Source organism: Anarrhichthys ocellatus, unplaced genomic scaffold (assembly GCF_004355925.1).
Source record: "Anarrhichthys ocellatus isolate YVR2014 unplaced genomic scaffold, GSC_Weel_1.0 scaffold6, whole genome shotgun sequence".
Lineage (NCBI taxonomy): Eukaryota > Metazoa > Chordata > Actinopteri > Perciformes > Anarhichadidae > Anarrhichthys > Anarrhichthys ocellatus.
In genome coordinates this window covers 14,706,792-14,777,650 of record NW_022280036.1, presented here as the reverse complement: position 1 = coordinate 14,777,650, position 70,859 = coordinate 14,706,792, and the positions used below count along the sequence as shown (strand labels likewise).

Here is a 70,859-nt window from a genome sequence, read left to right as displayed (position 1 = left end):
AGTGACATACTGACGCTGACTGAGTTCAACCTAATTAGTTCTCATTAGGAAATATAGAAACGCTAACACGCTAAACTAAGATGGTGAACATGGTAAACATTTTACCTGCTCAACATCATCATGGTAGCATTGTCGCTGTGAGCATGTTAGCATGCTGACGTTAGCATTAAGCTCGAAGCACCGCTGTGTATAATTGCAGCCTCACAGAGCCATTAGCATGGCTGTAGCCTCTACGGCTTGTTTATCTAGCACTGGAGATAATGTACAGTCTTTATATTAACACAGACCACAGTGATGTAAAACAAACAAAGAATCAAATATAAGTAAAATTCATGTGTGGAGATATTTAAATAACTTCACCCGAGAGTTCTGACAGTCTTTTACATTTTATGTTTACTGTCTTCGCTGTCTGACTTTGCCGCCGTGAATATCAGTGTGAGCAAAGGAGAAAACTGTCAAACAATAGACTAGGTGTCTCCCAGTTTGGTGACGTTCATAAGGTAATTTTCTGTGAGGTGTAACACAATGTATGTTGGGTGCGTGTCTTTTCATAAATCTTCAGTCTTAATCAAAGCGGAGGCCGTCTCCATTAATAACCCAGTGTGGTTGGCCTGATGACAGAACACAATGCACCTAATGGAACAATTTATTTCCATAATGCTGCATTGTCAGGGCAAACGCACAGCCTCAGGGAGCGGGGAACAGGAGAGTGAAGGAGCCGGTGCAAGAAAAGGACAATGAAGGACATTAAAGGCACATTCAGTTAGATTTTAAAACATCAGTGGGTACATGTATAGTCATATTTAATGGTAGGACTCGCAGACAGAATGGAGATGAACTAGGATCTTATGTTCTTCATGGTCATGTTTCTCCCATCTTAATCCAAAATCCTGGCAGCAATCTGCAGTGATATTTCAACTTCAGACAGCTGGGGCAAACACTTAACACCTCTTATACGACAGGGTAAAACCTGTTGACAGATATAGATGTGTCCATAGGTTTTCTTTAAATAAGATAATTAATATCCCATTGAACACTGCTGCTCTCAAATATTTAGACAGGAAGGCTGAAGTATCACTAAGATAGGTGCACTTTAAATAGCGGACTGTGAAAATTAGTGTTTCACTTCCTTCTCTGGTTGAAAAGTTCAAATGCATCGCGGATGGGTGTGGTCACAAGTTTGCTCTGTTGTATCTTTACATAACCACACCCAACAGTGATGTCACAGTTTATGGACACACCCTCATGTACAAATCTACATTGCATGCATGCAAGGTGGTTTTTAACTCAAAAGCTCCTCCACATTTACCAAACAAATAGGTAGTTTGTAATAACCACATTGTTGAGGTAAGAGAACGAGTGATGGTTAAAAGAAAACCTGGCTCGTGGTAGGAAACAGGAAATAAACAGTTGTCTCCAATGGTAATGTCTGACATTTTGTTGACCCGTCCATCCACTCTGACGACCTCCTCTTCCTCATGCAGACTTTGTTGCTCTATAAGAACATCACTTGATCTCCTCCTTTGCCACTGATGGAGTCATCCCTAATCTTTGTCATCTGTGCCATTGGGTCGGAATCCGTGTGAAATAAGACAAAACACCTCAGACTCCACCGCAGACAGACCCAGATCCAGCTTTGCTGCTGCTGTCAACCTGCAGTCGGAGCTCCGGCAGGAGGTGGAGAGTTCAACGTCCGGCAGCAGCGGCTCCTCTTCCGGCCAGGAGCAGAGCTTCACATCGCTGCTCTGCTGGTCCCAGCTGGGAGCGAACGCAGACACCATGCTGCTGGAAGCCCAGGCCGTATTACTGGGCCCGCTGGAGGTAACAGAGGCGCGGGAGAACCAGGACTGAGCGAAGCAGACTGTCAGACCCTGCTGCAGCAAAAGGAGAGGTATTCAAAATGGACTCTGGTGACACTACACTTGCAGAAACACTACTGCTTTTGACAACAGGGACCACCTAAATCAACACCGGTAGTACCATCACATCCATTGGCATGTGCTTTCCTTGCGGCTCTTTAAGCAGTACCACTGGAGTCAGGACACAGCTCAGTTCACTAACCCTGGCGATAGCGCTGTGAAAAGCAGGACATGGATGCTCTACTTAGTGAATGAAGTTTTGTCTTGGGCTGGCACAGTGTGAGACAGAGCAGGAGACAAATCACAGAGTGACCGCTTCATCATCTTGACTTGTCAGAACCCCTGACAGGACAGCCAATTATGGTATTTCTAATTCCTCAGTTAGCTTGCTCTGAGCCGATCCCAGCTTGGCACATCTGGAACATTTCCTGAAATTCAACACTTTAGTGCACCAAGAGCAAACAGAATATCATAAACAGTGCTAATCTCATAAGGATATGTGAACAAAACCAAATGTCAACAAACATGAGGTTAAGCTATGTAAATATGACAGGTGCAGATCTTTGTTTCCCGGAATCATTTTGGGACACGTGGAAAGAGGATGTCAACTCAAGTGCTTTACTTTACTGTTAAGTGCTTTACAGCACAAAAACACCAAAATACAATAAAAACCACAAGTGAAGACAAACACAATATCAAAGACGCAAGTTAGTCATAATGAAATGAGTGTCTGTGGTGAAAGAAGGTAAAATGAAGGATGTATAAATATATGCATATTCTTTAGTTTTTTTTGAGATTATGACTTATTAATGAGTGTATGAAGGTCAGAAAGATCTTAACCTTGGCGATAGTGTATAATGGAGAAAATATAGTTTATACTTTAAAGGAAATGTTAATAAATTATTACACCCAAATGTCAGACGAAATTTAGTCTTCAGTATACATGGAAGATGCTTTAGATTAGCGTAGCTTTAAAAGCTTGGTTATACTTGGAAAACAAATTATTTTACATCCTTGTCCGACCACGTGTTTTGGCCTGTTCTTAAACTCAAAGGTGTCCACTTTTAGATCTTTCCTGGAAGGCATTTGCTCATTTGTGGAAGTGCTGCACTCATTTGTACACACAAAACGTGACAAAAAACGTTACGAGAGAGAGAAAAGAGCTTGGGAGGAATGTAAAAATAAAATAGACCTTAGACTGATCCCTGGGGGTCAAGAGCAGACGATTAACCAAATCTGGAGCACAACCACTGATGCCAACCCTTTTTTATTTATTTTTTTAAAGAAGATGTATCAAATTGTTTGGTCTATTGTGTAAAAATCTGAGCCACAATCCAGGAAAATTTTAACTTTTCAGATTCCACAGTGAATAGTAAGTTTCCTATCCATTCAAATATAAGTTATGTGAACAAACAAGCAGTACAAACTGTGCCACTACCAAAGGGAGTAACTGGATTAAAATTGTGCAGTAGTTTCAGACTCACTATTTGCTGGTGATAACAAAGCTGAGTGCATTTCCGAACCCCACTCTGTGCTCAGAGTTTGCTCACTTTTATTGTTTTGGACGGTGTGTTTGGCTATCAGGTAACAGAACCACACATACAGCTGTCTGCAACGCCGCCCAGCCGCTGCTTAGCTACTGCTCTGCTACTGCTCTGCAGCTGTAGACACAGTTAATCCGCGTCTCTTCATTGGATCAACTTAATGTTTAGAAGCACATTTTTGTAAAAATAGACTTTGAAGCCTAAATAATCACTTCAAGTTGTAGATTACGATAAGTTTGTATCTGAGATGTATGACTGTACAACAGCTCTGATCAGGCGGCAACTTCCGTGAAGCCAATGTGTAAGTGTCTTGAACATGCAGTCTTTCTAATGGCCATCAGAGGTCGACTCCTCTGGTTGCAAAAAGAAGTCAGATTGTATAGAAGTCTATGACAAAATGACTCTACTTCTTACTTGATTTATTACCTCAGTAAACTTTGTAAACTTGAGTTTATGGTATCAATCGCTAGTGTCACGTCTTCTTCAATACAGAATGATGTTCATTTAGTACATTATGGTCCAATTTAGAGTAAAATACGCAATAAAGCAAGGTATGCTTTAGGGCGGGGCTACCTAACATTATCTGATTGAGGCCTGATTGAGGCTACCTGATTGACATGTCGCTACCAGAGCCTTATACATTGTCTCTACCACGGCTTTACTCCTTTACAGTCCAAACCTGGTAACTTCCGTTCACTGGTTGCAAGAAACCAAGATGGCGACGACAAAAATTCAAGCTGGTGATCGCCAAAATACCAAACTCAAGGCATTAAAACAGTGGTCCACAGACGTCACTACGACTATGTCCACTTATTGCATTAAGTCTATGGGTCTGATACACTAATGTATAGATAGGAGGTTAGCCAAATGTGAGTCGTATTCATTTAATCAACTATTACAGCAGTAGTTGTTGCAGACACACCTGGGGGAGATCTGCACACCTTTTCGAATATATGTCTTAAAAGTATTTATATTAATATGGTGGTTTAAAAAATGTAACAGTACAGTCTTTGAGTCAAAATAAGCACAGAATAGGCTCAAAGTATAACAGTTCGACACCTGCAAAGCACATCTTTCTAGCAAACGAGATGGAAAATTTGTCCTTCTCTACTTATTTGTGACAGGGTGACTAAAAAGGATTTAGGCTGTCGTAAAGATTGAGCACATGTAGTTTATCGGGAGGAGGGGCAGCTTATTCAAACCAATTAGCACACTGACAGAGAGGGATGAGGTGCCTGACCTTGCTGCCCTTGTAGCAATAATAGGAACAAATATAATGAACAAGTGGTGAAGAAAAGACGAGGGAATGAGGCAGAGATGATTGTATTGAAACTTACATTGGTCCTTCAAAGTCAGTGGTGCAGTATATGCTGTACTGTGAATCAGGCTAAAATATAAAACAATTGCTACAGAAGTGTCTCTTGCAGGACTGGACGCTGTTAGTTAGTTAGTTAGAAAGTCATTGAAAGTCAAAAACAGCTAACTCCAATTTACTCCGATCTAATTTTGTCACCTTTAAAATGTACTAAGATGAAGATAAACCTATCGAGATCCATCTGTAGGTACTCTGTGAGGGTATTTTGACTGTTCTGTCACTTCATCAGAGCTCTGTTGCCGAAGGAACTGGACTGACGGGACTTTGTCACACCTGACGACGTTTTGATCAATTGAGAGCCATTAAAATACACCTCAATGCTGTGATTTAATTCTGCCACAGTTTCATAGATTGACAGATTTTAGGAGCGCTCCATTAGTCTATTGACAAAGTCAAGTGACTGATCAATTCATTAAATTTTTTTTTTGGGGAATATTGACTGCATTAGAAAGAGAAATTACCTGATGGGAGGTGGCACTATACTAGCATTACCCAAAGAGAGTCATTTGCTGAAAAGATTAGCCGGATGTGTGATTGAATTTGTTTTCTAATCTGCATGGTCCTTCATACAGTCCTTAAAGTGACAGAAAAATCTTAAGATTCCTAAAATGTGTTTATTGAAAATGTTACTATTGATGCATCATAGATGTCCTTCCTGTCTGACCCAGCAATCAGCAGCTGTCAGTACTTTCTCTTCAGCAGTTTCTCATTGGTTTTTATATTCTTTACTTGACTGTGGATTAGTTAGTGCTCTGTGCACACAAAAGGACAACGAGATTCTATTCAAACAAAATAAGAAAACACTGGATTTACATAACAGAGACCAGGCAACTGCAACTGGGGACGTGCAGCCTTACTCTCACTTGTAGACGTGCCACTGATTTACAACCATTGTTTTTATAAAATATTATATTTTATGTTATTCTCTGTAGCAATGATTTCCCAGTTATATTAAGCTAGGCAGCAACCTTCCGGGTCTGAAAAGTGAAGCCAATGCGAAAGATAATTGTGTCTTCAGAGTTCGGTTGTATTTAGCTCCACCCTCTTGTGTCACTTATGTTTGAGGTGAAGGCACACGGTCACATCAGGACACCATACATATTTGTATTATTTAAATGTTATTTAAAATATGTTTTATACTCGATCCACAACAGAATAATGCATCAACAACCACCTTTTTATTTAAAAAGGTAAAATTATATTTCCACTGTTATCTCATGATAATCCATCCAATAGTTGTAGAGACGTTGACACTTAAAACCACAAATGTGAACCTCATGATGACGCGGAAAAGTCAAATCTCCAAAGTCATTAGGATTCATCCTCCGGAGACCATACATGTCTGTCCAAAATGTTATGGCTGTCCAATTTGCCGCTAGCATGCCTAAAACAGATCATTTTCTCCGCAACATCTCCTGTTTGAAAGCAGCAGTATTAATCAGTTGACTGCTGGTCAAACCAAGGCAATGCAAAATAACCAAAACACTTTGTGGACCATCTGAAAACATCGTGATATTTTGTTTATACATTTACTGCAAAAGGAAGAATTTCTTTAACTTAAAAAATAAACCTGCCTGTATCTTGCTATCAATATCTTTCTCCACTCAGTAACCTTTGGGTAGTGTCTACAGGTAAATTGGGCAATAAGAAGACATTACCTGAGTGCTAATGGCTATGGGCAATTTCCTCACAGCGGAAAACCTCATCCCCAAAGTAGCAATTACATGCAGATTTAATTGTCATTTTAGGGAGCACAGTATGGCTAAAAGACATTATATTCACTTTCTACAGCTGAAACTGAGTTGATCTGCATTAGGGAGAAACAGAGAGAGCAAACATCCAACTGGCGTAGATCTTCAAAGCACTTGATGGCTTTGAATATCCTCATAAGTGGCCAGATAATGCATGGTGGAGAGGCACAGTGAGGTAGCAGGGTGAAAGTAATGATTTCTTGTTGTGGCAGATAAGGTGTATTTATCTCCTATCTCCCATGTCTATGCACAATGGGGCCCTTGTATGGGTGATAGTAAAACACTGGGCTGTTAGATGGAAGGACCCATTAAATGGTCATAAAACTCACACTGGATTGCATATTGTTGAAAGGAAGCTTTTGTTTCCAGTGTGGAAAAAAATAAATAAACAGGTGGGAAAGAGATTGGAAAGTCGCAAGGTTGGAATTCCCCAATTTAGATGTGAAGCAGACTCTGAACCCATCGCTGTTTTATTTGTTCTGCCTCTATTGTGGTTTATCAGAAGTGTCCGCTTTATTAAACTGCCATTGATTAGCTTAGATCATATTGAAGCTATACTGTAAAAACTGTGATTCGGCTTAACTAATATTTAATAAATATAAACTAGTAACCAAAACATAATAAAAAAGACTGTGTAGTTTTGATTTCAATTGAGTTGAATACAACAAATGTCATTGATATATTAATTAGATTTGACTCAGTTTTGTTTAAATAAAATCAGCTGCAAATCTCTAAGTAGAATCTATTTGTATTTCACCAGGAACGTAAAAGATGCAGAAAATGTATTCATTTTACTCATTGAGAGGTCTTTGATTTTAATCAGCTTACACATCAACCCACGGTATTTTGCACCACATGGACATCAATCAGCAATCATCTGCCACCATCAGGGACAGGGGGCTGCTGTTCTCCCAAAGCTAAGACATGTTTAACTATTATTAGGTAAAAAACAGTTTATAACCAAGTTGCTGCTGCAGTTGAACATATAGTTTTGCCCTCTTTAAGCTGCCAAACATGCCAACTTTACTGCGCTGTAAATCAAAACTAAGTGATTCAAAGTCAGTCAGTCTGCATTGTCTTTGATTCTACTAAAAACGTACCAAGGACTGCAAAAGTGGTCGACTCAATGTCGTCATTTCATGTTACAATACTGTGTAAAGTGCCCTTTTAAGATACCAGCCAATTTAATTTGACCAATTATCCTGCCTCAGCCCGAGCTTCCGCCTTAACAAGCTATTGTTAGCTAGCAAATTACCGAGCAAATAGGCCTCATTATTTGAATGCACAAATGTATGAACAAGTACAACTGTAGTTACAAGTTACAATCAGTGCATTTCATTTTCTCAAGTACAATTTTTACTCAAGTATCTTGTTGTTGAAAAGCAGCATCATTTTCAGCTTGCGTACATTCTGTTCTCTGTAGGTTTTGTCTTGTTAACGTTCACTTTCATGTCTCTGTTCTCAGTACAAGAGGCCACAGAAGGAGATTCAGATGGAATTACCGCCCTACTTCAGTGTATGCACAGTATGCTTTGAAACGGTGGTTGCAGCTCATGCTGACTGATTACACCGAGCTGCTTTTGTGACCGGAGGTCTTATAAAATGATATAAAATTATGAACACTCATTCAATTTGAGGCTTTATGCTTTTCAGATGCAGTATGAGTTTCAGAATCACAACGGTGCACCTTGAATCAAAGTTAATGTCCAAGCTGGATGAATTCACTCCCAGGCTGCTGGACCTTCTCCCCTTCGAGAGCAGAACCATGGGTCTGAGGTCGCAGGCTATCCTGCTCTACTTTCATCTACAGGAGGTAATGTTAGCCTGAGATTCTCTCCACAAAAAGAGTGTGAAATAACTGCACGGTTTAGCACTCAGTGGCCACTTTATTAGATAAGTTTAGAATGTTCAGATGTTTACATATATAAATATATACATGTATATTTATGTAGAACAAAATGTTGAAGTATCTTAAGCTTGTGTTAACCACAGACTTTATTTCAAACCCATTAAAAAAACAATTTACTTGTAAGTGCACAAACATATTTTTGTGTTTTAGGACTCATTCCTGCACAGCTCTGTTTGGGAGGGACCTTCTTGTTAGCTGTACAGTCTGAAATGTTCTTGCTATTTCAGGGTGGTGATGAAGTGTGTTGCAGGACCTTGTTGTAGAACGGATGAAAATCTACAACATCATGACACATCAGAGGGTCCTGACAACATCGGTATCATGACAAAGGGCATGAAAGTTCTGACTGCTCTGGGTAACTTTCCAAGGACTTCATCCATGCTCGTTGGATGGGCAACGCAATGTAGCCAGAATGGGCAAAACCGGAAAACCTCCCGTTATTCCAACTGCCGGGCGTTATTCCAAGATGGTTACCCCCACTGCTAGCATTGTAGTCACACGAGATAAATAGGCTTAATTACCTACTTTTATTATGTTATGTATTTGGAGTGGTTCGTTAATACGTGAAATCAGATGCAAACAAACGGAAGCTACTTTAAAATAAGCTGAATAGATTATATTAGTTTTAATATTGTATTTTTATTAAATTTAGATAAAATGTCAACCGTTAACTCAAGTGGGAGATACGATCACATATCTCTGAATTACAACTCGGAGGCTGATGTGAGTGTTTTTTACTGTACCTGAACAATATGATATAGTCGGGTTTGCTGTTGGGCCAAGCTTTTTCAGCTCCATGGATTATTTTTTTTTTAAGCAGTTTTCCATAAACACAAATTTTGCAGTTTGTTGCATCTGGATAACTGAAAAAATACATCAGGGTTGTATTCATCGGGGGCATTGTGAAAATGTGCTTAGTCATTGTTTTTGATCTATAAAACATATCTTTATTATTTAGTAGCTCCTCCTGCACAACTGGGAAATTAACTAATCCATTTTACAAAAAGAAGATTTGAGTAGAGAAAAATGCATGATTCTAGGCTGAGCAGACAACTTAATTTTGTCTCCACCAGCACCAAGAGGCCAAAGTAGCAAAGACAGACAGAAGGAGATTCACATCCAGTGGGCTGGATGTCATATGGCAAAGCTCAATATTGGTAAATAAATGATGGGGACAGTGTACGGAAGCAGAGAAGAGTAGCATGCTAATAAATTACCTCTATCTCCTTAATGAGACAACATTAATTTTGGTCTCAAGGTCTGGCAGAAAGTGAGCTGATTTATTATATACCTTTAACTCTGTGGGAGTTAGTCTCTTTACCAGGGGGACGGAACGCTGATTTTCAATGCACAGAAAGCCCATTGTGCCCCCCAATCATTTATCATGTCCGGATGTTGTACTCCAGACCCTGTGGGAAAACTGGTGCTAGTGGACAGTGTCCCTGAAAGCTGCATGTCTCACAACAGACCTGAAGGAAGAACAGATACAGGAATGTGCACATATAGGAGCAAGTTGAATCGGGATGAATTAACATGTCAATGTCTTTCGTGGTCCGTTGCACTGTGTTGACATGTTTTTAGTTCAGCCATTTTATCGGAGTGACAATCTAGAAGCTCCCGAACTTTCTTTAGTCTCACTCATCAACAGGGTGAAGGGTCTTATCAGTAGGTTTAAATAAACCAGCGAGGATCAGTGACCCAGTGGGAGTCGATAATGTGCTGACAACGACAGAGAGCACAAAAGCACACAGGGATTACTTTAAGGGCATGCAGGGCAGGCTGTCTCAGGGCTGTGGTAATGATTGAAAAATATGCCTGTAATTGCTGATAAGCTCTTTAATGTTTCAGTAAACTCCTGTTGGCTGCTAAGTTTACTGAGACATAACTCGTCGATAAACTCTGGCTTTGTAGTGCGACGTCAAGGGGCCGGCGGTCTCTTTGAACCCGTTGTCTTCTCACGGTGTGAAGACTGCAAAGGGTTCAAGAGGCCAAGTGCATGTGAGGACATGTGTGAAAGAAGGGAGTGAGAGTTTATTCAGAAGTGACTGTTAAGATGAATACAACTTTCTTCTGGTACGTCTTTCGATTGCTGCTGATTTTGACTCCACATTGCTAAAGTGTCGGCAGCAACACAGTAAATCGTGCTGGTCTCATCGTGCTGGACTGTGGCTGACCCTGACCTCTAAAAGGTTTTTCCCTAATGGATCAATAAATACATTTATAGGTGTGAAGCAAAACCCAATGGTCGTAAAACTTATTAGGCAAATTAAGATTTTACCTGATGACACTGGCGTACCGCTGACTAAAAATGCTTGACTTAGATATCTTTGGAATGTCACACTACTGTACATATATCTTGAAAACCTGAGTTAAGTATCTCAGTTGTCATTTTAAATTTTGAAGGGCAATCAAGTTCGATGATGTCCATACACAGAGTAAGGGTTTTATTGTACCAGCAAACTCATTAGGAAACTTAATGCACCTGTACCACGCGGGAAGGTGACTGTTAGTGGATTACCAAGGAAGTCTCAGCCCTCCCAGGACCCCCCAAAATCCCTGGGTTAACTGCATGTCAGTTAAGTTGCAATTTGTTTAATTGAAAATGTATGTAGGGCTTTGCAACACTGAATTTCATTATCAACTAAAGACAGGAATTCCCATTATGTAATTGTTTGGCGCTGTCTTTAAGAGGGGCCTTGTTTAAAATTCAGCCTAATTATTTTAGTTTCTCTTTTATTTACATTATGTATTTCCTACATAAAGCTGTGTTTAGTTTGATTTCCTCGTAAGGGACCAACAAGAAGTATTTACCCTGCAGCCCCCAAACTGGTCTTAAATTGTTTGTCAATAAAACTGCTTTTATTCATTTATTATTTTTTAATCAAACTTGTTTGCTTGCTTGCTTTATCAGTCTGAATCATTTAAAGTTCGAAATCATCCTGGAAACCGAAATGTTCTGGTTTTCTGACCTAAAAAACATTTTCAAAGCATTTAAGGCCTTTGTTGGCACATTTTGACAGACCTTAAGACAAAACTAACTTATATTGTCTATCGTGGCTTATATGCACACATGCAGCAGCACCATCTGATGTCTTCAAGGAGAGCCACAGTGTGCGAACCGCTGCTCAGCTGAGCGCAGTTTCAGGGCACCGATTCAATTTAATTTGCGCGCCTCTGTCAACAGGCCCGGGTGACGGATTTACCCGTGGCCTGGCTATTTAAATTACTTTCAAATCATAAAAGCAAGGGAACGAGCCTTTGGAGGTGGACGAGGTTGAGAGAAACAGGCAGAAAGCAGCACTGATTTCCCTGGAGCAAATTACCTCTATATCAGCGCCGGAGACAGGCGGTAATCTGCCTGATAGAGAGCAGAGGGCGAGCGACACAGAGCCACACTGGTGAAGGAGAGAGAGAGAGAGAGAGAGAGAGAGAGAGAGAGAGAGAGAGAGAGATAGGTGGGCGGACCTGCCAGACCGCTCCAATTTTCTGGAGGTCAACTACGCGCGCGCGCACACGTACGCGTGCGCCAGCCAATTACATATCATGAGTTGGGGTCTTCTCCCGTCCCATGTAGGCTAGTGTTTCATTCATTTCTGCAGAATGGATTTCAGTTTCCTGAGACACGCGATTTAGAGGCGTTTTGGGTGGAGGCTGGAGTTTGGATTAAGCTGTAACATTGTGACATCTGCACTGGCTGCTTGTTATTGAAGGTGTTTCAAGTGAAGAGCCGATGAAGCCATTTAAACTGGTGAAAACTCCTGAAATGAATGTGTTCAAGACTAGACTTTTATTTCTGGAGGCAATTCAATTTACTGAATAATGTCTGCAGGGCTGCAACTAACGATCATTTTCATTATATTAATTTGAATAAGTTCTTGATTAAACATGCGATCCCTTAAAACTCAGTAAATATGGAAAATTGCCCATCACCTTGTAATGTTTTGTTTTGTCTGAGCAAGAGTCCAAAATTAGCAGATATTGTGTTTGCCATAGAAGACGAATAAAACCAAACAAACTGGTAACAGTGAATCTGCCATTTCTGCATGTAGAAAAAAACCTTAATTTACTAAATAAACATTGTGCTGTACGTAGAAGACTTGAAACTATAGTGGACCATAAAATCATGTTTACAAAGTTAACTAAAGTAATAAATCAAGTGAGAAGTAGAGTCATTTTCCTATAGACTTCTCTACAACAGGCTTCTTTTTGACATACGAGGACATTAGAGACCCCCTGATGGCCATTAAAATATAATGATAGTTTGAGGCACTTCGGCAGTGGCTTCACTTTTCAGACACTGAGGTTCGCCGCTCGGGAGGAACTGATCAGATTTAGGAGGTCAAAGGTCAAGGTCATTGTGACCTCATGACCGCCTCATTGCGTGTATCTCAGGAACACCTTCGGCAAATGTCTTCAAATTTCGTACAAACGCCCACTTCAACTCAAGGACGAACTGATTAGAATTTGGTGGTGAAAGGGCACTGTGGCCTCATGTTTTTGGGCCATAACTCAAGAATTCATTTTCTAATCATAAGAATTTCTCACAAATGTCTAATAGGATAAATTGATGAAGAGATGACATGAACTGCAACATGGTCAGCAAAATCAGACAACCGCTTGGTAAATCTAGTTACATTTGACTACTTAAAATATAGACATGGAAAGTGTAAGCTTCCACATACTGAGCACATTCAGATGTGATTACTTTTAGGTTAACAGATAGGTAAATAATACAAAGAAAAAAAGATTCTGTATTCCCCCACCAGAAGAAATCTACAATTTAGAAAATACAATATTTTACTGAGGAAACAACTAATGAAAAAACTGGACAATAAACAATCATAGCGGCTTTTATTTTGTGGGTTGTTGGGGGGACTTGACTGGCCCTCACTGTCAGCTTCACTATCTTCTTTCACATGAAGTTGAATCAATGTTGAGCATCATGTTTGCATCAACATGCAGATTCTCAATATAAAATGGTAATTTAAAGTCTCAAATAAGAAGCATTATCTTAATTCATAACTTGACACACTGATTGTGTCTGCAGCACTAAGGTTTTTATCTTGCTATAGCCTGTTATTATTTTAGGTTTTATTTTTGTCAGTGAAGTAACAGACAGAGCTTGCAGACACGCAGCCATATTGAAAAGAATCGACAGACTTCACTTCAACTGATGCACCTCTGCTTTTCAGGTCTTAAAATGGCATTAGTTCACCTAAAGCAGAAGGCCAATTAACTTATAGCCTCTTCTGCCAAGTCATTACACTTTTATATGGTTTGTGTGCAATTCCTGGTCGTAAACTTTAATGGCATTGGTATGGCCTGAGTATGAGAACGAAGCAAGCCATTAATATTAATGATTTAAATACTGAACTGGACACAAAGCTTTTTTTGTTGTTTTTTCTTTTAACTCTACCCAATCAGAAATATCAAGGCTGCTGATAAACGTTGCTAAGTTGTGGAGGATGTTTGCAGCACTAATAATTAGTTTGGACAATCAAAGCGGTGGATATAATTCTTTGTTTATTGCAAGGTAGTTGCAATCTGTGGTGAGTATGAGGAGCTGGCAGATAGATACTGGAAATACAATCGCCTAATCTTCTAATGTACCTCCGCGCTTTGATGCAGTTGAAGGTGTTTGCAGGCGGGACAAGGGTTGGACATTACCTCACTCTGAATGCTTTCTGGGGGGAGAAACGAGCGAGTAATTAGCTGATTAGAGGCCCGTCAGAGCAGCTCTGCGTCCAGCCAATCCCAGCTCACAGCGCCATGCAGGGGTAGAGAGGGACGGCTGATGGAGTGAGACACATGCCTCTTTGTGAAGTTAGTGGTAAACACCAGGACAGACGTACAGTAAGTAGCCTGTATGTCGCAGAGTGACATATGCAGGTACAGTTCAAGGAAATAGATGGAGGAATGCGCATGCAAACGTCAGTCAGTTAGTCCGACAAAAAGTGTTTTTTTTAAGTCGATAACATACAAATTGAGCATGTATTAATGTTCACTTTTGCATAGCATATCTTGTGGTGTTCCGTCCAGCCTGAACGTTCATGAAAAGAAAAGGAGAACACGTGAGTTTGTGAGTGGAAGAGGCTCCGCTGTCCGCCCGCTGACGCACGGCACAGGTGCGCACCCGCCAAAGCTTGACACGTTTGTTCGTTTTTTTGAGTGAAGCCGTCATGGAAAAATCCAAAAACTTCAGAATTGACGCCCTGCTGGCCGATGAGACCAACCGCGTGAGCCGAGACCTCTCCCCAGGTCTGAGCAGCGACAGCCCCGCAGGCAGCCCGGTCTCCTGCCGCCGCGCGGACACCCCGTCTCCACGGTCCGCACAATTTCAAGGATTAATCCACAAACCGGGTGTTCTAAATCTCCCTCATCCAGGACTTGCTTCAATTTCCGGCATGTATCACGCACCCATGTACCCGTTATCCGCGTTGGGTGCTCAGCACCCCGCGTTCGCATACACCGGCTTCACACAACTAACACATACCTACCCGGATCACCTGAAGGCGGCTGCTATGGCGGGATCTCTGCCCCTGGAGCACTGGTTCCGCGCAGGGATCATGATGCCACGACTGCCAGATTACACCAGTAAGTATATATTGACCTATACGTGAGTGATTCCGATGTTTTCTTTTGATACTTCAGGCCTATGCTGACAATATGAAATAAAGTTTTATATTTAAAAAAGCAAGAATATGTGATCAAATTATATTATTGTATATGTCCAGAATATCCGGACTCAAAAGCCAAATAAACTGAGAGATAAAAAAGTTTTTGTTATTTAACTTCTTCAAACACAAACTCACATGTGTGTCACTCTGAATCGTTTTCCGTTATCGGGTTTTACAGCTTTTAATCAGATGGTTTGACCTCTGAAGAGCCGCTCAGGTGTTGTAAACTCATTGAACACAAACACTGACTGTCAAATGAAACTGATTTTTGACTAAACTATTTATGTTATGTTTGGATTATTCATAATATTAGGCTAATATATGCAATTATTACAGATGGCAGGCTTAATTATTTTTTAGCATACGTTATAGCTCGTTTTTGCTTGTTTATTTGTTTGTTTGTTGTCTTATTTCCTTTATAAAAATAATACTCAATTCGGTATTCAAATTATATCACTTAAGTCTGCCACGGAAAATTTGTCCTTTTATGCATCAGGATTTTGGACAAAAAAATGTCGATGCAGTCTAAGATGAGACACAGAAACAGGCAGTTTAAACTTTTGTTTTTTATTATTCAAAGGGAAAACGCTCTTTGTCCTTATTCATTTCACAGGTAGAATAATTTTACTTTGCATTTTATTTTTGTTATCCAAGTCAGGCTTTGTAAGCTATTTTATTCAAGGTTGGGCTATGGTTTTCATATATTTTGTGGTAATAATAGCCAAATCGTCCTGAACAGTAGCTACTGGCCTCTGTTGACTGCGTATATGTCATATTTGAATTTTGGCCCGTTTATTTCTCTATAAACGCCAACATGATGAAAACTGTCTTTGTGTGACGAAGAAACTATAAACAAACACCTAAAACGTTCTGTAGTTCATCAATAAAATCCCAAAAGCCTTCATTGAATTTTCATTAACTTAATGGCATGCCTGTGTTTTTATGGCCTCTGCGCCCGCTTCTGCCGTGTCCCCGCGTCAACAATAAACTGGAGTAAAGCTATTATAGTTAATGATGGCGAGAGAGTGCGGGCATATGTGTGCCTGTTCCTAAGTCACAGCATTATATTGAACTTCCATGTCCTTGGTATTAAATAAATAAGACTGGCAGTTAATGGCAACATATTTAATTTAAGACTTGAATCTTCTTTAAAGGGCAGATATTTCAAAATACATTTGAGTTGAATTATCAAAACAGAAATATTCAGACATTGTGTGTTGAACCTAAAAATAGCCCATGAATCTCTGATATCAAATAAGTTGTCATAAAATCAATAACACATTGAAACTATTCATTGAATCTGTCAGGTGAAGCCAAAAACTGATAGCTTTGCTCTTCCTCCTGCAGCGGGCCCTCAGTCTGGTCTGTTGGGGAAGTGCCGGAGGCCTCGCACCGCCTTCACCAGTCAGCAGCTGCTGGAGCTGGAGAACCAGTTCAAGCTCAACAAATACCTTTCCAGACCCAAACGCTTTGAAGTGGCCACCTCACTCATGCTGACTGAAACACAGGTACAGGAAGAGATACCAGTCCACTTCACCAGCCATCAGATTCATTTCATGGTTAAAAAGAATAATTCTCAGAAACAAGAATGAGGGGAGGACTCATCCCATTGAATACTCCTCAAAGTTTACTGAACTTAAGACAAAACATTCTTGTTCAGCTCTCATCCAGTCTCAAAACAGACTTTAACAGACTTAAGAAAGAGCTGCCATGTTATTCGAATGACTCCTGTGCGTAACAGGCTTTTGATGAATTTAGTTGTTTTATTTATAAGCCTAAGTGATTGAGAGATCTCTTTTTCAGCAGTGCCCTGGTCGCGATATGAAGCAAAATCAGAAAAATAACAACAGATATTTGATTATAAAATGTCAAATAACATTTCCAATACAATCGTATGAAACGTTTGCATCCTAAAAAAAACAAACCATCAGCTGTCTGAAAGCATAAAAAAAGAGTAAAGTTAAACAAACCCATAGCTGTGTGTAATGTGTCACTGTGAACTGTTGAATTAATATACTTTCATTCTTGAAACAGTTATTAATTGTTCAACAAATTGTGACTGACATGCTAAAATGTCCCGTTATGTAATTCAACGAAGAGGAGTTTATTTGAAATTACGGGCAAATATGACATGCAGAGATGCAGATTGTACAACACATTAGGACACATTACTGGATGTTTTTCATTATTATTGTGGTGATATTGTAATGTCTGAACTGAGTTAATTTCTCCAAGAACTGAACGAAGACTTTAATGCATTAGGCTTTCGATGTAAGATTTAAATTGTGTTTTTTGTTTCTATTTTTATTTAAATATTCTTTCATAATTCTGGTAGAATTGATGAATTATATGATTAGAGTATATTTGATTAACAACATTGATCAACTACAAGTATGTAGTTTAAAGGTAAGGTGTAAGAGCAAAGATAAAGAGTTGTGTTTGTGTATATATATTCTTATTTATTTATGAAATGATTTTTGAGTTGTATTAGAAGTTCTGCAGAAGAAAATTTGTAATTTGCTCTTCAATAAAAAATTATATTTTGGACCATCTTGTGAACACATTTTCTTTGCTCTGTCATCTCTCGGCAGGTCAAGATCTGGTTCCAAAATCGGAGGATGAAGTGGAAACGCAGCCGAAAGGCGAAGGAGCAGGCCTCCGCCTCGGCCCAGTCTGAGGCAAAGCAACGCAGTGGAGGAAAAACAGCCACAGACAAATCAAATGAGAGCCGACAAGCTGCGAATCCAGACGACAGGGGGATAGATCTTGATCAGGAGGATGGAGAAGAGGAGGAAGAGGAGGAGGACGAGGAGGAGGACGAGGAGGAGGAGGAATTTGAGGAGGACGCCCAGCATGCTTTTCCTGTTGGGACGCCGCGAGCCACAGACTTCTTGCAGCGCAGCACCGATGTTGACTACAATCCCCACAGCCCTTTCTCTGATGAGGAGCTGGAGGGGGTGCAAGTAGGAGGAGGTGACAGGAAGATCGGGGCAGGACTGTGAGCAGACACTCAGGAAACACCAGTTTGGTTTCCAGAGAATTACAGACACATTACACTGGGACATGTCTGTGTTTGTGGTCACTGCAGTTTCCAGACAAAAGCCACAAATATACTTTATAAAACCATCTGTGAATAAAATCTTCTCTATACTGTATACATTTCGTAGCATGCCAAGAAAAGAAAAAAAGGTTCTCATTTCCTCCCAAAATGTTGCTGTTTTCATGCCAATCACCTTCTGGTCACCTTGTGTTTGCTCCATCCACTGACAGCTGGAGCTCCACCCAGTGAACACACACGACTGAAGGATGCGTACAGTGTATGCGTACAGGATGCACAGAAGCCTAGGTGCAGCCTCCACTGCATCATGACGACAAACAAATTAAAAAAACTTAGACAAGCTGTGTGATGTTGGGACTGAAGAAACAACACAAGCTCAAGAACATCTGCTGCTCCAGATGTTTTGGGGGAAAACACTGCAGAACATCTTCATTTACGTTTGTGCATTTAATGTGTAAATATTGGTGGGATTGTTTTGTTCACGGTGATGTTCATGAATTTCTGCGTGTCACTTACGTGTAAATTAACTTAATTTATTTAAATGATTGCAAAGATGAATCGCACATGTATTTATCTGAAACGTGTTTGTGGTGTAACTGTGAAATACAAAAAAATAGAGCAAAATTTAAAAAAAGAACTGAAAAAAGTCTGCATTGTTGATCCATGTTCCAGATTAGCGTATCATTAATGCTAACATGCTTATGTTTAGCAAGTATAATGTTCACCATCTTGGCATCTTAATTAGCACTACACACAAAGTGCAGTTGAGGCTGGAATCTCAAGTTCTGCAGGTATTTAGTGATAAACCAAATACATTTTTGTCTGATGGAGCTAAATGACAAGTCAGAGGACCACCAGAGTCATTGGGATTCATCCTCTGGGGACCATAAATGTCTAAACAACATTTCATGGCAATCCATCCAATAGATGTGGAGGTATTTCAATCTGGACCAAAGTGGACCGACAGACAGACATAAAAAGTCCTATTAAGACAAAACTTGTGACTCGATCAAAAGAAAGGAATACCACAAAGGTTATATCCGACATAACAGAAGAAAAACTCCTTGTGTCCACATCTCCTTCAACTTCTTTCGTTTTCGTTCACAGCCACCGCGCTGCCTCTGGTACAGCAAAGCAAAGCGAAAGCAATTCTCAGTTACTTAAAATTTATTACAAAAGCTCTCAGATATTAATTACTCTGTGGGGTTTACTGATGGCCAAATAATTAAGTTAATGAAGAGGAAGTAAAGCCATCAAAAGCCTGATGGTGATGTCACACAGGCCCATTTTAATTTCCAAGTGCAACAGCATGATGAGTGTGTGTAACTGCAACTGTGACGGGGCGTTTTAATGGCCACCCATGTAAGGGTTGTGATTAAAGAGCAGATTGGAGGACATGCAGTATGGTGTCATTTGGCCCCTTCTCAGACCACATGTCACATGTTTATATAGTGATTAAATGCATTCTTAACTGGCTGGACACACACTCACACCCCTCTGTAATGATTGGAAGTGCATTTAAACACTGATGGGACTTTTAGTGGAGACTAGCGCATGTGTTCTGCTCAAAAACAACAAGAAAGTGTTAAGAGTCTCAATGTTATCATGTAGAGACTTTATTAGATAGCTTCCACTTAAACGATTAAAAGTATCACTTTTCACAGGTTTCCTGTCAATGCAGCTGTCAGATGAAGGTTTCTCGATTGGGTCCTTAGACATTGATTTCAGCTGAATGGTCACAAAATAAAGAGAAAAACGTCGATGCACTTTTTAAAAACTGTATTGTATAAAAAGGAATCTGAGATACTTTTATTGGTCAGTGGTTTAGTAGTTTGATGGCTCTGTTATCTGAAGATTTGGGCAAATACGATGATGTGCTATCATTTGAGTATAAAATGCTTTTAACTTTGAATGCAAGATCACCTGCTTACATTAAAGACTATATGTGTATCACTAACATTTCATTTGTATTTGTGTTTCTGTCTTCTTTTCCACACAATCAATATTATGCAGTCCATGAGTGGTAACATATTTTGTTGTTGAATTTGGAGGATCATGTTCTGTTTTAACTATATCGCCACTGCAAAATGTGTTTAGTTTATTGAATATTTTATATTGATATCTGTTACCAAACACAGTGCCACCACAGTATCTATTTTTTTATGAGGTCACAAATTTTGATGGCTGGGAATTTGGCCAACATTTAAAAATGATGACCAAATATTGCCATTTTATTAACATGTTATTGCTCTCTACGCTACAGTTTGTGCACATATCACACACGTGCTATCACATTTTAGAATCTGTTATATGAATATATGAGTTCACAATTTTGCTTAACTCCTCTTACAATTTGTGACCCAGTTTGAGTAATATAGAGACAAGCAAGCTAACAAAATAAAGCATGAGATTCTTTTTTCGTTTATTTCAGTGAAGAAACCTCAGAGCTATACAGAAGGATGGGAAAATGTAGATTACACAATTAGAAATGCTCTGGGATAACCATAATAATTCAAACTTTTAGTAATTTAAGTGACTGTACACTTTTAATTAACCAACCTGGTTAAGGCCGGAAGCAGCAGCATCAAATGCTCTGTTCAATTCACCACATTAACGCTTCCAGTTAACTCAAAGGACTTTAAAGGAGTTTTCATTGAACTTTTTTCAGACTTGATTTAATGGGGCTGAATAGAATACATAACAAGCTTGCAGGCTGAACCTCAGTCAAACTGCAGCTTTTAATTTGGCTGATGAAAAATCATGCGAATCAATAGGAGCTCATTTAGTTGTGTGACTTGTCAGCTGCATGACAAATAGCATTTGTCTTGTTTTTATGACACAGGCCCCTCAGAACAAAAAATCACAGCTAATTGATAAAGCAGCGCAGCAATATATGGAGGTCATTGATTCCGTTTCTCTTCTAATGTAATCTGAATACACCAGTCATGTTGATTAAAAATTCCCTGCGTAAATTGCGTTACTGCTGATAATGCTGTCAGTTTTCTCGACAGCCAGCCCGACTAAAGTGCTGACGGCCTCACCGCCTCTTTCTTTTTTTTAACCAATAATGCATAGTGAAGCCTGTGTCTTTCTATAAAAATGTTTCACCGTCTATTGCATCACCCAGCTCGCCCCTGAGATGTCACCTCGGCCCCTCAAACAGAGCGGTTACCAGAAACTCGCATGTTCATAGTTGAACAAATAAATCGGCCTCTTTTTGTGCTTTGTTGGATTTTTTTTGTGCTTTGTTGGATTTTTTTTGTGCTTTGTTGGATTGTAAATCACGGTGCCCTTAAACATATTTACACCCCGTATTTTAATCAATCAACAAAATGCCGGACTCATTACGTAAATATGAACAGATTGTGCGATCTTTTAACGCAATCACACGTATTGGTGCAGGTTTTCCCCGGGCCCTGTCCTGTCACTTAACTAATGGGCGAGTAAAGGAGTGAGTGACGGAGCCCAATAAATCCACATCTGTCCGATTTAAAACGCTGTTCCAAAGCAGGAAAAAGACACCGTTTTTTGCCAATAAAGTTTATTGAAAAGGCGTGGCGTGTATTCACATGCGTCATTAACTGCTGAAGGAAACGTCTGTTACAGGTGTTTTACCAATTATTGTGGACAAAGTGATGATGTTCGTGGCCTTTCTTGGTGCCAATGTAACCTTCAGATCTGCTGTTGAGCAAAAGGATCTTACCACGAAAACATTACAACTGTAGTCTCTGTTATTCAAATCAATCTTAAATAAAGAATGAACAAAGTCTTTTGACTTTAAAAAAAAAAAGGGTTTTTATTTCATTTGAGGGTTTTTCATAAACAAGTGCACCAAAGATAAAAGAATACAATATCCACAAAACCTATCGAAAGCCTCAGCTGCAAGTTGTTTATCATGTGCAACAACGATTACAGAAGCAGGCGTTGGCAATTCAAATCTCAAGTCTCAGCCCTCCAATAATGCTCCTTAAATGTGTATGAAACCAAAATGAGATCTAAACAAAACTAGTGCAGGTTAAAACAAGAGACAACATATAACATGAATAGAAAAATACCTTTAAAAAAGACAGTAGACCTGTATCAAAAATGGTACCGACACAGCTCTGCACAAACATCTCAGACTATATTGTCATTAACGTTTACCATGTGCGGGTGTGGATACATAATTAATATAAAATATAGAATTGTTGTCTCGCAGTAGGAACATGGTCCATGTCTGCCCTCTTGTGGCAAAAAAAAAAAGAAGACACTTCGCCTGATTTGACTCAAATCTTTAACAGAGATCAAATATATAAGCGAAAGACCGACATATGACCGTGCAGGTAATACTTCAGTCAAGGTGACACAATTTGGTCTACTGTTTCCTAAAAGCTCTGTGGTTTCTGCAGCTTTTGGGTTTTCATGAAGCTTCCTAAAATATATAGTAAATTATCAAAAACACAATTTGTTTGTTGATGGAGAAAAAAAAATACAGCTTCTGCAAAAGTTATAGCTTGCCACCATTGCAGTTTTAGATGTGACATATGTAAAATTAGTATTTTAGTCTTATTAAAAGATAATTGAGATATCTTAAAATTAGATTATAACTGGTTTGGGTTAGACCTACATCGATTATGTCAATGTAAACGTGTTAACTCTTCATTTAAACACATTCAACATCAGCATATAAAGATATAGGCCTATATTTAATTCGAGTCTCATTTTAACACAATTGTTCATTCTTACATGTCAGAATGTAATTATAGATAAGCCATAAATACATTGCAGATACCTTTATGTGTTATTATTAGTACTATTATTGTTGTTTTTGAATTACTTCCTGAATATTGTTCTTTTTGGCGGATGAAAATGCGCATTCCCTGCGCCGTGTGGCTCTTTTTGGGTGCGCTTGTGTGTCAGAGGGGCGGGCCGACCTCAGCAGGGCGGGACTCCATAGCTTTGAAGCGCATGATGAAGCATTTAAATACTAGTGAATTTGTCTCATCCTTCACAGTCTTACTCTGCCGTTTGCTGGTTAAAGCGAGTCAAGGCAGAAGCTAAACTCTCTTTACAGCCACACAGACTCGGCACCGTCAGCATGGCCTCCTCAGAGCTCGGTAAGAGTTCCCCTTCAGGTTCACTCGACTCGCTGCGGTCAATATAAAGTTTTGTTCTGCGACATCAGGATGCTAGCTCGCTGGCTAACATTAGCCAACGTGGTCGCCTTTACCTCGTTCAAACACATCGCGACTTCTCTTTTGTGGATGCAACAGTGCATGACGATGTTTGTTAAGCGTCTTTATCTGTCCTTGCAGCACTTTTGAGCGTGTCAGACAAAACTGGACTGGTGGACTTTGCCAAGGGGCTGGTGGATGTCGGACTGTCTCTGGTCGCCTCGGGTGGCACAGCCAAAGCCCTGCGTGATGCTGGGCTGGCTGTCAGGTGGGTGCTGAAGTCGTCTTTGAAATACAACTTCAATCCAGTGTTTGTTCACTAAATCGTAGCAGCTTCCCATGGGGGGGGGGGGTGTCCTGTCTGACCTGTCGGTGTCTCTGCTGTGTGTCAGGGATGTGTCTGAGCTGACTGGACATCCAGAGATGCTGGGGGGCAGAGTGAAGACCCTGCACCCCGCTGTCCATGGAGGTATCCTGGCCAGGAAAACCCCCACTGACACCGCAGATATGGAGAAGCTGGGCTACAGCCTCGTCAGGTGAGAGAAGCACGGCAAAGGCACACAGAAATTCACATTCATTCATATAACTGTCATCATTGTAAAGACATGGTGGATATTTATTTACAGTCGAGTGGCAAAAGGGTTGAATAATTCCTTCAAAGAGCGTGCGTGACCTGTGGCAGATCACAAGCTGCTGTGGTCAGAGGACGGACTGGTGCTGTCCCGTTAGAAAGCACGTGTAATTGATTAGCTGCTGCTCCGGCTACAAGCTTGTCCTGTGACTCTCATTTATCAACACAAGAAGAAGAATGGGATGATTGGGTCGGGTTTTGTCATTGGAAAATGTAACGAAACCCACAAAACGTCTGATTGACGCATTGGAAATCTATGTTTCTTTGTCTTCCGAAGTTAATGGGGAGTGTTTCAGCATGTGGTAAAAGATGAAGGTTGAGTGGGTCGTCTGATTGGGGTGTGAGAAGAAGCTCACACGGAGAGCAATGTTTGTAGTCCATGAGATCCTCGAGCACAGTGTTACTGTGATACAAGAAACATAGACAACGATGTTGAAAATGTTGCTTAAAGGCCCAACAAGACGGCCCACAGTCTGTAGTTATGCTGCAGATTGTGGCTGGTTTTGCTGAAATGACTTGTTGATTAATCAATTAGCTAATCAACAGTTGTGATAGTTGATTCATCATTTTAGTCTTTTATAAAAGAGAGAAAATGCCGACATTCACAGGTTTCAACTTCTTAAATGTGAGGATGTGCTTCTGTGTTCTTATAAAATTGTAAATGTAATATCTTTTGGGTTTTGAACAAAAGAAGCATTAGACGATGTGTGCTTTGGGAAATGTTGAGGGCCTTATTATTATTATTATTATTATTATTATTATTATTATTATTTTAGATGTAGAACAATATATATAATCACAAATGGATTAATGCAAGTAAATGTTGCCCTAGCAGCTAGGTTGTGGGACAGAAAATCCTGCGGTTTTTCCCAAATAAAAGGTTCAAAGTGTATAAAAGCAAGCGGATCAATTTGAGTCATTCTTGCAGAAAGTCCCGACTTCAGTGTGGGAGGATTAGTTCCTCTCATCAAACTCTAGAGGAGCAAGTGTCTCTTTTCATGCAGCGTTCAGAAATAAACTGAGTGGATTGAATAAATAGAAGTTAAAGTCGCCCTGAATGGAAGTCTTGTTGTTCATGATATGTATGTAATATAAGTACGTGTATTGATCTTCATCATCGTTCTGTGTTTGCTCTTTGTCAGAGTGGTCGTGTGCAACCTCTACCCATTTGTGAAGACCGTCTCCAACCCGAGTGTTGCGGTGGAAGATGCTGTGGAGCAGATCGATATCGGTGAGATGTGTGCATGTAGTAAACTATCCAAAGATGGATGTGTCGCATTGCGTTAAGAAAAACTATCTATTATTCCCATGTTTCTCTTTCTTCTCAGGTGGCGTAACTCTGTTGAGAGCAGCGGCCAAGAATCACGCTCGGGTCACCATACTGTGTGATCCTGCTGACTATTCGGTGGTTGCCAAGGAGATGGAGAGTTCAGGAGACAAAGACACAACCCTGGAAACCCGAAAGACTCTGGCCCTCAAAGTACCGTCTTTCTTTCATGTGTATCTTGCGTGTGTGCATGAACTGAATTTGTAGACTAGCATATTCAGGGTGACCGTTCTGACTGATAACTTTTGCTTGTTTTCTGTGATAGTAGATTTGAGTATCTGTGAGTTTTGGACTCTATTGTGACTAAACAAGCTGTTTCAATATTTCATTGGCTTTGGGAAATCCTGATAGGCTTATAATCTTGATGCAACGCGAGAGGAGGACCGGGATGCACCTGATGTCCTTTGTCATGATCCTGAGCTGAACATTTTGAAAGTGGCTTTTCAAAGTGGGAAGGACTTATATTGTGTGTTTCTATCGGCCGTCCTCGATCTTCTAATCACGTTTTCCTCAAACATCCGGTAACCCCGCCCCGCCACTGTCTGGACTTGTTCCAGTCTAATCTCTATTGTGGGACAGACTGTTTAGGAATAAGAGGTGAATCTTACCTTGTAGCTTATTTGAGGTATGAGCAGGTCTTGATAATTGCATGACAGTAACCTGTTTAGATTCTTACACAACATGAGGAAATACCAAGAGGGTTCTGAGGCAAAAGTCAGTTAATATAATAAATGTTTATCATATCACTCAGTTGAGAGAATTCTCCTCTTTAGGCCACCGTATTGAGTTTCTCTCTGTATTAATTCATGTTGATGGTGTTTGCTTAGAGGTGAGGGCCAGTGCGAGACAAAGTCCAGAGGACGCTTTCTATCACAAGTGTTGGAATGTGTGTTTAGGTTTAACCTCATGACTTGTAGTCTGACTGAGTTAAATAGATCAGTTTAAGCTCAGACATTGTGTTTCTTTGGGGTGAAGTCTAAATAGTTGTCATAAAATACTCATTACCTGTTTTTAAATTATTGTAAATGCGTTTGAGGTTTATTACTCTGGCTTTGGTACACATTAGAAGATGATGATGATGTAATCGTGGGTTTTTGTGTCATCAGTGTATTTGATGTGCTTTGCTCTTCAGGCCTTCACACACACAGCGCAGTACGACGAGGCCATCTCTGACTACTTTCGTGGGCAGTACAGCCGCGGTGTTTCCCAGCTGCCTCTGCGCTACGGCATGAACCCTCACCAAGCACCCGCCCAACTCTACACGCTGCGCCCAGCCCTGCCGCTCAAAGGTAAGCCCGCCGTCAACAGGGATGAGAAGATTAATGCTGCTATTCGACATTATATTTTTGTTTATTTTGTACAGAAACTGAAGTGTAAAGAAGACAATTTGCCGTTTTACAGAAGGTTACGCCGGGCAGCTACTTCAGATAAATTCAGCAGATTATCATTCTCAAAACAACGACTTGTCGTTCATGCGCTTGTTTAATTTAAACAAACGATATATAACATGTGCTGCTAGGTGGATTTTGTTCTCTCTACAGTGCCAGGCTAGCTGTTTTCCTATCACCAGTTTTTAAAAGGCATATTTAACCGACAAATATTAGAGTGGTATTGATCTTTTCATCCAACCTTTTTGCCAGAAACCAAATAAGTGTAGATAACAAATAAAAGGACAGGGATTTTGACTGTGATGCCCTGCCCCCCTAAAATGAACATGTCGGAGAAGAGTTGATCCAAGAAATATGACCGTAGTAGAAAGAGATGAGGATAAAACTATACCCTTATTCTGAAACGTCATTACTTTTGCCCCCTCTCAGTGGTCAACGGTTCCCCCGGCTTCATCAACCTGTGTGACGCTCTGAACGCCTGGCAGCTGGTCCGAGAGCTGAAGAGCGCCCTCGGCATGGCTGCTGCCGCCTCCTTCAAGCACGTCAGCCCTGCTGGTAAGACGACAGGAGGCACGCGGATACACTCTTTGATGTAGAATTTAGTGCCTTGAATGTGAAAATGACTGTTTTCACGTTTCCTCTGAAGGAGCTGCAGTAGGAGTTCCTCTGACGGAGGAGGAAGCCAAAGTGTGCATGGTGCATGACATGCTGAAGGAACTCACCCCGCTGGCCACGGCCTACGCCAGGGCGAGGGGTTCAGACCGAATGTCTTCTTTTGGAGACTTCATTGCTGTGTCCGATGTGTGTGACGTTCCCACTGCCAAGATTATATCAAGAGAGGTAAAACTGTCATTGAATAAAAACAAATGAAAATGATTTTTTTTAGTTGGAGCAATACTTTGCTGAACCATGATTCCATTCGCTTGCTCTCAGGTGTCCGACGGTATCATTGCTCCTGGGTATGATGAGGAGGCGCTCAAGATCCTCTCCAAAAAGAAGAATGGCAACTACTGTGTGCTTCAGGTGAGATCTATTTTATTTTTTTTTATTTATTTTTTTTTAATCATCCTCTTTGTATTAGTACGTAAGGATTGTTACAATTGGAGCTTATTTTCTTTCTCCAAGATGGACGCAGACTACGAGCCTGATGAGGCTGAGGTGAGAGTGTTGTTCGGTCTCCATCTCAAACAAAAGAGGAATGGAGCTCTGATCAATATGGAATTCTTCAGCAACGTGGTTTCCGAAGGCTCGGTGAGTCACTGTCGTGCGTTTACTTTCTCATCCTGCTTTGCCATTTTAAATAATTATTGACATCGCTCTATCTAAATGAAGAGTGCTCGCCCTTTTTGACTGTTTCTATGTCCCCCAGCTCTCGGAGGAAGCTGTGCGTGACCTCGCTGTGGCCACCATTGCTGTCAAGTACACTCAGTCCAACTCTGTCTGCTACGCTAAAGATGGACAGGTAAGAACAGGCAGCTGTGAGGAGAGGGAGAGGAATCTGCATGAGCTACACGTCTTTCTCGAATGTTCTCTCTTGTGTCTGTTTTACAGGTTGTTGGTATTGGCGCTGGTCAACAGTCTCGTATCCACTGCACGCGGCTGGCGGGTGACAAAGCGGATAACTGGTGGCTGAGACACCACCCTAGTGTCCTGAGCATGAAGTTCTGCAGCGGTGTGAAGCGAGCGGAGATGGCCAACGCAATCGACCAGTACGTCAGCGGCACCATTGGAGAGGTGAGGGGGGTAACCATGGACAACAGGCACATTTCAGATACAGCAGCAGTTAAGTTTAGTTGTAAAAAAAATAACCTGCAATGATACTTTTGTCACTGTCATTTTGGAAGAAAAGACCATTCACTATATTTGCATTTTATATACACCTCTGTATTTTGCATTTCTCCCATTACTGGTACATTTTAGATATGCATAGACACATACAGGACACGTATGCACTCTAACAATGCAAAGAACAAGAGAGAAGTTGCTATCCTGTGGATCATAGGGTTATAAATATGTGACTGTAGTGGTGTATTAGATTTCACCTGATTATTTGTGAGCAATACTTTCTTTAAAATTGCTGTTTGCCACCAACAAACACAATTGTTTATTAATTCATTTTAACTGTTTGATTTTTAAAAAAATAAAATCAAACATTTTTCTAAGCAGCCTCCAAAGTCATGAATCGATCATAATGGAGAATTACATCAATGGGCTTTCGGAGTCCAGAAAAATATTTTTCTAATCACATAAGTTGTTTGTAGAGGATTTAACACGCACGTACTGATATATTTTGAGCAAACAAATATCTATAACTACTGCCACAGAGCAGGCTTAGCACTAGTGTGGCTAGTAGCTGATCATCTTTGTTCAATAAATAAACCGCTTCTGACTTTTTATTCAGTGAATAGTCAAGTAGTGTAATGCTATTCATGTTGGTGGCTGCTCATTCTTATCGGGTTAGCTAGCGCACCAAACAAAGCTACTATTGCGACATTAGATTTCACTTTATTTCCTTACTTTGCTGGATCCGTTTAAATTGTTCCCACAGCGGCCATCACGTACACACGGCCCACAAGTCTGCTGGTGATGTCTGATGTTCAATGTCATGTCGGAGATGTTGAGAATAAATGAAATGTTTTGTGTTGACAGGGCCCAGACTTGGCAGTTTGGAAGTCAAAGTATGAAGAGGTGCCTGAGCCCCTGTCAGAGACTGAAAAGAAGAACTGGATCAGCTCCCTGCAGGCCGTGGCTGTCAGCTCTGACGCCTTCTTCCCCTTCAGAGATAACATAGATCGGGCCAAGATGGTAAATACAACGCACCTTTTCCCGAAAGCCTTGGCTCACACTGTATGCTATAAAATCTCCCCTTTTGGAAACTATTTACTCTTTCCGAACGTCTTTACTAACGTTTGTTCCTTCTTTGTTTCTGTCTGTAGAGTGGCGTGAAGTACATCGCAGCTCCAGCTGGCTCTGCTGCTGACAAGGTTGTGATTAATGCCTGTAATGAGCACGGCATCACTCTGGTGCACACCAACCTGCGGCTCTTCCACCACTGAGCACCTCAGCACTTTGGGATCATTAGTCATTGCTGGTACTCTAAACGTTCCTACCCTCATCACGCTAAAGTGTAGAGGTCCCACTGTTTTGTAACGAATCACCAACATTCCTTACTTGAGATCCTAACATCAAAGAGATGCAGTAACTTTTCAGTGTGAAATAAACTGTAATTGACAGATCATGGTTTTGTCTTCTGTACGTCGAATTTTTGTGAATGCAATATCTCGTGAAATAACTGGAGGGAATTTCATCATATTTTGCACAAATGTCCACTTGGACTCTGAGGAACTGATTAGAATTTGGTGGGCAAATGTCACCTAGACCTCACAAAACTCGCCCTTGCCCATAAGTCAAGAGTTCATATGCTAATTATGACAATTTCAATCAAATGTCTAATAGGATTAAATGATGAAGTAGTTATGTTTTTGGACGGATGGAGGTAATCCATCGATTAAAGTCGAACTATGTCCGGGGGGGGAGTTGTATTCTAAATAAAAAAAAAAATTAAAAAAACATGTCTAAAAAGTCAAACTATTACAGTATGTTGAAAGAAGTCATAGTATAGTAGGTCTAAAAAAAGACTGACTTTTTTTGGACATGCTATTAGAATTACTTTTTACCTTCTATACCAATACTTTTTTTTTAAATTTTAATATCCTATCACTGTTTTCTGACTATTTTTGACAAATGATACTATGACAAAAAACGGACTTTTTTTAACATCCATTCCTTCACTTTTTTTCGATGTTCTACATTTTGACTATTTTCAGTCAAACCTTTTAGGACGCACTACTATGACTCTTTGACATACTATACTCTGACTTTTATGAGTTGTCAACATACTCTGACTTTTTTCAACAAACTAAACTGACTTTTGTATTACTTTTTGGGACCGACTATACTATGACTTGTCATGAAACTGACTTTTTTCGCTTTCGAAACAATCAAACTTTATTTCAGGGTCCAGATAAGACAGATAAATACAATTGCATACGATACTAGGACTTTTTTATGACTTTTTCCAACATATGCTGTCTTTTATGATTTCTTTCAGAAATCCCTTTTATTGACACAACAGACTTTCCCATATTCAATACGAGGCCTTTTTTTATGACCAACATACTATTTTTAACATGCTATAACATTTTTGATACATCACTTTTTTTAAATGCTATACAACTCTTTATGAATTTTTGGGACATACTATACTTTTTTTTTTCCATCATGACTTGTAGCTTGAACTATATTTGTATGACATACTGTACTGACTTATTTCTATACATATGTCATTGTTTAATTCTATTTAGCAAATGTTAGTATGCTAAAATTAACTTTGATGATGAATATGCTAAATTTTGTACCTAAACACCAGCATAATAGCATTGTCTCTTGTGAGCTGGTCAGCTTGCATATAGCGGCATATAGCTCAAAGCAATGTCTGTCTTATTAAACACAGTTTAATGATGGTATGTAAAAAGCATGAAATCTAAATTACTCTGAGGAACTTCTAAGAATTGCAATTTAATACTGATGCCTCTGTATTATGAACATAAGTAAACTAGACAATCAGTGAGAAGACTGTTTCTTTATAGTTATTCTCAATGCTTTTTATCGGTATTGAATTTGTCACCTTCAAAAATGGTTTCATTTTGAACCCAGACATTTTTCACTGATCTTTTTATTCCTTTAACCTCTTATTTCCAAAAAAACAACAAAGAAAAACATAATGTGCGTAGGTTTTAGGATCTCTCCTGCTTTATTAAAATAAGGGACTTCTTTTTGTCACAAGGTAGAAACAACATTGGCATGGACAACAAAGTATAAAAATAGAACAGTTCAAATTCTGTCATCCCAGTTCACACATTCACACATTGAGATTAAAGGGATAAATTAGCAAAAAGACATAAGAATGTGTCAATCACACACAGTGTGACCCCTCAGTAACAGATGGGCTACAGAAAAGAAAAGCACAAAATTCAGGGACAATTTCAACATTGTTGATAACTACATTGACGTTCTTTAACACAGTGCTTACTTCCTGACAGTTTCTGCCCTTTGATTAGGAAGCGTTTCTGAATATTTAAATGGACAACATATGTCAATTTGAGAAGTATATAAATCAGTTTGATGACAAGTCCTATATTACTTCTATTGAAGTACACACAAATGTGAGAAAAAGCGAAAAAGCAGGAGTCTTCATTTTACGATTGAGCATGAATTTAGAGACTTGATAGTGAACAGTGAAAAGACTGGCTTTAGACGAGGATCACTTTGATCAGGCAGCAGGGCAGTGTAACATCTTTGGCTAAACATGTGTCAGAAAGTGATAAGGCAGTTAGTTTAGTCGCAGACAGTATGGCTTCTAAATGGTGAGACAGTGCATAATTGGACAAAAAGGGAGCAAAGCAGATGTCCATAGCTTTACTCCAGAGGATTTTGAGGAACGTGTGCGTCTGCCAGCAGGTCTGGTCGGAGGCACTCAATGGGGCAATGAATATTCTGGAGGAAGAATTGAAAAAGGTAAGGTCACATGCCTAGGTACCGTACAAACAATCCTGTGTTGTCATTACATTTAGTAGCACTCTTCATCAGTTAGTATAGTGAGCCAAAAATAGATTTAAAAAAATCACAGAATAGTATGTCATGAACAATTCATAGTATTCATAGTATGCCATCAAAATGTTTTTGTAAAGTATGCCATCAAAATGTTACAAATAAGACATGGTATACTGTGTCATAAAAATGTCATAAAACGTCATAGTATAGTATGTTGTAAAAAGTAAAGTCATAATAATCCATACAAATCTCATGCTATAGTATGTAAAAAGGCAAAACTAATTTAGGACAGTACGGCATACAAAATATATCATAAAAAAATCATATACAAATGATACAAAAATAGTATGACATAAAACATAAAATACTGAGAAATCCTTTGCTCTAATTAAAAAACAACATAATATTACTATTAAAAAAATAATAATAATACAATTATTTTACATGAATTCCACTCACTTGTAGTTTGTTTCCATATCTCACAGGTTGCAGCAGACTGGCATCGACATCACCACCTGGTTTGCGGCAGTTCTCACATCGCCAGCCCTGATGAGACCAAACACACACAAGCGCACATGCTTCATTTAACTCGCAGAAGGACCACAAGTCAATCACAAGTCAATATATGTATCAATGAACAATAGACCCAAAGCCAGGGAGGCTTGTACGTCATACCTGCTGTCCTCCAAAGCACGTGCAGGTGCAGATGGCACCCAGGTACTCCTTCTGCCACTGGTTTCCCACCTGGTAAGTTTTGCCATCATCATAGCACACCGAATCATCTGTATGGGCGTACATGCACGTTTAGGTTCAAATGCAACTCCTTCACATCCTTTTGAGACAGTCATAGAATATTTCTTAGGGTCTTAAAAGGTTCCTTACGGGGTTCACACTTGAACTCTCCTTTGCCATTTCCCAAGCAAGTACAGCTCATCAAGTGACCATTTTCTGCGCGGCGGTCCCACTTCTCTCCAATGCGATGGTTGTTGCCATTGTCATGGCACCACTCTAATGATGGACAAAGTAATAATTAGAGAAACCAGGTAAAGTTTACTCTATTTCCAACTATGCGTATGTACCTTCAGGAAACAAAATATTCAAAAAACTTACTAGATGAATCGCATCTGAAGTGGCCACTTCCCAAACCCAGGCACCTGCACCACAGCTTGAAGCCTGTCTCGGACATCCGCTCCCATTCACCACCAACATCGTGGTAGGTTGAAGTAAAGGCATCAAAGCATGAGTCCTTAGTGGAGGGCACTCCCTCTGGGACTGATGGAAGATGGGCGGGGGAAAAAACGAGAAAACAATTTGCGTTAGCCAGTAGTTACTTGAGGATTGTTTCACTGCCATTTCATTGGGATGAACTTCTTTTGGGCTACGATGGCTTTAATTGAATTGCTTATTAATAATTACATTTTTCATCAGTGTCATATCTCTACGTCGCCAAACTAAAATGCAAAAACAAACAAACAAACTGTGCTTCTCAAGGGAACCTTTATACTAAGGTTTCATTGCATTAAAACACAGTTGCAGTGAATAAAATACTTATTTATTGACTTATTACTATTTAGGGTAGGTTTATGAGCAGGCTCTGCCAATAGTAGGTACTATTTTTGCTGCTTGCGAAGTGAAAAATCGAATAGTTGATCATATAAAATAATGGCCGTGTTTCAAATGAGGGGGTGTCAGGGGTGTGACCATCACAACTGCAATTATTCAGTGAATTAAAACAGGTTTTTTTGCTAGAGAAGAGAAGCTCAGAACAGCAGAGTGGTGAATATGACGTTACTCTGTTGTTGAACTGATGGAAGAAGTGTTTTGAAATGTACATTATACTAATTAGTAAAGAAACAAGTACTTGGAGGAAGTTCTGAGGTCACATTGACCGTGGTACAGGGAGAAATGCCAGGTTATCTCTGCCACTGAGGTAAATCAAGGCTCTTAATTAGCAGAAGTCGTTTTTCACTGAATTTTGACTGAGTCCAGCCCACTTTGGACGCAGCAGTTGCTGTAGGGTGCTTACTTGTGTTGCCGGCAGTGACGACCTGCTCCAGTATCTTGTGTTTGAGCGCCCCCATCAGAGCCTCCACCATCACATTATAGTTTGCTCCGGGGGAGAGTCCTATCAGGGTAGCAGTGGTGGCTGTGCCTGGAAGGCGGACCTGGACAGGTAAAGAGAGACAAGGTTTGTCCACATGAGATAAAATAGTTCATCTAATAAGATTGATAAATTATGCTCAGACGGTATGATGGACTGGGCTGAACTGGAACCCAAGGCCCTCGTCACTTACCTGGAACATCTTCTCATTTAAATGTGTGAGGGGATGGCAGGACACCACGTAGGCGTTGCTCTGCTTGTAAGGCTTCCAGGAGATGGAGGTCTGAGTTTGGGCCTCCTGCGGCACACCCGTCTCGTTACCAAACGTGTAGCCGATCGGCAAGTTCAGCTTCAGGATGGGCACTCTGCGGCCCTCTGCATCAGGAAGGGGCAAAAAGACCAGGGGCTCACGAGCTTGCCCATAGGGAGACTGTGGGTTGCCACCGTTCCCATTATATCTGTTGTTGTCTCCGTTGTTGTTGTACTCTGTGTACTCCACATTCTGGCTTTGACCTCCTTGCCCATCCTGGCCATTGTTGCCCACTACCTGGACTGTGTTGTCCAACTCAGTGTCAGGCACATCCAGCCTGTCCCCAAAACCTCCGGGGCGGTTTGGCAGAGGCAAGGGAAGCAAGGAGTCTGGTTCTGAGCGGGAGAGAGGGTTAGGGAAGCAAGCAGGTTAGATGTGGGAGGGGTAAAGCAGAGCTGCAGTAACATATCTCAGCCAACAGGAGGCGACAAATGTGTAGCATTGCTGGGCTACTTCTTCGCGGCAAAGTGTGTCATAATGCAGCATTACGAACACACAAGATATTTTGAATGGCATTTCTGGAGACATTCAAAATAAAAAGTATTATTATTGTTTTAGGAGAACTAACGCTGATTGACTGTAACGTTTATTTCAAAGCCTCTGAGCTGTTGCAGCAAGACATTTAAATTCAGCTGAGCAGATTAAAGCTTCCATTCAAACCCTTACATTTCAAAGGATTTTTAGCCATAACTAATTTGAAATTTCGAATGCATCACCTTGACCATCACATTTGTCACTGTACAGAGCAGAAGTCTGAAAATACTCACGAGTCCTGATTTTGCCCTGCAGCGGTGTGCTCCTCTGTGTGTTCTGGATGGCGATAATCTTGATAATGTACTCGGTTGCTGGTCTCAGGCCTGAGGAGAGAAACAATTATCATATAGTGGACTGAGTTGGTTGCACTTGACTCGTGATTACATGTAAAATAATCATATAACCGGTTGAGCCTGTATGAAGCTTTTCATAAATCTAACACTTTTTAATAAAAATGCGCTGTAGCCCAATTAATTAAATAAGCAATATGTTTTTTCAGTGACAAACCGAGCCCTATACAATATCTCCTGTGGCAATATAGTATTTAGTGATAATGGACCAGTTGACAAGGGTATACCAGATATGGTGGCGTAGTTTTGGCCGGCGTGGGGTCGTGGGTGGAGCTCTCGTGGTGCTCCTCCTGACTCCTCATAGGTGACGTAGTATCCCGTGATGTGTGTGGCAGGTGGCTGCCAGGTGAAGGAGACGGAGGTGGGGGTCAAAGATGTGACCTGGAGGTTGGTGGGAGCCTGGACCACTGGTTTAGCTATGAAGAAAAACATCATCTTAGATCATCTGATTGCTTGTTGCTTTGTGTGTGCATTGTCGGGTTACAGTTGGGATTTATGTCAAGCGCTACAGCTGCATTTCTCATTTCAATTTGGGTTTTAAGACCTGACTTAAATGAGTACTCCACCGATTTATCAGAGCACTCCTAAAACATTGTCGAACCCACACAGAAAAAAATAATCAGAATTGATGCAGCAGAAACAGAGATATAATCTCGAAAATATCTACTGTGGCTGCATTTAACTAAACCATTGTGTGCATTATTCTTTTCCTCGCTCTGTCTTTGACCCTTTACATTGCTTGTATTAACATTGTACTGTATACACAGGATTTACTGTATGCAATGAGTGAGAGCGATAAAGCACCAGCAACTACATGTAGATCAACATTTATGGATATGAAAAAATCTGATTTAAACTTAAGTTCACATTATAAAGCATGAAATGCAATCACAATGAAGCAGGGAGATCAGACACAGATTTGCGTATTTACCGGTTGTAATGCTGACAGTAAATGGGTCGCTCTTCATGCTGCCCTTCAGAGTATACAGGCTAACAGAGTATGGTGTGCCTGGCTGCAGACCTTAGGAAAAAAAAGAATAAAAAATAGTGAAATCACACTTCCAATACTTACATCTGTAAACCTGTTTCCATGTTTTTAAAAGGTCTGTCTAGCAGGTAGGTCTATTGTACCTGTGAAAGTGTAGGTGTTTGCTTCTCCTGGGATGGTCCTCCTGATGGTGGGGTCTGAGCCACTGACGGGCGTGGCATCGATGAGGTAGCCAGTGATGGTTTCCACCTTGGAGCGCCAGGTCAGCGTGAAAGAAGAATCCTTCACATCAGAGATGCGCACATGCCGAGGAGGACTTACTTCTGTATTGAGGAGGAAAGGAAGCGGACATAAAACAGAGCAGTGCATAACAACTGGTGATGACTGTAAATGTGCTCATTTATGGTGCAGCCAGTTACCTTCCAGTGTCGTTGTCTCTCCCTCCAGCGGTCTGCTAGTGACAGAGTTCTTCAGAGCATAGACATGTATCTGATATGTGGTAGCCACCTACAACATACAAACATACAGTTGATATTTAATCACTGAGTGACAATGAATCCATGTAAATCCTGAGATAAGAATTCTTGTTACCATGAGCCCTGGTAAGACGACACGTGTGGTGTCCGGAGCAACGTTCAACTCTTTGGTGGGGCCGTTGATGTTCTTGGGGTTGACGACCACACGGTAGCCTGACAGGCGTGCATTGGGAGCCCGCCATGACACGGTGAATGTGGAAGGACCGACCTCTGAGATCAGCAGGCTGGTCGGAGCAGGGATCACTGAGACGGCAAATTACACATTTAGAATTGGAGTCAGGGGACATATAAGTTAGGTCATGAATGTGTTGATGTTTTCTATGTATTTCTACCTGTGGCCTGGGTTCCCACCAAAGGTTTGCTGGGTGTGCGGCCATGGAGGGCGATGACTTTGACAGTGTACTCTGTCCCGGGGCGAAGGTTTCTCAGAACCACAGTGTCCTGGTCACCTCTGAGTGCTGGAATCAGCTCCCTCTCACTCTCATCTGAGCTCGAGTACAGGACGCGGTATGATGTCACTGTGCCGTCTGGACTGTCCCAAGTGATGCGCATGGAGTTGGAGTCGATGTTAGTGAAGGTCAGGTCCTTGGGACGGTCCATAGCTGCAGGATGGGAGGAAGACACGGGGGAATTCCTGTCAGCTCTGAGCTGTTGTTTTTAATGAAAGAACGTACACTTCTGAGGCTAAAAAGACATCTTAAAGTGAGATGGATGTTTGAGACTCAAGCATCCAGAAGTAATCCAGCTGGGGAATATTTCCCCAATACCTCATCCTGATTAGGAAACCAGGTTTCTCACTAACATGAAATCAAGGAAATCAAGAAATCAGGAAGAAATACTGGAGATGCAAGTAACTTGATGCATGTAAATGCACTGAAAAACATTGAGAGTAACTCGCATCACTTGTGCCAAAAATAATTTTTAAGTTTAAGTCTTTTTTCAAATCATTTGTCACTGAACTGAGTCAAACTGACCAGTGAGAGCATTCTCCACCACGGGGGAGGAGGGCTGTCCATCGTTGCCCAGGGCATAGACACTCACAACATACTCAACAGTGGGCATTAGACCTGTGAATGTGATCTGAGTCTGATCTGTAACAGAGGAGCAGAAGAGGAGCCACTGAGATGAGCATACTGTGTTGGAAAAAATATGATATGATATATATGAAATAAAGATGGCAGCTTTTTTTGGCCTGACTTACCAGGGGCTACCACCTCAGAGTAGGATGGTCCCAGGCCATTTTTGGGGACACTGGTGATTCTGTATCCTCTGATTGGTCCCTGAGCAGGAGACCAGCGCACTGTGATGGCGTTGTCACTCACGTCAGTCAGTTTCATGTCAGTGGGGGGCTCGGTATCTGAAAGACAGACGGACACATAACAGGCTTTAGATTTAGTTTAACCCCTCAACATTTTTTTTTTTACCGGGAAGATTTTTTTTTTTTCACGTTGCTGTACCAGTCTTGTGGGTGATGTAAACAGCTGTGTAGGTGTTGGAGGCGGGGCTGTCCCCTCTTCCGGTAACAGCAAAGACCTTGATGGTGTAGTCTGTACCGGGCTTAAGATCGGTGATGGTGGCAGTGGTCTGAGAGCCTGGGATGGTGAACTCTTGAGGAGCCTCACCACCTAGAAAGAGAGTGAAGAAGAGCCGAGTGTAACATTACAAATATTGTCGAGGTTAAGAGGAAACTATTACTACTATGACTTAAAACAACATGTACAGACTTGTGCCTTCATAGGTGATCCTGTAGTTCTTCACTGTGACAGAGGGGGCGTCCCAGCGAATGGTGATGCTGGACGGGGTGGACGATGTTACCTCCAGGTCAGTGGGAGCATCGGAGACTGGAGAGGATTAGAACAACAAATTAAAAACAAATTTTTAATGTCTATAAAAACAAATAATTAAGGTCAAGATTCAGCCAATTAGTGTCACTAAGAAAAGAAAAGGAGAGGTTGTAGTGGAAACCAGTATAGAAACTCACTGGTGGCCTGTGTGCCAGCCAGAGGCTGACTCTCCTGATTGTTGTTGACAGCATACACATACACCAGGTACTCCGTCTCTGGTGTCAGTCCGCTCAAAGTGAAGTGGTTCCTGGTTGGGGGCAGCCTCTCGTCTTTCGACCGCCCGCCGCTCGTCTTCTGAAAGTTGATGCGGTAGCCGGTGATAACAGCGGTCGGAGCCAGCCAGTGAATGGTAAAGGAGTTGGTGCGAATGTCGGAGAAGTCCAAGCCAGTGGGAGAGTCCAGAGCTGCAGGGAAAGGAGAGAGACTTTAAATTACATCCAATGGTAATTACAACATTTTAGCAATTAAGGGATTGTCGACTTGGACTGGTGTCATAATCCAGTGGCACCCAAACTAAACATGCATCCACATGCAACCATAGCTCAGAATTACCACCATGGATATCTACTATAAGATTCGTTTTTTAATGGGCTAACAACACAAATAACATTAAATTATAGTATGAAATATGTATGAACATGAACATTTAAAAACATCAAATATCTAGTCTTTAAATAAGTCAGGAATAAAAGAAGTCAGCTGTTTTAAGGTATGTTACTGTGCACATTTGCATATACATATATATATATATTTAAATAAACAAGAAACAGAAATGAAATATGCTAATTGTTGAATGTATTTTCTTTATTTCGTTCTGTTCAAAAGCAGAGGAGTCTTTTCACCAATCTTAGCTGCCGCATCATTGCATATTTAACAGGATTTTTAATGCAGTGATTTTCTGATTTTGATGTGTTGTTTTGGTCGTCAAAAGTCTAAAAACAAAATAGTTAATGCAGATATTACCTTGTTTTTATGTGATGAAACATTAAAAAATGACAGTAAAAAAATGGAAATTAACAAGTCTTGCGCCACCCTTGATGCACTTCGGAAACCACTGTCATACTCACTTGTCCTCTGAGTCCCAGTGGCTGGTTCACTTACTCGTTCACCGTACACACAAACAACACTTATACGGTACTCAGTGTTGGGTAGCAGGTCTATATGGAAATGGGGAGATAAGTATACAGTTAGAATGGCTTGACATGGAGCATTGCAAAGAAAAACTACTCATTTTGGACTTTAAATCTAACTTTCTGTCAGACACTTTTAAACAGATCATCTTACTCTCCAGCAAAAAGGTGTTGGTGGCGCCGCCAACATTAACCTCTTTGATGTCGTCGTCTGTGGCTACAGGATGGTAACGGATGACAAACCGAGAGATGTCGCTTGGTGTGGCCACATGGGGGACTGCCCATGTCACCCTAATGTGGTCAGGACCCACCCCTCTAAACTGCAGGTTGGTGGGAGCTGGAATAGCTGTAAGAATAAGAGGTTAAAACGTTATAGCTAACACAGGAAAGAGATTAATTGAATAAAAGCAGATTTACACTGACATAAAGAAAATATATTGTAGTGTTTGAGTTAATCATGTGTGTTAATAAAAGGGCTGTTAATGTGCCTTCATCAATTCTCTCAGATCAAAACCCAAGCCCTCCCCACAGATGGAGTGAAAGAGTTAAATCACCAGCTTGTGTTTGCTTTGTGTGTGTGGTCGGCTCGCTTTCCCCTTCCTCTGTAACACTGAAGATACTGATGTCATAGTCCACACCCGGCTCCAAACCACGAATCGTGTAATAACCAGCAGATGCTTCCACCATATCTTGAAAAATTGGCAAGCTCTCGCCTGACATTACTACCGTTATCCGGTAACCAGTAATGGTAGTATAGTTCAGAGGGATCCAGCGCAGGCCGACGGTGGTGTCAGTAATGTCGACAAAGTCAATGTGACTGGGCGTGGGGATGTCTGAAAGGGTTAGGTCAGTTGCAAAGTGCAAGCAAAATTAGAGAGACAGAAAGACCCAATAGCCACAATAATTACATGAGTTATATCATTTCATTCCCAATAAAGCATTCAGAGATCCAGAGGTGAACAGTAGCCATGCTAGACAGAGAACATTACAAATTACTGAAGTCAATAGACATTCACAGTTTATGTTATAAATGAAGCAGTGATTAATAATAATGTTCTGTGCATGCTCTAAAATAATTATTCCCATCCCGATTAATAAACATGACCTGCATGCATGGTATCCATACCATTTTGCATACCATGCACATACCATAATCATCATGTTAGTAATAGGTTGTGATCATTAAACAATGTCTTTTTTTGACAAAGGGGTTGCTCATTGTAACAAACCCACAGAGATTAGACCCAAACTCTGCAGCTCCATGGATCCTTTTAGTCTATTTTAACAAAAAGTCAGAGCTGTGTGTCTGTCAGCTTGTTCGTTTCCCGTTATTCTGCATGAATGTATTCAAGCGTTTGTTTTTTTAAGCCAATTTTAAAAATAATGAATATGTAGGATAAAGGTCTCAGCATGAAGATGAATACACTGTACGTTTGGGAATATTGAGAATATTACTGTAATGACAGGAAGTGAAATATTGAGGTTGGCTCCATTTTAACTTCGACTCAGCCTTTCATGGCAAATTCATCTCATCCTTTTATTCCTCTGTCACACAGACACAGCGAAGTTGTGTTTTGATGCCAATTTACATGTGTGAATGCTTTGCTGTTGGCTCCTACCTGGTGTGACAATTGTGGACACGGGCACACTTTCCAAATGACCCTTGGTAGTGAAGACACTGATGTTGTACTCGGCCCCCAGATTCAGGCTCTCTAGCACGCATGAGGTTTGATCTGCTCGGACAAACTCTTCCAGGGTGTTTCCTCGCTGGCCGTTGGTCGGCGTGCTTGTCACTCTGTAGCCCGTGGTGCCTGCAGAGGGTGGGGGAACAAGACAAATATGGAGGAGGTCGAACATAATGTCAAGAGGTTCTTGCAATGTATGAGTCAAAAGGAAATACCGAGAAGAGACATTTGTCCAGGTGGAAAAAAATACCATTCAAAGGCCAAGGTCTAGACTTGGCGAGACCCAATGAGCAGTCAGTGCGTGTGGAACACAGTCAATATTTACCTGGTGTTTTGGAAGCTACCCAGTGGACAGTGAGATCTCCTGTGACGGGGTTGGACTCTACTCTGAGGTCAGTGGGAGGCGACAGGGCTGCAAGGAAAGGAAAGCAGATCATGACGCAAGCATGGGAAACTTGATTCGATGCAGCAGTGACTTCTTAAACAAACTCTCAAGAACAGTGCGATGTGGGCCCACATTAAATCAATCTGGTGATCAGTTACACAACTTATTTTATAGTGAAAGTGATTTGGATACGCACAAGTGACAACATTTCGGGTGATGGGGTTTCCACGGTTGCGTCCGTTGAAGATCGGCTGAACGCTGTAGGTGTACTGAGTTCCAGGAATCAGATCAGGAATATAAATACGTCCAGAGTCAGAGGTATCTTCTCTGGGAGACTCGCCTTCCTGGCTGGGGAGCACAGAGAGCTGAGGGAAGGAGGCAGAGATCAGAAACCTGGAAAATACACTTAACGCACAAAATATACAGCAAAGACATTTTGTTTTGGCCACCTGGGGTCAGCGCAACAAGCAGTAAACCCAATATTGATATATTATCACCTTATAAAGTTGATGTCATCTACGAGTAACCTCTTTCACATTACACATCGTGGTTTGACCCATTAATAGTATGAAAATATTGATTGGGCAGCTTTAATTTTGTGTGATTATGAACAATTGTTTCTCTAGACGATGAACTGAAGATGAAGATGAAGTTCTCTACCTTGTAGCTGAACCTGCGAACAGGTATCCAGGTGACGATGATAGACCTATCAGTGACCTCGGTGCTAAAAGCAGGAGCATTTCCCATTTGGGGAGCTGGGAGGAGGACAGAATGGGGAAAAGTCAAATTAATTTAATTGCAACTATTTATACTCCTCCCTGCAGATGCTGTGTTTCTCTTAATACTGACCGGTGGTAAAATATGTAGTGATGCCTTTGCTGAGGTCATTGTCAAGCTCTGAGTGCAGGACGGCCGTGTACTGGGTGTCTGGACGTAAATTTCTCAAAGGGTACTGTGTGACCCTGCCAGGGATCCTCTTCTCGATGGGGCTGGAGCCCTCGATGCTCAGGAAAAGACGGTAGCCACTGACGATGGCGCGGGGAGCCTCCCAGATAACCATGGCAGTGTTGTGGCCAATGTCAGTGAAACGCACATCGGTGGGCGAATCAGGTTCTGGAGGGGATAAAAATTATAGCACATGTAAGGCAAAAAATCTTTGATACATTATTGTGATCCCTCTGCGTCTAACTCGGGCCTCCTTTGTCTATGGCGATACTTACTAGTAGACTTTTCTCCCACAAGCGGCTTGCTCTCCACTCCACCATTCATGGCGTAGATGTAGAAGCGGTACAGTGTGCCCGGCTGCAAGTGTGTGATATCAGCATATGCGTTGGCTGAGAAAGGCAGCTGCAGGAGTCTCGTCTCAGTGCCGTCTGGACCGACGGGGGTGAAGTGCACCCGGTAAGCGGTCACCTCGCTGGGTGGACCGGTCCAGGTGATGGTGATCTTCATATCCGTAACCTCGTAGAACTGAAGGTCTGTGGGTGCCGGGACCTCCTCTGTGGACAGGAATTGGTAGATTGATTTACAAGAGACAGTCAATCAGTCTTAAAGATACCCTTGACCACTAGTAACACTATGTTTTTATGAGTCGGTCCTCATTTTGTTGGGAGAAACACTGAACGTAAACATAATTTTACAAAAAAATCCACAGGGCAACTTTAAGTTAGCTGTGAAAATACTGTACAAGCTTAAAAATGCTAAGTACAGCAATACATCTAAAACCTTCATTGTGTCTGCAACCATCTGTGTAAAAGTGCAATAAAAGGCTTTAACAATTTACAGATCTCAACAATAAAGACTCAGATAAAACAGAAAATATGAGAGAAATGCCAAACAACACATGGGTAAAACAAATTTCTTTTTTAGCATGATAAAACACTACGTTTTGTTGTGCCAGGCACAAGGAGGGATTCAGAAATGTAAGATACACTGAGGATGTATGAAGTGTGTGTGTGTGCCTTTGTGTGGGTGTGGGCAGCACATGCATGGTTGCGTTTCACAAGTGTTTTAACAGGTGTCTGTTCCTGAGCCACCATGAATTAAAGAGAGTTCATTCAGGGGCCACAGAATAAGATTACACTAACTAGAAACACTAGGATGAAGATAAGAGGATATTACCGTGGTATGGTTATAACTGTAAGAGCATATTTTGACAAAGCAATGTTTTGACAGGCTTAGTCTTTCCCAAACACTGGAAAGCCTCTCCTAAAGCTGCCTGGCCCTATAAGGAATCTTTAGCTGCGAGTATAAACTTAATCTGTTCTGATTTTACTGTCAGTCAAAAGACAAAGAATGATATGAAAAGAATAATTTACCATCTACAGAATAGAATAACATACTGTGAATGTTTTAATAAAACAAAAAAAATTCAATTGGCTTACGTTGTAAAGCAGTTTTCACTAATTTCAGCCTTTTTATTGAATGAAAGATCATATCTAATAGAAAATATGCACCTGGTACAGGGGATCCGGCGGTGTTGACCTGTACAAAAACAGGCTCACTCTCCTGGTCCTCCTCCACAGCATAGATGCTGATGTTGTAAAGGAGACCGGGGAGAATATCAACCAGGGTCACTGAGGTTTCTGAGTCTGGCAGGTTCAGCTCAGTGCTGCTGCCTTCCACTGACGGCGTGTACACCACCCGGTAACCTGGTAGGCGCAACCATACAGTTACACACAGCCAAAATAAAATGGATCTCTATATCAAACAACTAAATTATATACAGACACATTTCCTACCAGTAATAGGAGCATTAGGCTTGGACCAGCTGACTCTGATAGAGGACTCTCCCACCTGATGGACTGCATGCTGAGCAGGGGCGTCAGGAGCTGGGGAACAGAAAAGAATGGAAATCAGTCACGTTGTATTTTGTGAAATAATGTACTTGCATAATCCTGATGTTATTGTCATGAGAGAGGAGGGGGATTCTCCCACCTGTAGTCTGGGTGGTGGTCAGAATGAGGTTTGGTTGTCCCTGATTTGGGAGCTCATAGACGTTAACGTTGTATCTGCGTCCTGGCAGGAGGTCAGCGATGGTGACAGAGGTGGCTGTGCGTGGAACATCTGGAGAAGGTGACACAAAGTTAGATAATACACATACCAGTATATCCAATGAGGAGGGCTGCTCAATGGCAATATTGGATTTTTATGATTTTTGCAAGTATCTTGACTCACCAGGTATTTCATTTTCAGATTAGTCTAAAACAGGCAGACTTTTCTGGTTATTTTCCAGAAAGTGTACATGACAATATTTATCAATACCTCGATTTAAAACTACATATACCACAATGGAGAACTTTACCCATATTGCCCACTCCAGGTTACAATTAACCTGAGATACATCAGTCAGAACCTCAACAGAAAAACTACTCAATAAATCGATCCATTTAGGTTTTTGGATGTGACATTTTGGAGGTATTATGGAAGTTTCAGTCATGTCAAAGGATCTCACCTAGGACTTTCGGCTTGGCCCCGTCCTCACTGAGCTCATACTCCACCCTGAAGCCAGAGATGGTAGAAGAGGCTGACGTCCAGGACACAACGAAGCTGTTTGAGGTGATTTCTGTCACAGACTCAGAAGTGTCCACCACAGCAAGAGGTTGGCTCGTCTCTCCCTCCGACGTTTCCACTTGAGAGATAAAGACATATAATGCTCCTATGAAAAGTATCTTTAGATTTGTGGCATCGAGAGAATGTATTCGCTCAAGTTTACTCACAGGAACCATGGTTAGTGGTGAAATCGAACCGTGTGACCTCACGGCGTCCGTAGCGCAGGATGCTAATCAGCTGACCCTCGTAGGTGATGCCTGGACGCAGCCCGCTGATGGTGTAGGAGTTGAGGTGGCCGGGGACGACGACCTCCCTCCAGGGCGCACCGGTATTTTTCTACCAGAAGGGGTAAAAAGTGAATGGGTTAAAAGTCACGTTTTTATAACATAAAGCATAAATTGAAGATCAGATCATCTTTTTCTGCTGATGAACATCATGTGATCAATAGCATTTTCTCAGCTGCTGTTTCTGACCTCAAGGGTGGACTCTGAACCTCTGCTTTTGAGCAAACATGGACAACAAAACTTTAAAGTGCTGAGCGAAACCTGCTGATGAAGGGCATGTTATATGGATGAAAAGCTCCAGGATCGCTACTAAATGGACCTCGTAGTGAGATAATTTTCTCAACTTTGATTTCTAAACTCTTGATGGCAAACATTAATCTTTATAGTAATGAACAATTTGGACAGCACAGATGATAAAGTTTAACAGAAATATGGTCAGAAAAGTAAGACTTTATATATGTGTCTTTTGGACTGGACTCAAGCCCATTTACTGCCACATCCTGCTTTTGGGAGTATTTGCACTCTGTCGGAAAACTACACAACTTTCTCAGCAGGACGGCCAGACGAGGGCTTTGCGTGCCTTTTCTGTCCAAAATACACAAACCCCTTCAGAAGAAACCTGTTTGACTTCAATTAAGCTGAATAAACATTGCAACCAGGCTGTCAGTCCTTGAGGTCTTCAAAGAGAAATAGATGTGTGAGAACAAAGATCACTGAGAGGGGGATGTTTTCCTTGGAGTCTGTGTGTTTGTGTATGTAGACTGTAAAGGGGACTTAATGTACCCTCTAATCACCATGTTTGTCCATGTTCAAACTCCAGTCAACATTACCAAAAGCACTTCACTGTTTGCTCACCTTTACTAATGCTACCGGTCAGCAAATTTAAAGGCGATTTCTAACCTGAACCAAAAGAGTGACTCACAATTCTCCATTTGAGGATGTACTGGGTGATTTGAACAGATGAGGGGGGGTTCCACTGAATGGGGTGGGAGTCTGGCTGTTTTCCTGCCTCTGTGATGATCACCTGGACAGGTCTGTGGCCGTCTGAGCAGCAGGTGTAGGGAGAGAGAGAGAGAGAGTAGGAGAGACACAGAACAAAGCTGCTATTAGCGATGAGAAAAAGACTCACACATTATCAAAGACATGTAATGTAACAGTGTTACCTGTAGAGAGTGTGGGTGAAAGTTGGCTACTTTTTGGTGAGGCTCTGTCAGACCGTTTCATCGTTTTGGGACAGAACCAAACCACCAGACGGTGCTAAACCAGCTGAAACACCCGCTGACATCTTACAGTCCGACATAACACCGGAGCACTATATTCATCACAGTTTATCTAGCTTACATATAGCTTTTCAAGCCCTGCTCCGCACACACCATTGATCATGGTGAGATAGATGATGCAACTGTAACTTTTTAGGTCAATGTTTGACTCAGGACACACAATGTGCTGCAGTACAAAGTACCACATTAAGCAACTTTTACCCAACAAGAGGGAGACATTGGAGGCAGGAAGTGTGTATAAAGCCCCCCCGCCCCCCCAGCATCCCGTTCCCCTCAGCAGGTCCGCACAACAACACCAGGTGGGGGAGGAAAAACCTCTCTAACTACAAAGACCGAGGGGAAGGCAGCGGTGATGTGATTGGCAAGCACTTCTCCATCTTGCAGACTTCAAAGTCGAGAAAAACAGCTAACCCCCGCTTCCCTTCACTAAACTGGCAAGTGAACTTTTCATTTCAGTGACGTGTGATGAAAGGATAAGGGTAGGTGAGAGGAAGGAGGGTTGAATAAGTACACCAAACACAAATTAAGCACAGACTGCAGTGTCACTCAGTGGAAAAGCTGCATGAAAGGACTGAGAAGCACTGGAGGAATTAACACTTTCCCAATTAAATAATAACATTTAAACCAGCATATTCAAATATGGACCATGGTGACTCTGCCGAAAAAGAGTTGAACTGGAAAGCAGCGTTAAACTGATGGTGTTTGGAGGATTAGCTTTCCTTACCTTGGTGGGTCTGCTGAGGTTCACATCTCATCTCTCCAATCCCTTTACCATAGCAAAAACAGCGGTAGCGGATGCTGTGGATGACTTTCTCCCACGCCTCTCCAATCTGATAGAAAGCCCTGGTTTGTGGCTCCTGACACTGATCTATTTGTAGAAAACAGAGGAAAACAAAGGGACAAGGGATATTAGAAGGGACAAAGACGGGTGGGGTTGTATTTTCCAGATTTAAAAAAAGCATTAGCATTTTTGTTCAGCGGGTGAGATAATGAGCCGTGAACGCACCGTTTGCGTCACACTTCCAGCGTCCACGTCCCTGTCCATAGCAGGTGCAGTTCATCGTGTAGCCCTCGTCGTGGAGCTTGGAGAATTCTTGGTTTACTTCATAGTACAAGCCGTCAACAATACACTGGTCTGGACATTGAAAAAAGGGAGTGAAGTCAGCATACCTTAATGCTTTAAGACAAATTAAACAGCTTTGTTTAATATCCAAATGGAGTTAGCTCTCTGACCTCGCAGCTGTGAGTGAGCCACACAGCTCCACTCCCCGCGGCCGTTGCCCAGGCATGTGCACTCCATCGCGTGACCCATGACATCATGGCGTTTGTCCCACTTATCGCCTACACGGTGCATCACTCCATCGTTGGTGGTGCATGACTCCTCATGGGCTACATAAAGAAAGATGGGGACGAATAAATAAAAACAGTACTGTGTGTGTTCGTGCCGGAAATTCCAGTGTCACCACTCTGTATGGAATCAAATGCTGTAAATGTAACAGCCCTGATGGAGTCATTACTCTCCCATGAACACAAACCCCAATAAGTCCCCAATTATCTACAAGTGACCCATGCAACCAAGTCATTAGCATCTATGACAATAAGATGAAATAAAGTCCAAAGCATTTAGTGTAATTACATCCCCTACAAAATAAAATATATCCATAGCACGTTAGTTTGGACAGAGCCAGGCTAGCTGTGTCCCTCCTGTTACCCGGTCTTAATGCTAAGCTAAGCTTTTATATTGTAAATTGTAAACTGGAAACCCTTCACACACTCACCAGCCATGGGGCAAAATCCAAAGCGCTGCTCTGTGTCGTAGTCATGGGTGGTGCCACACCACCTCATGCTGTCACGACGCCCGTCGGAGGTGCAGTCAGTGTAGTTGCGGCCACTGTAGAGGAAGGGGAAGTGGCACAGGCCACCGTTGGAGTTGCCACCTCGTGTTGCCACAACGGCTGGAATAGAGATGGAGACACTGTATATCACATCATACCACCATGTCATGTATTCTCTAGAGTTTGGGGACTGTGATAGACAACATTTGCACCAATATTCTGTATCTTAAAATGTGGCAATTTTCAAACCAACATTTACAAATACCCAGAAAGGGAACTGATACATTAAGTGTGAAATGAATTAACATCAAAACACAAATGAACAAGTAAATTCATTTACTGATGTTGAATAAAATTACATTGCAGGTTGTACAGACTTTTCAAAGGTAAGATATGGAGAGAGATGACAGTGACGGGCAAAAGCTGTGATGTAATAAAAAGGAGCACATCAGCCCGATATATCTACAAAACCAATGAAAATGTTCAAGCCCAGTCTCACCATTCTTCTCAGTACAGAAAGAGTACTGCTGGTTTCTCTCATAGTCTGAAGATGTAGCGCACCAGAGCTGCCCATCTGCGCGCCCGTCTGAGGTGCAGGAGTAGTAGGTCTTTCCCATGAAGACGAACGGGAATGCACACGGCTGGCCATTAGAGGTGCCACCATAGGTCAGCTTCCTAGCCTCTGCACAGACAGGAAGGGGAAGAACGAGAAAATGGTCATTATAGTAGAGACAAAGCAATGTACATCTAATATTTGAGATTATTTGAGTGTTGTGACATGAATTGGGGACTCACCCCACTCCTGACAGCTGACTCCGTTGCCCAGACAGGTACAGAGCATCTGCTTGCTGCCCTGGCTCCTGAACCAGCGCTGTCCGTCATAGTAGGTGGCTCCAGAGTCTGTGCGGCACGTCCCCTCGATGTCGGGCTCTGGCAGCTGCTTAGTCTGGGAATGGGTGGGGGTCAACGCGACAGCACCCGTGCCTGTATACCACCGAACAGATCGAAAGAATGTTGAGTGTCAGAGAAAGGTTTTTTGCAAAATTGAACTTGAGCAAGAGTTTTTAAATCTCACCTCGGCCTGCATTGTGTCTCTCACACTTCCACTCTCCACGGCCATTTCCTAAGCACTGACACTGCACGATGTGTCCACCTGTGTCCGTCTTTGTCCATGTGTCCCCAATACGGAAGGACTTCTTGGGGTCCTTGTCATTGCAACGGTCTGGTTGGAGAACAACAGCGGTCAGCAGCCGATACTGAAGAATGACAAAGTGTGTGTTCATGTGTTTATACTCCTCTTACTCCTTGAGGTGCAAGTGATGCGTCCATTTCCCTCTCCCAGACAGGTGCAGTCCAGCATCATCCAGCCTTGGTACGGTTTCTCCCAGGTCTCCCCCACGACGTACGATGATGCAGCGTTGTTGTCATAGCAACGCTCAGCTGCACAGATAACACAGGGGATTAATTGCATCTGCAGTTTGTCGTGGAGCCACTGTAACATCCGGCATGAAATCACAGCGTCAGGAGACATAAACCAAGTGAAAATCAATAGCTGTGGCGTAAGATGGGCAAAGAGGAGAGGCGTGCTCTCTCACACACTTACCTTGTTTGTCTGGACTGTTGTCAAATATTTACAGTGCTAGCAAACACAGTCATGCTTCTGAGGAATAACCCTGTCTATGAGTTTGTGTGTGTGTGCTGGCAGCCGAACACACAAGCTTGCATGTTTAAGTTGCGACATTTCACATTTATCTGCATTCCAGAGTTCACATGGAAAGTGTTGATGTCCTGGTTTCCCTGCAGGTTTGAATTAAGTACTCACCCACTGGTTTGCAGGTCCACTCTCCTTTGCCATTTCCAAGACACACGCACTCCAGCATGTAGTCAGCCGTGTCATGAGGCCTCTGCCAAGTGTCCCCGATTTTATAAGAACTCCCACCTTCATGGCAGCGATCTGTGAAGGACAACGCGTATTAAGTTGCATTGGTTTGAAAAGATGTCCTTAATATGCATTATGACGCATACTCATTATTCAGATTGTATATTTAATCAGTAGCGCACAATTTAGGGAAATGTTCAATTCAAACACCCAGAGGTAATGCTGTGTTTCCAATAAGTGGAAGAAGGAGGAAAGACTATCCACTTATCTTTTGTCAAGAAAATAACACAAAAGCGACAAACTAGAAATAATCGAATTCGAAAATCACTGGCAAACATTTTACCATGTCTAATATTGATTTTTCAACTCACTTGCAATGGTACAGCTGATCTTGCCACGACCGGAACCAATACAGGTGCAGTCCCACATCATCCCTTCCTTTGGTCTCTCGTAGGTTTCACCGACTCGGTATGTCCGGTCATTGTGCTTATCATAACAGGACTCCTCCACTGAGAGAAAAACAGAGGAAATACTAATGGTAAAGAGTTTGATATTGCAGTGGATATTTATATTGCTGCGTAAAGACGCACTGGTGACTTGACAAGAATTTCACTAAATATGTTCCCAACTTTTTTCGAAGTAACTCAGGACTGGTGTCTCAGTCATGGTGGGATTTACTTTTTTTTTTAACTTCACTTGTTGGTATTGACACAAACGTTCTGAAGCAATTGATACTGCGTTTCCAGATGTGGAAAGTGAGACTGCAAATAAATGGTCTGCTAAGACATTTCTCTATCGAACCGGTTGGTCTCTCACTGACCTTCAGGTTTACTTTTACATTTGATGCCTGCTGCTCCATTGCAGGTGCATACCAGTGTACTACCAAGGTAGGGTTTCTCCCACTGCTCGTTCAGTCTGTATGAGCGACCGTTTTCCTCACAGCCGACTAGAAATCATATAATAGGAATATACAGTATGTCACATGACGTTTATTATACATAAAACGACCTATAACAATTTGGCCAATTTGGTTGATCCCAAAATAAATCAAATTAATGATAATTAAAAAATTTTAAAAATCTTTGACTTTTTACACAAAATAAAAAAACTTAAATTAAACTCAAGAACACTTGACGGTTGTGGAGTTCTTTGTACCAACCTGGAGAGACGGCCGCTGCGTCATTGAGCTGAGGAAACACCTGATACTGGTCAGTTTGTCTTTTGCTCTTCTTTGGTAAGCCGTGGACTGCGCTGCTTACGCACAGCGCAACCAGTAACCCCGTCAGTGGGCCACCAGTCATTTTGTGGGAAAATACGGATTTCAAGGTAGAGTAGAAAAAGTTAGCAGAGCAAGTTTTACAAAAGAAGCATGCAGAACTGTTCAGCTTGGAGAGGTCTAATTTCTGTCCCTTATTGTCAGATCCCCGCTGCCACCGAGCAGCTGCGCCAGACCGAGGAGAGGGGAGCGCACTGGCTTTATACCCGGACACACCGCTGCAGCCTATTGAGGGGGAGGGCTTTGACTGGAGCTTTGGATGACTCGCCCGAATGCGGGCAATTCTGACACTCGACACTTAACTTTCAAGACAGAGAGCCACAAGACAAGAAAAAACATGAAGTTAAAAAGACCTGAGGTCACACAGATCACTTCAGGCGAGATGGCACCAGGATACCCGTCATACCCGTGGGATGAAGAGAAAAATAGATGTTAAAATGACATATCAGAATGACCAACAAAGTAGGCCTAGACAACAGCTCAATAGCCAGCCCGAATTAAGTGATATAAGCACTATATAATAAAATGTCATGTGATCAGAAGCAAGTCTTTTCTTGCCGTTGGAATTACTATAAAAACATTTTAAAATGCAAAGAAAGACACATGATACATTTGTTTTAGCACTCCCAATTTCCAAAACATGGTACAACAAAACACCATCACAATCCTAAATATTTGGTGTAGCCATGAGGGCTCTGATTTAAATCTCCCCAAATCCCAAAATGTCCCCCAGCTCTGGATTTGTGCAACTATGTGTATTGGGATCTATAACGATATCAGGCAGTACATCTATAATATGTTATGCTTTTTCAAATCTTTTGAGGACCCATGGCTGGTGGCCACTTTGCTGCAGGGTCTATAGCTCTGTACCTTTCTGCATCCCAAATGAGCAAAAACATCCAGGGGCTCCACACAGCAGCTTGTTGATGAATGAGGAAGAGTGACTTCACAGTTTGCAAATCAAGAATAATCATCATTTTTCTTGTTGACTGGCTGTTCAGTCCCTAACAACAGCTCTTCCAGCATTTCCTCACATTTTTTGGATACCACGTGGACCTATAATGCCTACACAAATGCCTTTAAGGTGCTGTGCAACTGTAATCAGTATTACTAAACACCTCAGCCAGTCTTACCTCAATCCGATCCACCTCCCACCACATGCACATAAACCCGCACCGTCTCTCTCGACCCTGCTCTACATCTATCAGTGTTTCCTTTCTTCATTTGTCATTAGCCAAATAGTGTTTCAGATAAAAGAAACACTATACCTGCTTCCTCTTATGTCTATAATTCACATTCCGTCTGCATGACTTTTCCAAGCAAAACCATAGTCTTCTGTTTTCATGTTGAAAAGTGCAACATCCTATTCTAAAGCCGAGTATTCACCCTTCAGAAAAAAAGAAAAAAAATGTTGTTTTAAGGTAACGTTATGATTAACTTAAGTATCAAGGATAATGTTTCTGCTTTTTAATATAGAATTAATTGTGTTTTGAAGAATGTAACATGTTAAATATTCCTGCAGTGGAGACGCTTTGGGGCCTTCTTGGTCAAGGAGGTGCAGATGCGTGATCAGCTGAGGTCATCAGCAATGTGCACAGCAAGACATTTGGTGCTCCTAACCTCCTCCATGCAAGGAGCCATTGATGAGAAGACGGAGGTGGGCAGCGCCGGCCTTCCTGAAGACAATCGTTGTCCTTTTCATCGTGTCAACATTGTTTTCTTGTCTCTCAGCGTCGACAAAACAAGAGAGAGACAGAAGAGACTAATTCTCTGCTTAAGTGACCTGAAATCATAAGTATTTTTAACACTGATCACATGGTAAATGTGGGTAAAGGTGCTTAATTGAATTGAAGCTTTATAACACTAGTTAGTTAAATATTCACTTTTAGGTTGTTATCTTTATGGCGGCACCTTTATTTTTAATGGATAATTCCAGATGTGTAGAATAACATTTAATACATTTTACCCTTCAATTAACCAACAATATACTGTATTTCTTTTAAAAAAAACTTGAAGTCTTATTGAGTGAAAACAACATTCTGTGGTTTAACTGTCAGTACATATCATGTTTGATGATCTGTGGGGTTCATTTGCGGGAAGTTAATTCCTCTGCTAAGAAATGAAATGTGCAAAAGGCAGGAAATTAAAATAAAACTGACCACAGCATGCTGCCTTGGTCTTGTCATGGTGCAGGAGCCGCTGGTTCCACTAAACTTCTCATAGTTCTGGTCTGGAGAGCAGCTACTGTGTGTGGGACTGCGATGTAACAATTCCTGTCACAAGGCTTGTGGAACGTGTCGTAACTGAGGGCTGAAAAATGAAACAGATGGTTTTGGGGAAACAGAGAAGGAAAACAGCAAAAACACTGCCCTTGTGTTAGAAGTGCAACTGAGTCACCAATCTCTGCCGTGTGGAAAAAGCCTCCATATACTTTCCACTTGTGAAACAGCGCCAAACTGTGGAGGATCAAAATACAGGTCGGTTTCAAGCTGCAGTGTCACTTTTAAAAAGTGTTATTTCTATATTCAATGAAGTTAAACAACACATTTTCCCTTAGTTGTTCACTTATGCAGTATCGAGGGGGAATTAGTGTAAAATAACTTATACGTATTTGTGTGAATAGTGTATTTGGGGTTTGATTTAATTCCCTGGGCTGTTTGGTCTCACTGTGAGATTTATGAGCTGTCGAAGTCTCTGGAAAGCTGCCTGGCTTATATCCAAGTGATTCACCTCTTGTCTTCTCTGTCTGTCTCTGCTTTCCATACATAACATCCATATTTCAACAGATATTTATCTCCGCTCTGGTTGTTTTCATAGGGGTTTTTCTTGTGAGTGATTTGTATTTGGAAGTGAAAACCTGATCTGATAATATGGCGTGACTGGAGAGCGTTTTCTAAAGCATGACGTAATGCTTTATATTTGTTTTTTTCCTACTTTTCAGCCTGTCATCATTGTCCGCTAATTTCAAAACAACAATGGAAATTGCTTGATTTAGACAATCCATTGCAATTAACATAACATTTTGAATTATTGCTGTCAAAGTTGCATTAGCAGTTGCATGGGAATAAAGATGTAAACTAAGCTGCTTCTGCAAGTTGATTTTAACGCTGCACAGTAATTAATGGGGAAACAATGGTATGCATTAAATGGTGAGTTGACATTTGAAACAAATGTAATATCAAAAGACAATGTTTGCTGGGAAATACACTAATTTGCTTTGTTGCCGAAAGTAAGATGACAAGACTGATACCACTGTTTGTTTGTGCACCAAATATGAAGTCAGCACCAGCAGTTGGTTTAGCTTATGCACAAAAACAGGAAACAGGGGAAACAGCTAGTCTGACTCGGTCCAAAGGTAACAAACGCAATCTTTAAAGCCCACTAAGTAAAATAATTCTTCCTCGATTGAGCGTTGCATTTCTATAACATAGAAAAAAAAACAATAGTTCAAACAGCTCCAAGGATTTTCAAATCTAAAAAAGCATTTGTAGTGTGTGTCAAGCTGCAACACTTGAGCCTTGGGAACGCTTGCCTTTAATGTGTTGCTCTCCACCCCGGCTTCACCAAACTGTGGGCGGGCAGTTTGGAGAGGGAGAGCCAGATGGCCACAGCTGGATGGACTAATTAGGGGGGTTGTGAAGTGATAGAGAGGTGAAAAGCAAGTTGAGAGGGTTTGGAATGGCAGGTTCGGGTGGAGGGCGAGATGAGCAGCAATGGGATCATATCACACCCCTGCTCTCCACGCTGTTTGCCTCCAACTCCCTGCCTGGAGTAGTAAAAGTGGCATGATTTGTTAATTTGTATCTTTTCAGTTAAAATATGGGCAGTAGAATGCACTGCAATACAATCAGTCCTGTAAAAGTATGTAATCTGCCTAGAGCGATGGACAACTAAGGGTCAGAAAGTGCAGCGAGTCTCCTGTAGCTTCAGAGAGCCTAGAAGCCGTGGTCAATGCTAATGGAGCGCCGAGTCACATGTTCGAATGCCTGAAAACATGCAATGGTGGAGAAATTAAAATACCTCAAATGGCTAAAAAAATGGTTGAGCAACCTAATTTGGGGTTGTCAGCATTCTGCCGCTGCTCCTTGTCATCACTCAAGTCTGAATCAGTCAGAATTTTGTGCACAGGATGTGAAGAGCAGCAGCTGATGTGCTGGCGACAAAATGCCAGAGGTCGCAGACGACTTGTGCGGGGATGAACACTCTGACGAAGCACTTCCCGAGATTCCACAACACTGCGCTAATTTACAGGGTTACCATGGAAACCAGATTGGGTGGGGCCGCTTAAAAAGTAACAACGAGTCTGACTAGACAAGTGAGGGGTACCGATGGCAGTGCTTCATTGACTGAATTGCATGTTGAGTCACACGGGACGCTCACACACCCTTGAGATGAAGTGACCTCAGTGCCAGGAGTCCAAAGGAGCAGACGGATTGGTCCTCTTTTTGATCTACAGTGATTTGCCGAGCTGTTTTTGGGGTCTTTTGGGGAAAGTCAAGTTGAGTTTCAATGTCTCATCAAAGCATGTCCCAAAAAGTCACAACTTTTCATAAGCAAATTGCATCTCGAAGTGGCCAATTATACGTTTCTACACTTGTGCTTCCAAAGCTGTTTTTAATATATTTGAAACAAAGTACTTTCGATTTTCACGGCCAATAATTCAAGGTGTGCAGGTCCTGCCTGTCACTGATTATTTGCAATGTTTTGAGTTTTTGAGTTAAAAAAAAAATGGAGAACTTGAATTATGACGCTCATGTTTTTGCTCACAAGTCTCAGGACAAGTCTTCATTTTGTGGCATAACTGATTTTTTCTTGCCACGAGTGGAAGCAAACACGACACTTTTATCGTCACCTTGTTAGGAAACAGTTGCATTAACACATGCAACAGATATGAAGCAGCAACCCAATAGTCACTTTCCTTTTAATTCTGTTTTGGTCTCACCAACACTAACAGCAACTCCTGAGGTAAATTTGTGTCCTTTTAGCTAATTCAGTGCTGGGCGGGTAGTACTTGTGGAATGTGTGGAATGTGATATGCAAGTCTCCCACCTCTCTGCTCTAACCTGGGGTCCATACTGATACAAGAACAGCGCTCTAAAAAAAGCTTCATCCTCACAGACCTATGCCCTCCACCTCTCAGACAGCTGTGTGAGCACGGTTTAGTCACAGTTCATACCTCCTCAGTCAAACCTCACATTGGCTATGCCATTTCTAGGACAGCAGTCTTTCTTGACACTTTTGCATCAATTGGGGACGTGGAAACCTTTTCACACCACGATGCCAGATGTAAATAAGCACGACATTAACAGGGTAACATGTGTATTTCAGTCTATGCAGTGTGTTTGTGTGGGAGAGTATAGAAGAGGAGACAGAATAAAAAAATGTTGTCTTGGTGGAAGTTTATGCTGTTTGCTAGTAGAGTGCTCCTTTAACCTGTGTCCCCACACACAGTCCACCATTAGGCCTTGGTGAAGTCACTCAATGTGAAAAGGAGGAACTTTTGTGGCCATTTCCCAGACTGTCCCGATGGTTTTAATGAGGCCAACGGGAAAAGTAAAGTAAACAAGTCTGCATCTTGTTTACCCGCCGGAATGAAAAAATAGCCACTTTATTAGACGTGCACAGAATTTGGGACCCATGTGAAAACGTCTGTGCCTTTTCCTGTTGTCACGCCTACTGAGATTGATTGTCTTATGAAACGGAGGCCACAATTCATCACATTAATGAATTCATGATTGGGCCGCAAGTGGAGAGGTGATGTTATTCACACAGACGGGGCACATTTCCAAAGGACTTACAGTAAGCTCCAAAGGCAGCGAGTACAGAGTCACTCTGACTGACCTTGGACAGTCGTTGTTACTCATACTGTTGGCGTGTGTCTGCGACGTGCGTTTGCGCACCACCACCCTCGCAACCAACTGCCTCGCCATCTCTCACTGAGCAGGTTGTCCTCAAAATCTCCTGGAGGAAGGAGACAGAGAGGGGCTTTGAGTGGGCAGAACTTTTGCTGGCCTTCAGGAGATTCAGGAAACAGACCAATGCCAAGAGCCAAATAGGCCATCCAACAGTCGAGCAAAACGTACGTATACAGGAAAACAAAAAGATGTTGTTGTGGTGAGTAAATACATTAATTCCCTTCTGCAGTAAAGACCGTTTTTGCCCGAAATTCTGAGCCAATTTGGATCCATGTGCTTGTTGTTTAACTTGTGGTATTTCCCCCCGTCTTTTAAAGCATTCAGCCTTAATGAGTAAGCAGTTTCCATTATGTTCTCTTTCACTATGTGCTTTATTAGACAATAGGTTGTTTTCTCTATATTATAGGCTGACATGCACACAGCATAGAGCAGGTCAGAGCAGGGTATATTCCAGCTCTCCTGCCTGCCTCTTAAAACCAACCGACAACTTCACCGACGTAAAGCAGACTATGGTTAACGAGACCCTAAGTGCAAAAATATAATTTGGAGTCTCGCCCCCTCACTGCAGTGTGTTTTTCTCATTGTTGGCACATTTCCTCTCTCTGCCAATTTGTCCTTATAAAGCCCAGAGGAAAAAACAAATTCCCTTCCAAAACAGCAATCTTTTATTGAAACTCACCAACTTTGTGCTCCACAACACACACAAACATGGCATTATTAGTAAATAGTTTCTGCAACTGAGCCCTGATGATGAAGACAGACTTTCCAAACCAGTGATGGGAAATATCATTAACTGTGTACCTTGCAGTAAGCATCACCATTACTCACTCATTCCCGTCTAGACGACATCGATATGCCAGCTCACCTGGGGCTGTCGGGAGGAGGCCCACCTGCCTCATCCCAGGTGAGGTCAGCCTGTATTGGGAAATCCATGACAAGCTTCACTGCCTCTATCAGAATTAATTACCAACCAAAAGAAAACAACCTCTGTCATTTGAGCTGTGACTGTCGGAACCACAGTGTGGCTCGTTCCTGAACTGGACAAGGTCTGTTTAGTTTTTAAAAAATTAAAAAAGGCGCTGTACTGACAGAAGCCTGTGTGAATGTGTAAGGAACACACTCATGCACAGACCACCACAACCCCCTCAACACACACACAAAGTCAGACAACTCCACAAATATGCACATCCGCAGAAATACACAGACACCTCAGCAAACACAGTCTGCAAAGTATGCCGACATTTGTGTGTCGCACATGGTCACCTCAGGATCTGCTAAATTAAACAAAAATGGAAGAAGTACTTCCTTGTAATCCTTCTCACAGCAAAATCGTTCCTCCCTGTCTCAGGTTTTGCAGACACACTTGTGTTAGGATTCTGTTTTGACACCACTACTCGAAATTAGACTCAGGCCTCCCTCCCAGCCTTGCCAACATGAGCCCAGCGGGGCTGGGGAGGTTAGATTCAAAGGGTGAGATGGTGAAGGAAGTGCAGAGCAGCTGTGGATGATGAACAGTCTGCTGTATTTGCTGAGTGAAGCTTGGGTCACAGTTCACACCCAGACAATGATTCTGCTAGTGGCTAACAGGAGGGATATAATAGCATTTCTTCAGCATTGGTGGGCTGGTGATGATGTTGGGACCGTAAAGTGTGATCTCTCCTGCAAAGACAGACTAAGTATTCATATTACAGCCCTGTCGCCGCACACAAATGTTGATATTAAACAATTTTGGGCGAAACCTTTGATTATCTTTAGTTTGTTTTTAAATTCTTTCTTGGTTAAAGTGAGGGGAAGTTTGCGGTTGTCTTAAAACTTAAACTTAATCTTAAATGTGCGATAAGCTTGGCATTACAGCACAACAAAACAGACAGACAGATGTGGTTCAAGTCTTATTGGCAGGATGTTTTATTTAACATTTACATGCTTACATTGAACCAAATATTTCAAAAGAAACAAATCACCATGCAATGTAACAAAGGTTACGATATTGTAACTCTAGTTCTACAGTAGTTCTGCAGTCGAAGCCTCCTACTGGACTCTATGGGTAATACTCTCCTCCAATCAGGAGCAGGCATTCAACCACTGAAAATACCTGTAGCCGACCAATCAGGACGTGCCTACCCGAATACATGCAGACCCCACAGTACATTGTGCAGCTCACACCGTTGTCTGCCGACCAAAGTTCCAGACTACAAACAATCCAAAACAAAGCAATAAAAATGGCATACAGACTGTCACAGTACATCAGAACCCAATATATCCACAGTACGTCCAAACTTAAAACCATCATCTACCACCATCTATCCAGTACGATTTATTTTCTAATGCTATCTTACACACTGACAGCTTCCTTTTCTCTAGCTCGTTTTCCACTGTGGATGGTACATCCCTCAGGATTCTCAACTGTTGGTCATAACTTCTGCACTTGGTCATTTATACAGCACAGCGTATGTAGCATACAGCTTCGTTTTGCCGACTTCCATTAGGGTCCAATCTGGGTAGACTGAATCAAAATAATTGCGGTCGCTGTTGACACTACTTTGGCTTTTAAAAATGGCGGGTTCGAGTGACGATTCGCTCTGACCAATCAGTGGTCTGCAGTGTTTTAACTCAACCTTCAGCAAGTCAGTTGAGTAGAGCTGTGATGTATATACAGTGGAAATGCAGCATAAATCAAAGAAAAAACTGATTTACTGCTTTCTGAAAAGGGGGTCAGTTCCCACACATTTAAACTTTCATGGGCTTTTCACACATTGGTGTCACATTTCCTTGACACCTGACTGAGAGTCTTTATAGGCATATTTATTTTTATACTTGTCATTACTGAAATGAACTGTGCTCCTTGGCTACCTGGACGCTAGAAAGGTAATTGAAAAACCTATGGTGGGATTTGCAGAAGTAGAATAATTGTGATTTGTTGTTAATTGGCAAAAACACACACGAAACAAATGGTGTTCAGGCAAATAGTGTTCAGGAAAAGAGATAGTGGAGGCAGTTACATAACAGCAGCATCATCAAAGAATGATTTCACGTGGGCGAGGATATCATACCACCTGGTATTGTATTAGCCTTCCCCCGCACTCCTCTATCCTCTCCACTACCTTTTTTGGTCTCAGCCTGAAGGCCTCTCTCCATTTGGCTCCGTGTGAGACTGACAGCAGCCCTCCTCACACCATTTGCCACAGTGCTGTTTTCTGAGGGAAATGTTTTACAGACTGTGCCACAGCGAGCCAAACACTATCACCACCGCTACTTGAATGTGACTGTTAACGGTTTACTGGAGAACATCTTTGACATCTCAGACCGACAGCCAAATAAAGCAAATGTATTGTAATAATAAACTCCAGGGCTCGTTTTGGATATAACAATGTTCTAGGTTGGTTGTGACTCACATGTATGGCAATGCAGCACACACAAAAAACATTACCGAGCTGTGAGAAAATGACTCACAGATGGGCACAGTGACAGACCTTATTATATTATTTCCCAGCAGGATACTTGTCTGCATGGAGAAAACATTAAGAATGAACTGAAAAAACTTTTCCAGTTAAATCAAAGTAGGCACACGATTATGGTTCACCATTGCAAGGGGAGCCTATTAAAAACAGCCTCGGCCTCTTGGAAACAAAATGATCTTGTCATAAAGCCAAAGTAGCTTGTCGTTGTACTTTATTACTCAGTTTTGCCAGTAACAGAAATTTCTGATTTGTGCCATGCTTACAAGAAAAAGTAACAAGCGAGAGGACAGTGAAGCCGCCAAGAAATCACAAAGGACCAAAACTTAATCAAACTTTCTTAAAAAACATCGTCCTCTGTTTCAAATCCACCTCGGCTGGCTTTGTAGTGATTTCTCAGACAAATTCAAACTGGCAACTCGGGGGGAAATCTGTCACGTCTTGCAGCTTTGAAGACCATTAAATAGACGACGGTACAGTATGCATGTGCATGCATGTGTGGTTGTGCGTGTCTATTTATGTGTTTGATGTCCCCCTCCCTTTCCAATCTCCTATAAATTACACAGTTCATCCTCCCCTGAAGGGGATGACATCAGAAACCACAAAGGTGAAAATCAGGAACATCTTCACATGTTTACAGATAATAGCGGTTTGTGTGACCTGCCGTTCATCTGACTCACTGGAGACTGTGACGCAACAGAAGTGCACATACAGGTAGGGAAAGTGACATATCAGTGATTAACCACCTTTCAATACCTACCCGCATGGAATACTGTGTGGGTACTGTACATCAGTTTCAACTGTAGTTAAACTAAACATTGCAGAAGTGGATTAAAAGACCTTTAGAAGCAGAAGTATTTGAAGCATATACAGTACAATCTCAATATGACTTCTGCTGAACATGCGAAAAAGACATGGAGAGGCATTGTGAAAATGTATGTTTGTTGTGGAGATGATTCGGTCAGTGGTGAGTGTCTTCGAGCCAAAGAGGAAGTTCTGACAGTTCTGAGAAGTTGGACATTTCTAAGGTGAGGTCTCTGAGGAGAGGTCGCATTGCCTAATAAATTAGGAAACATTGTGAAAATGGATAAAATTAGGAAGTAAAACTTCTGAAAATAATTTACTCAGAGCAAGCAGTTATCTCTCTCTCTCTCTCGTATGATTTCATAGTTCTTTAACTTTTTCTAACCCTGTTTTTCCCTCAAAATGATCAAATCAACTTATGTTTGCCTTCATCCAACTTATTAACCAGTGACCCAGACTCCACAACGACCATATTTGGTAGAAATATTTGGTTAATAAAACAATCTGTGCTGACATTTAGCTTCACTTTTCCAACTGTCTGCACCACAGGAAAGAGGAGAAGACAAATCCGACCAACTGTTTGACTTCACCTCCCACAAATATTTTTCCAAAATGTTTAGGCTTCCCCAGAATATTTTAACTCTGGGGAAGCCAGCTGAATTATGGAATAATAAACTTCATGCGTGTAATACCAAATAAAAAAAAATAATTATTTGCTATGCTTCCCAAATCACTGCCACTCCGAGAAGTCTGATGTTTTATGTAACCATAAATTCAGGAATGAAGAGTGAATATGAAATGGAAAGCGGCTAACTGTCTAGAGTGCATGTACAGGAGCAGAGTTCATTATTGACTTAAACAACATCGACCCAGACGGTGAGTCCCTAAAGACCCGGCCAATGAAAACAGCACCTCTCTTTTGTGGTTGCGTTCAACACAGACCTCTTCCTTGTGCAAACGCAGCCGGTCTGACTGGACGTCGCAAACATCCACACACCCACTCGCTTCACCTCCGCAGGCCCTCTGCTGTGGTGGAAACTCTGTGGACAGTGACATCATCATTCCCAAGACCACTGGGTACAATTACAGGGAAGAGTGGAAATTTAGTCCCGGGCAACGAGTAACATCACAACACCATGTCACGTTACTGCTGTTACTGACCACGATCACGGGTTAAAGGCTGCGGGGCAAAACAGTGTGTTGATGCCCCACACAAGGACACACACCACAAAGCACAAAACAACAACTCTCTGGGGGGACAAAGTGAGCTCATTTATTGTGATAAATCTTCTCTGCCTCTAAAAAATTCTTGCTTAGTGATAAAAACATTAAGAAATGAATCACCACCGATGCTTAAATTACATGGACAGCCACAGACAGCGCTTGTTTACTGGTTCACTATCACATTCTTCCCTTCCATCATTCGTCTTCCCAATATCTCAAGTCACCTTCAAACAAACACTCAGGGGGGCAGGCTGTTCCCCGATATGTTTATCTGGGCCGAGGAAGATAAGACGTTCTCGTAAATTCTTGTGCTTATTTCCTCTCGACATTCTCCCGCGGATTGGAAGCATATGGCTTTCTTGCATAACATGGACAAAGAGGGCAAATATGAGAGATGACTTCACATAATTATAAGAAATGGTACGTCGGTAGACTCCCCTTTGGGCCACAGCTTTGAATTTTGGCCACTGGCCTTCCCTGCAGAGCCAGAGCTCCTTAGCACATGACTGAAAACAAATGGAGTGTTAGTCAGTGTTTCCTTTTCCCAGGAATCAGCAATTTAACACAGTTTGACACAATCCAGAGGACAAAGAGTTCCCCATCCACACTGCTGCATCAAACTAACGTCTGTAGAGCCTGATTCACCTCCGACCACTTCTAATACCTTTATCAATCTTTCAACACGCAAGTCGGAAGAAAACAAGGGATCTGAAAAGCAATAGCAACATTTGCTCAGAAAACATAAAGAATCTCACTGATACAGCTGCAGAGACACCAATTGTATGAATTATTAAATATGCTGGACCGGATTTACTGGCTCAAGTCCAATATTAGTCCTCAAATCGGACGACTAGTGCAGATGCACACACAGATGATTAAACAGAACAATCACGCACTGTGTTTGCTTTTTTGGCAGGACAGAGGCCGCGGCCAGCTTTGAGTCCGGAGAACAGAATGCATCTATGAATCCTTTCTGTGCTGTGACTTTTACTCCCTTTTTCTCTGCTTTGCTAAATACAGAGCAGCGGCTCCCATAACTTGATTGAGGAAAAGGAACAAGGGACTACTTTATTAGCTCCAGGGAATGTGTAGCACCTAGATGCACCGTTTTCATATAAATGTATGTTTTTCTTGGTGATGTGTATTTAACCTTTTCACATGACCACACACACCTTCCTTTTCATTTGTTCCACACTTGCTGCCATACCTATACTTTATAATAAATTCTGCCTGGTAACAGGGCTCCATTTTATCCACATGCTTCCATTCACCCCTTTTAAGGAGCAAAATACAGTCAAATCACAAATGTTCCTGACGTGGAACAGTGGTTGTACTGGCATGCTAGAGGCAGCATGACTACTTTGTCATCTCTGCCATTCATTTATGCTTTCATAAACGTGTTTCGTTTTATGTGGCTGGCTAGTTCTGCAGACGAATAATGATTGTTAAAACTATGAACCCAGTCCTCTATCTGGTTCTGAGTTTGGTTCAGAGCTGTGTACAAATACAGTCCACATTCCACATATCCCAGATGTCATGCCCCCTCCTACAGTAGCAGGCACCATTTTTCACATGTTGTATAATGTTAGTATTTTCCAGAAAACACTGCAAATATGAACCGTCCTCCAGCAACATGCTGAACTAAAGCAGAGAGTGCATATCTGTTTATTCTGTGGCTGAACAGATGTGTTAGGAGAGTGAAGATCCTGCAGGTTAAGGGCACTCTGACTGATGGGAAAGGGTGCACAAGAGGGGAGTCAAACTCTCAGATGATATAACACAGCTGTCTGGCAGATTGCGCTACACTAATATGCCCAAACAGTCCACATTAACTTTGCTTGGTTACATTTAATGGGCACCGAGGAAAGGTGAAATACAGTTGGGATGGAGAAAGTGCTCCATGCAGACGGTGAGAAATCTGATCTGGATCGATTGTTTATCACCCCTAAGAGATGCTCCTCCAGATGTGCGGAGTTCACCATAAACACATGTAAAAATCCACATACATGTGCAATGATGAACCAGCAGAAATGCTCACACGTTCTCACGTATGCAGCCCAGTATGCAGACTCCCTCCACCCAAATCAGTGTGTCGAACAAAGAGAGAAGGTCACAAAACAATCTTGCCTGAAGTTCAGTTTATCAGCTGTTCTGGAGCTTTCAATCATATAAAATGATATTCTTTACCAGGTAGTTTGCCATCTGTCATGGAAATGTAGAGGTTCACATTCCCGTGCTTTTTTTCTGAGCATTTTAAATACCTCTCATCCATGTTGATTTAACAAAACAGAGTTTACAGCCAGGTTAGCAGCTCTGTGGCCTGTACTTAAATGCTAACATGCTCACGGTGACAACACTAACGTGGCGATGTTAAACATGTTTGCCATCTTTGTTCAGATATGTTAGAATGCAAACATTTGCTAATTAACAGAAAACACAAAGTACAGCTGAGACTGATGGCAATGTTTTCGGTTTTGCAAGCTCATGAAACAAAGTATTGGACACATTTTTTAAGAATTACCCGATGGTGATGAAAAGTCAGAGGATAACCATGGTTACAATTTGTCCTGAAGGGGCATGAATGTGTGCACCAAATGTGATAACAATCCATTCATCCGTCACTGATACGTTTCACTTTGCAATATAACCTCATGGTGGCGCTAGAGGAAAAGTCAGGGGATCACCGAGGACAGTAAGAGTCATCCTCTGAGTAACTTAAATGTCCAAAACATGTCATGGCAAACAATCCATTAGTCGCCGAGATATTTCAGTCCGGACCAAAGTGGTGGAAAGGCCAACCGACTACAAAAAACACCATGATCTGCTGCTGGTGAAGATCCAGTGATATGATCGAAAGCTCCAGAACAGCTAATACATGGACCGTGAAGGTAGATTGTTTTGTCAACAGCTGTTTCCAAAGTCAAGATTCCAATGTCAAGAATGAACTTTGAACCTCATGAGGCTTTGTTTGAAAGCCCACTGTGCCTCCTCGCCTCATTTCACAACAATCAGACTTTCAAGCACAAACACACATTTTCTAACACTGCTGACTGCTCATTTGTGAGAACAAGCACTTAAAATATAAGCCTCTCAACTCCGTCATCCTCTGGCTCCCGTCCACTGAGGCGGGGCAGAGGGCTGTGTACTTGGCCGTGGCCTCATGGGAGTGATCTGTCCTCTTAAACCACACCAAACAGCATCGCCGTTTATTAAAGCCCCTCTCTTGTTTACAGCCTCCCCCTTTAACTCATCTGCTTGGAAGCGGTTCACCACGAGAGGAAAGCACGGAGCAAAACACTCCTTTCCAAAATGAGTGTTACGAAGGAGCATGAGATGAATTTGTTTTCCTTTGGACCTCCATACAATGAACAGGAGAAGAAACTGGTATATTTGTACAGGTGGAGGAAAGACCACGATTTAAGCATTAGTGAGTCTCCAGTCAAAGTATCAGCTGGCTATATTTGCACTCACAACCATAGAGTGGCAGCAAACTTCCAGACTCATGTAAGGAGAAGAAAGCATAGTGGAGGCGTATCTTATCCTGCTTTCAGAAAGAGACCCAGCACACACAAAAAAGCTGGTTTAGACTTGTGTGTTTTCTGAGGGGAAGTCTCTTGTCACAGCCTCGGACCGATAACATTGTGTTGTTGCTGCTGTCCCGTGCAGCTTCTATGCAGGAGGCATGCTGCTTTCATTTGAGCCTGTAATCTCAGTGAGACATCTCCTGACATTTCCAACAGTATAGACCGTGTCTGAAAATGTCTCCATGATTCCAACCGGCCAGCAATGAAAATACTTCCATGATGATTCAACACTTTAAACACACAATGGAAGGTGACACGCGAGTGCACAAACCATTCTGTGTCCAAACAGAAATGCTTTACATGGCCTTCCAGAGCTTCCTGGTTTTTGGAGGTAAGCTCTAAAACATCCATTGCTGTATATGAAACAATGCGATGTTGCCTTTTTATCTACCTTCACTGCAAGGACATCAGCACTGTAACTTACACATTGAGCCCAACAAATATAGCTTCAGATACATTTTAGTGTCGCATAAACTTTTCTATTGGCTCCACACGTATACAACACGTTTGGTTACTTTACCAAACTTTACTTACACCTACTTTAATACAACCTGGTCAGCTGTAGCATACATAGTATATCTTGGAATTTCACCTTTTATGAAAAATGATTTCTCAACTTTTCGGTTATAAATCTACGTTATGGACTATGGAGGGCCCCACTTTGTCATTCCCACATGGCCTTAGGAAAGGTGTTTCATTTCACAACCCTACATTTTCACATTTTTCAGAATGTGCTCAAAGAGAAAGCCAATTTCCATCTGTATGGGGTGGACAGATTCTAAAAGATGATGTAATCTGAAGACCCTTCAGGTCTATTTAATGGCCGGGGGCCACATCTGTCGTAAATCTCTGTCCAGTTAGTTTATACTGGGAAGGGTGGAGATAGACCATATGCTCCATGTTCTCTGGTGCCGCTGGAGTTACTGCAATACGAGCTGCATCTCTGGCTCACATTTTGTGAACTCATTATGGAGACTTTTTTTTTTTTTCCTTCAAACTGTAAAATAAGAAAGATGTTGGCTGTTGGGCTCAGCTCCCACTACGAGAACAAGACTCCTCTCGCAAGAAAACACTTGCTTAACTGTTGTTGCTCATCTGCAATTGCTTCTTTGGAGGCTGGTATCTCCTTCAAAGCATGTTCACCCAGGTGGTTTTTAACATTTGTGCAGCACTTCAGGTTCAGACCAAAACCCAGAATAAAGGATAATATATAGTATGCGTCAAATTAATGTCTTCGCCATCCTACTTTCTACTTTAATATACATCAAAGCTTTGACGTCCGTCTGCTGTACATTACAGTCAAACTAACGCCAACTTCACTGAAAAAAAAGGAAATAAGTCAACCATGCTGATCTTGGCTTTTTGTTTTCCTAACAGGTTATCATCCCTCATCATCCTGTTCCTTAGAAATAACTTTGTTCCAAATAAAGGGGAAGGAATCCCAACTTTCTAAGACACAGACAGTTTAGGAATAAGCATCAAACGGTCCTTTCAAAGTCGAGCAATAACAGTTTACAGTGGAAGGTTGTTGTTCATGGTTTTAGCAAAGGGGTGAGTGTTATTTTCCACTGAAGTATAACTGGCCAACTGATAGACCACAAAACTGTTAAATAATCCCCAAAAGTCTTTTGTTTATAAAGTTGTATCTCCGGACTGAAACGTTGTATAAATACTTCCAAGTGACATCACCTTCAAATGAAACGAACAAGCCTGTTTGAGAACGAGAAGGTTACGGTGATTTGATGTATTCCATCTTGACGACTACTTCTACTTTTTGTCCATGTAACCTGCAACTCTTGCACCATCTAGTGTGTACGACGGGTATTGCAGCAATATATCAATATGATGAGATACTGATGCAGCCTTCTATTCCACCGTTTAAAACGGTTTCCTGCATGGTTCACTCAGAACCAAGTTAAACCAAATTAAATGAAGAATTGTGTCCAGATTAAACACAAAAACACTAAACACAAAAAAAACTAATATCGGTTAATGATGCATTTGTCTAAAATATAAAAAGGAGAAAAATAAAATACAGAATGTAGAAATACAATATTTAGTTTCAAACAGAAAAGGTTATGTGCACTGACAGAATTAAACAACATTCTGCTTGGATAGTAAAATAAGGTACCACCCACGCCGAAGTCTTTTTTTATACATACATTTATTTTATATAAAAGGAAAAAGAAAGGTTGCAGTATTAACAGTTATGCACACAGTCCCGTCACTGGAAAACTACGGTATCCAACATGGCAGCTAGGCACTGAACGATGTTGGATGTCATTAAAACGTCTACGTGCTCCTCCAAGTGCCTCTTGGGATCCTGCAAGAAGGACAGAATATTAAGACAAACGCCAACAATGAGACGTGCTTTGTGATGATGGGGTTTCTTTTTTGCCAAATATTTGGTTTCAACAAACTTCAGGAAACTTAAATGACAAAGTAACTCGATCTCTGCTTTCATAAAGTCTCTGCTTGTACCAACATGTCTGCACAACCCGACGCACGTTCAATGACCTATTTAACTGTAATCAACAAACACACCTCGATTTTTGTCATATTACCAAAAAAAAGAGTTTTTGTTACCTGTTTTCCAACATTCTTGATTGCCAGCTGCTCCGGGGTCATTTTGTCCTCCTCTTCAACAGCCTGGGGTGGAAACACGACAGTGTCTTAATAATGCGGAGGAGCACACCAGGAGCATGCCATGCATATACATTTGTAATGCTTTTTGTAGTTTTTGCTCTGCAGAAATACTGTATATCATTTTGAGGCATCGCAACACCCTCAGAATCTTGTATAAGGGAGCTGCAGCATGCGTGTAACCAACAAAATCACTCAATCTCTGTATTAAGTTTGAGTTTTTAAAGACTGATTATGTTTTTGTTGGAACGAGTAACGTGACACTTTAGTTTGCAATTCAAGTAATCAGTTATTTAGTTACATTTTCAAATAAGTAATCTGTTACAAGAATATCCCAGTGAAATGCAAAATTGTGCCTGGGGGATAACGTTAAGCAGCACAGCTCCACAACACTGGTGGGAGCCACGGCTCCGAAACAGCAACAGCTTTCAGATGAAATTAACAAGTTTGTAGATGGTTATGTGGTGGAGGAGATGCTACTAATATTAAAATCCTCATGACTCATAACACGGAGGAAACACTGCCCGACAGGAAAAATATTTGCCAGCTACCTCGACATAATAAAGAGCTCAAATGTACTATAAACATGTGAGCCTTCTAGTAATATGAATAAAATGTTTCAGATTACTGGACGAGGTCCAGAAGGTGCACCTTATTGTAGTTCTTAGCCAGCTCCAGCATTTCCTTGACGATGGTCTCGTTGAGTTTGCAGTGCACGCTGTAGTCCTGCAGGGTCAGGCCCTCCATCCAGCTCTTCTTGTGCAGGTTCAACAGCATCTGAAGAACAATGAGTGGTATTTATAAGTTCCATCAATAAAATCAATGAAAACAAATCTGTGATAAGAGAATTCTCAAACCTTCTGCTCCAGCTCGTTTTTCCTGTAATTGATGGTGATGGAGTAGTAGTGTCTGTTCAGACCATGAATCAGAGCCTGAAAACATGAGAAACCTAACATTAAACATATGAAGTCATAACGTGC

At 41.6% G+C, this 70,859-nt stretch overlaps 4 protein-coding genes across 7 annotated transcripts in view; 2 read left to right on the top strand and 2 right to left on the bottom strand.

Moving 5' to 3' along the window:
- The first annotated feature begins 14,300 nt into the window (after positions 1–14,300).
- On the top strand, positions 14,301–18,979 carry mnx2b (motor neuron and pancreas homeobox 2b). The gene is made up of 3 exons (XM_031846715.1): positions 14,301–15,032; positions 16,463–16,623; positions 17,707–18,979. The coding sequence occupies exons 1-3, from the start codon at positions 14,618–14,620 to the stop codon at positions 18,115–18,117; spliced, it is 987 nt and encodes a 328-aa protein (XP_031702575.1). The 5' UTR covers positions 14,301–14,617; the 3' UTR covers positions 18,118–18,979.
- A 4,107-nt stretch (positions 18,980–23,086) lies between these two features.
- Positions 23,087–29,905, top strand: atic (5-aminoimidazole-4-carboxamide ribonucleotide formyltransferase/IMP cyclohydrolase). The gene is made up of 14 exons (XM_031845972.1): positions 23,087–23,269; positions 23,468–23,594; positions 23,719–23,862; positions 25,100–25,188; positions 25,286–25,437; positions 26,417–26,573; positions 27,102–27,227; positions 27,319–27,512; positions 27,606–27,695; positions 27,798–27,923; positions 28,042–28,134; positions 28,224–28,406; positions 29,322–29,477; positions 29,609–29,905. The coding sequence occupies exons 1-14, from the start codon at positions 23,251–23,253 to the stop codon at positions 29,726–29,728; spliced, it is 1,776 nt and encodes a 591-aa protein (XP_031701832.1). The 5' UTR covers positions 23,087–23,250; the 3' UTR covers positions 29,729–29,905.
- A 1,551-nt stretch (positions 29,906–31,456) lies between these two features.
- Positions 31,457–52,478, bottom strand: fn1b (fibronectin 1b). Of its 3 annotated transcripts, XM_031846310.1 has the most exons (46): positions 52,138–52,478; positions 51,799–51,924; positions 51,350–51,487; positions 50,922–51,053; positions 50,402–50,539; positions 50,175–50,321; positions 49,895–50,083; positions 49,599–49,781; positions 49,043–49,219; positions 48,498–48,653; positions 48,271–48,399; positions 47,989–48,132; positions 46,907–47,028; positions 45,868–46,036; positions 45,603–45,779; positions 45,086–45,214; positions 44,890–44,979; positions 44,605–44,799; positions 43,369–43,647; positions 42,998–43,261; positions 42,809–42,903; positions 42,345–42,513; positions 42,089–42,175; positions 41,698–41,889; positions 40,633–40,911; positions 40,233–40,424; positions 40,016–40,105; positions 39,086–39,352; positions 38,829–38,945; positions 38,562–38,729; positions 38,306–38,461; positions 38,079–38,195; positions 37,437–37,706; positions 37,160–37,347; positions 36,988–37,075; positions 36,712–36,891; positions 36,512–36,601; positions 35,808–35,996; positions 35,464–35,553; positions 34,580–35,031; positions 34,312–34,450; positions 33,396–33,557; positions 33,168–33,293; positions 32,961–33,067; positions 32,745–32,831; positions 31,457–32,228 (listed from the first exon to the last, which is right to left on the bottom strand). In XM_031846310.1, the coding sequence occupies exons 1-46, from the start codon at positions 52,277–52,279 to the stop codon at positions 32,151–32,153; spliced, it is 7,401 nt and encodes a 2,466-aa protein (XP_031702170.1). In that variant the 5' UTR covers positions 52,280–52,478; the 3' UTR covers positions 31,457–32,150. The 3 variants fall into 3 exon arrangements, with proteins under 3 accessions (XP_031702170.1, XP_031702171.1, XP_031702172.1); XM_031846311.1 differs by lacking the exon at positions 51,799–51,924; XM_031846312.1 differs by lacking the exon at positions 40,633–40,911 and having other exon boundaries at positions 52,138–52,477.
- Positions 52,479–68,617: 16,139 nt separating this feature from the next.
- The window catches only part of psmd14 (proteasome 26S subunit, non-ATPase 14), a 4,976-nt gene continuing 2,734 nt past the window's right edge, over positions 68,618–70,859 (bottom strand). For both annotated transcript variants that reach the window (XM_031845984.1, XM_031845983.1), the window contains 4 exons: positions 70,737–70,811; positions 70,531–70,656; positions 69,823–69,885; positions 68,618–69,559 (listed from right to left, as the gene is read on the bottom strand). In XM_031845984.1, the coding sequence (XP_031701844.1) occupies positions 69,461–69,559; positions 69,823–69,885; positions 70,531–70,656; positions 70,737–70,811 (363 nt within the window). In that variant the 3' untranslated portion in view covers positions 68,618–69,460. The remainder of the gene's footprint in view (positions 69,560–69,822; positions 69,886–70,530; positions 70,657–70,736; positions 70,812–70,859) is intronic.

What these genes read in the sequence shown, in the direction of transcription:
- fn1b (XM_031846310.1), bottom strand. Translation starts at nt 52,279, where the DNA reads ATGACTGGTGGCCCACTGACGGGGTTACTGGTTGCGCTGTGCGTAAGC. An exon ending in GTCCACAATTGTCACACCAG is followed by an intron (nt 40,912 to 41,697) that starts GTAGGAGCCAAC and finishes TAACCCTTTCAG; the next exon opens with ACATCCCCACGCCCAGTCAC. An exon ending in AAACACCTACACTTTCACAG is followed by an intron (nt 36,602 to 36,711) that starts GTACAATAGACC and finishes TTTTTTCCTAAG; the next exon opens with GTCTGCAGCCAGGCACACCA.
- mnx2b (XM_031846715.1), top strand. Translation starts at nt 14,618, where the DNA reads ATGGAAAAATCCAAAAACTTCAGAATTGACGCCCTGCTGGCCGATGAG. An exon ending in ACGACTGCCAGATTACACCA is followed by an intron (nt 15,033 to 16,462) that starts GTAAGTATATAT and finishes TTCCTCCTGCAG; the next exon opens with CGGGCCCTCAGTCTGGTCTG. An exon ending in TCATGCTGACTGAAACACAG is followed by an intron (nt 16,624 to 17,706) that starts GTACAGGAAGAG and finishes ATCTCTCGGCAG; the next exon opens with GTCAAGATCTGGTTCCAAAA.
- atic (XM_031845972.1), top strand. An exon ending in CTGGGCTACAGCCTCGTCAG is followed by an intron (nt 23,863 to 25,099) that starts GTGAGAGAAGCA and finishes GCTCTTTGTCAG; the next exon opens with AGTGGTCGTGTGCAACCTCT. An exon ending in ACGTGGTTTCCGAAGGCTCG is followed by an intron (nt 27,924 to 28,041) that starts GTGAGTCACTGT and finishes TATGTCCCCCAG; the next exon opens with CTCTCGGAGGAAGCTGTGCG.